General features: G+C 37.7%; 1 protein-coding gene across 1 annotated transcript; it reads left to right on the top strand.

The window, feature by feature from the left end:
* The first annotated feature begins 8,687 nt into the window (after positions 1 to 8,687).
* On the top strand, positions 8,688 to 48,100 carry LOC134529832 (neuroligin-2). Its single transcript, XM_063364322.1, has 14 exons — positions 8,688 to 9,046; positions 13,011 to 13,067; positions 15,147 to 15,365; positions 16,984 to 17,130; positions 20,050 to 20,203; positions 20,861 to 21,072; positions 22,727 to 22,897; positions 24,950 to 25,151; positions 30,360 to 30,550; positions 31,568 to 31,754; positions 36,985 to 37,090; positions 38,164 to 38,359; positions 38,746 to 38,861; positions 39,676 to 48,100. The coding sequence occupies exons 1-14, from the start codon at positions 8,825 to 8,827 to the stop codon at positions 39,989 to 39,991; spliced, it is 2,496 nt and encodes an 831-aa protein (XP_063220392.1). The 5' UTR covers positions 8,688 to 8,824; the 3' UTR covers positions 39,992 to 48,100.
* The last annotated feature ends 16,531 nt before the right edge of the window (positions 48,101 to 64,631 follow it).

Raw genomic sequence — 64,631 nt, 5'->3', positions numbered from 1 at the left:
TGGAACAAGTTATATCTGGTGTATTAGTGATGGTTAGTCCAAACCACTGAAGTTATATTTATTTTCCAAAGCAAATAATGTATTACCGACATGGTTCTGATGACTTCCCTCGACCAATCTAGTCAGAATACACCATTTAAAACAAAACTGATCGTTAATGCTGTGTAATTAACTACTGCTCTTTTGTTGATGGTCTATTCAGGTAAAGCAAAAAAAAATTACAATTGCTACCTACTCGTATTGAGCCTTACTATCATTTGGCTGTATATTTTTGCACATCTTCGTGTTTTTATTCAGACTGTTTGCAATGCAAAACGACCTCATCGCATTTTACACACTTATATGTCTCCTGAGGCAAGGTCAGAATCCTATTGCAGTTTATAAGCTGTATTTTGAGGTTATCAATGTGCCCAAATAGTTTAATACACTTTTCGCACTAATACAGTCGTCTTTGATTACTAATCGGGCATATGCTTATTTCATATCAACAAGCACTTGAAGTTTTATTAAAGGACCCTAACAGTATTCGCACAGTTGGCAAAGATATTTCGAGGATGAAGTCGCCTGAGTCGGCACTGTTATTGGCATTGCTGAGGACACCTCATACATTTAAGTCATCATCTGACGAAACGTCATTAATCAAGATCTCTTCTGGCGAAACTACACCCGTTGAAGTCACCAAAGGCGTTGACTGTAATTCAGTGACCAGGATCTCCGCGATAATCATCGTCAGTAGTATGTAAATGTTCCTCCAGCGCTAAGAGTAGGAGTGAGGATTGAGTATTGGGTCCGCCATCTTGGATTTTTATGTCACAGCAGCCATCTTGGATTACCTTAAGTGTGACCTTGACCTTCAAAATTTGCAAAAATATGACTAAAATTTCTCAAAATTTACCAAAAATTCGCCAAAATTTACAGTGTTTAGGAAAAAAATTCCGTTAAAAAATCTCAAACAATCGGGAAAAACAAAAATGTCTCAATTTCAAGGCAAAATTTACTGTTTTGAGGAACATTTCCCGTTTTTAGTTCCAAAAATGTCATCGACTTGAAATGTCCTCGAAAAGGCTTAAAATCCTCATCTACAAGCCTCCAGTAACCTCTGAGGACATTTGACTTAAACCAATAGGATATCATGACCGCCATATTAAATTGTCATGTAACCATTGCAATTTTCGTAATGGCCACCATATTGCAAATCCATAATTATTTTCCAAAAAATAGGAAAAAAATTTAAAATTTATAAAAAAATATTGATTAATAAAATTTTAATAAAATATTATTTTAAAAAAAGCGCTTACACCATGGAGTCCTCGGTTCGAACATAGTGATAACAAAATAAAAATGGCAACAGGTACTTCCTCCATGGAAGCCACCGACAGAGTGACCCCCCGATACTAATGCCAAGGTATATATAAATATAAATCGTTGGCTAGTATCACGTAATGTCCGCCATCTTGTTTTCGTCTACTGGGTGCTGCCATCTTATTTCTTCTGCTAGAGAGCACTACCGCCATGTTAGTTTAATTTTCACCTGCTAGAGTACAGTAATTATTTCTTCACAGAGCACCTGCCATCTTAGAAATCTGTATTTATTAAGCTAGAAATTCGTGAAAATTGCGAAATTCATAAAAAAAACTCATTAATAAACTGATTGATTCGATCAGTTCCTGTCCTTGATTCGATACTTGACCGATACAAAAAATTAATTTAGTAAAAAATATTAATTTCAATAAATTTAGTGGAAAGTCCTAAAAGAAGCTTAAATTCCTCTACCAGTCTTCAATAAGCTGATGATATCATATATTGAGCACCATCTTGGAAATTTGTAATTATTAAGCTAGAAATTCGGAAAAAAATTCCAAAAGACATAAAAAATCACTCATTAATTTCCTGGATGATTCGATAGATAACTCTCCTTGCATCGAACTTTGGTCAATGCAAAAAAAAATACAAATTTTATAAAATAACACTTCAATTTATCATAGAAGTGACAGGTTCGAAAACACAACCCTTTTTTTACAAATATAATTTATAATGTAAATTCTACACTACTACAGGAACACTAGCTAAGTTAGCATTCTGATAAACATTTAGTTCTGCATTGGCTTGAACTGACTAATTCTCAGTTCCAAATGGTTTACCGAAGACAGAGACCAGCCAGATCCTTTTCCTACATAATCTTTTTATTCCCGACAGAGTTTTACGACACTGTGTTTAACAGCCTGCTTCAACATCGTTAGAATTGTAAATGGGAATATTCACTGTCTTGAATGCGCACTTCTTCACTTTTATATGGTTTACCATATGGAATCCATTAACATTTACCTGTAATGCACCAAGCAGTCTTAGGCTTAGATTCATGTCGGAAGTCATCGCAATCGGTTGCGGCACATATGATTTGTGCTTGCACGCATACGAGGCTCCAACATAAACCGAGGAGTCGAAATGTCTGCAGGTAGTTCCACAACAGGTTAACGTACTTCACTTATACAGTTTTTCGCATGTCGTCTCGAACTGTCAATATGAGTAAACCTAATATGGCACTTATCGCAGCAAATCTTCACACGATAAGGATCCTTCATGCATTCGTGAATCATGGGAATATGCGAACGACACATCGCAGTAGCTGCAAGGATGCCTAGTTAATGAAGACGAACAATTCAGGCTCGAACCAGATGCTGATGTAACTGATGTAGTACCAATTACCGATATATTCTTAAGCGAGTCAATCAATCGCTGCTGCAGTGAAACTTTTACTATCTGCCCCGCAGCCGGACCTTTACATATCTTCAAGTATATTTTCAGCATATCATTTCTTGTAAATTGCTTGCGACACTTTTTACAGCTTAACATTTTGAGTGAAAGATTCTTATCACATTATCTCTTCTTGTGTCGTCGAGCATTACTGTTGTTCAAGAATATCTTGTCACAGTAACGACATTGATGCTCGACAGTTTTTGACGAATCACCAGCCATTGTAGTCTCCAACAGGGTGAAACATCGTTCAAAGTGGTTTCCTTTGCAGCCAGCACTGCAGATATTAAAATCTCTTATGCTGGTGGAACCATGCCAGTTGAAGTCTCCTCTATTGTTGTTGGTGACGATGTTACACATTCCACCGGGATCTGCATCTGCACAGGACACACATTCGGGAAAAAAAACACACAGGTCACACATTCGTCATAAAAGACACACCCACAGGACAAATATTCTGCATAAAGGACACACACTCGGCTAAAAAAGAGCACATCCGTCGAAAAAGGAAACGTTCTTTAAAAACAAGAAGCATGTTTGAAAAAAAGGAAGCGCATTTGGAAGCACATTCGACAAAAAAGGAAGCACATTTGGAAGCAACTTGGTAAAATACAATCTCATCAGAATGACAGTTTTGTTGATGCACATTTAACGTCAAGGACGTATATTTACACAAACATTCAACTCAGTAGGATATGATTTCATCAGTAGTTTACGATCTTCAATCTACAGTAGACCTCAACTGCTCCAAATGACTTTGACTCCAACAGTCTTTTGACTTCAACTGCTCCAACGATATTTGGTTACATGGTTACAAGTCTACGAGGCTCCAATTGCTGCATCTGTCTTCGGTTCCAATTGTCTTTGGCTCCAACTGATCCAGTGACATTTGGCTATAAGATTACAAGACTGGTTGTGAAGCTACAAGTCTACGAGGCTCCGAGGCAACATGACTATATGACTACGAGACTACAAAACTAAAAGACAATAAAGTTATGAGACTACGAGGGTTCGAGGCTACATAGCTCCAACTGGCTACAGTAGCTTAATTCAGCAGCAAGAGTTATTTTATTTCATGAAAAAAAAATTGTTACATATACTTTCAATTTTTCTCAATGCATGTCCCATCGTGTTATGTCAACGGGATGCGGCATGCTCACTCACGATCGCAAGAGAAGGATAGCTTCGCTAGACATTAAGGAGAAGGAATCTCGTCTTGCATGATAGAATTTCTCAGCTGTCCCAAGACATAGTAATCGACTGAGAAATATATACCTATATTATTTGTCTGAAGTCCACCTGATAAACAAATATTGTAAGTGCTGGTTTGATAACAGGAGATCACTAAGCAAGCGAAACTTTGAATAAAATTACTCGTTTCATTACAAAAAATTAAATGCAGGAATTGTTTTCTCAGGAATAACCAGAAACACGTGAAGTAAAACATAAGTATCGGCAGAAATAACCAGCAGCACACAGAGAAAACCAACAGAAGCATCGCCATGAATGACCAGAAGCACATAGAGAAACCATAGGAATGACCAGAAGCACCTGGAGAAATTACAGCAATAATCAGAAGTACGTAAGGTGACGTCGACCCAAGTGTCGACCCAGCTCTCACAGCCCGTTATGCCATGCCAACGCCTTCTTCTACCCTGTGTTACGTGTGAGCCGATTGTGCAGTGCGGCTAGGGCAGGGGGGAGAAGACAGATTCGCGCACCAGGGGAAATTTAATGTAAATACATAAGGACCGGATGTGACTAATTATTGTAAATATTCTTTAACATTCTTTATTGTAAATAGTTTATTTTATTATTTGAAGTTTTATGTAATATAAGTTTTTACTTGTTCACAGGGCGTCAAGGCCGTGGCTTCCGCCTGTGACCAATGAGTGTGTTCCGCGGGCTCGCGGAGAGGGGAGGAACGCGTGCGCTCGGGCGCGCCAGGTGGGGGAGGAGGTCAGTCGCGAGTTAGACGCGAGAGGCACTGGTCACGGAAGCGGGCCGCTCCGCGCTAGTGGCCAGGCAGTCGGCAGCTGGGCGCGGGAGACAGCGGACGTGTCTTCGAGATCGCTCCAAGACGGTGAGAGTGGAACAGGCGCGGTGTCTTGCTGTAGTTCAGGCCTTGCCGAGGAGAAGGAATTTCACTTCTTACAGTCGTATTGTCATTCAGGCGAGTGTGTCACCTCGTCATTCAGTCGCGGTTTGCATTTTGTCATTCTTCTCATGTGCGTGTTTCTCTGGAGGTTTGCGAGTCGCGGAGTAATTTTGTGGACTGGATATTCGCCATTGCGTGTACAGTGATTTACGGGCCCTCCTGGACACTGTGTTGTCCGGTCAGACAGTCAGCTTATTGCGCGAGTCATAGCGAGTTCAAGTCTTAGCGGCGTGGGTAATGCTCGTCACGAGCGGGACGTTCCGTATTTTTCCAGTACAGTATACGTGCGCGGAACCGGGCTTTGCCCTACAGAAACAGTCACAGGCGGAAACGCGGCAGCCCCCTGTAAAGGGTTCAATTTACAGTGTATAAAGAATCTGGAAACTGTCTTCGAGTGTGTTAATTGTTATTCTGGTGACTAAGTCTCTTGGCCACGCGGCCCGAACCCCCCTCTACCGAACCCTGAGTAGCCGGCAAAATAATATCATTTCAGGGGCTAGTCGACCAGGTGACGACAAAGGAAAACCAACAACATATTGACCGGAATAAACAGGAGCACATGGAGTAAACCAACATAATACTGAAATGAATAATCAGGAGTTCATGGAGAAAACCATCAAAAATTGGCAGGAATAACCAGGAGCATACGGAGAAAACCAATGCACATTTTTCTAAATAAAGATCAATGAATCGCCAAAAATAAATAAAAAATAAACAATACAAAAAAAATTACAAATTACAGCTTCTGCCAGCTTTTGAACTTCTCCTTTGTTCAGTAAGGATAGAGTTCTAACACAAGCCTACTAATGCCTCAATGGGGGACCCAGAGGACCAGGCATCGACATCCATCCATGTCAACTTTTTTCAGCACCCAGGAGCATCAGTGGAGGAGGGCGTCACTGGACGACCACAGCGAGTGCGCCGACGCACTGGTTACCTGCCAGTGTACCACACGGGGAGCATCCCAGGGGCCGCATCCAACGATGGCTGACTGAGAACCTACCCACCGTGGGACGACTGTTACCAGGACGCAGGCTATATCAGCAGGGGTGGAGGTGCTGCCCATCGTGAGGGGGCGATCATGCGATGAGGAACCAATCGCAGGGCGGGACCAGGCTTCTCGAAGGGGGGGGGGGGTGGTGGTCCGACATCGTACCTCCAATGGTAGTAAAGCTCGGTCTCCACCCTGCCAGTGCCAGTCCCTGCTGGCGAAACACACCCTTGCATCATGTTCACACGAGTCCAGTTAGTGATTGTGTTCGCAACTAAGTAGGCTAAGTGCTTCATGCCATGTGTTAGGCACCTGCATGTGTACCAGTATATTTAATTTGGGTAAGAATTTATGTCGAGTCATAATATTCACAAAATAAAGTGCATCATTAAGTATGCGCATGACCCCTAAGGGCGGTATTCCAAGAAGTTTGAGTAAGGTAGCGAATATGCACTGCCTTGTTGGGCAACTGCAGTACCCTAACTCTCGGGTCATATTCCAAAAGTGTCCTAACTGAACCCCTGTAAGGTATCAGATCGGCAGCCGTTTTAATAAACAAGGACTTGTGTGAGGCTATAAACAGCTGTAATTCGTGGAATCCATCGTAATTTTAGCTTATTTTTTAAAACTATGGAATTATAATGTGAAATAAAATATTTAATTTTGGTTGTACAAGAATAAACGATGAATTTTTGGCCGTATTTATCTTTGCTGTTATTTAAGATATTAGGGGGGGGGGGGGGGGGAATTGTAATCGTAAAAGTTCCGTTAAAGTTTATTAAAAAGGAAAAAATATATATACAGTTATGGATCAAATCGGCAACAGATAGGACACCAAAAATCAGTGCCCTAAAATTAAGGGACTGGCCGTGTCCTATCGTGCACTTGGAATATGGTTAGGGTACAGGTATTGCATATTCAACACCTAAACCCTTATTTTTGTGTCTTGGAATACGGCCCTAAGTGTACCTGGTTTGACGAACGCCTTAATATCTTTTGCGGCCCCAGGCCAGATTTAATATGAAGTGCTCACTGAGTGCATTTTATAATATATAAATAGTCTGGCTCCAAGTAACAAAGTAGCCCACAAGCTACGAATAGTCACTGGTTTGACTGGTGTTTTTCAAGTAAAATGTTTACCATATATATACATATATATAATACACACATCTTTAGAAATTCTGTCAGTGGTTTCGCACATGGAGAATTTAACTAAGTAAATTATAAGATGTTTAGACATTTAGGTTTACATAAAACATTTTTTTGGTGCTGTATGGATGTGGCGCACCAGGGTGCTGTCCCTTCCCTCTCCTGCCATTCTCCTCTTGTGGCAGTCTTCAGGAGTTCACAGTACAAGGCAGATGTGACCATTAAGTGTGGAACCTGCAATACTTACATCACTGAGGTCTGCATCTTATTAATCAATCAAAACCTTCGGGACTTAATTCACAATGAATACCTGGATCAGTTTTCGGTTCAGGGTGTGACCCTCCCACCGTAACTTCTCCTTCACCACGCGACCTCACCATGGAGTTTTAAAAAGAGTACAGGGCCGACTCTTTGGATAGCAATCTTTCTATAATGGGATGACCACCAGAGGGGGTACACGAGTAATGTGAAATGCAACATGTGTTAACAGTGTTTCTAGTGTAATTTGTAGCATACCGACTCAGGTTTAGTACCTGTCCAAAGGCTATGTGAATAAAACCATGCCCACCAAATGTTTGTTTTATTCAGTAGTTCGCTGCCCAACCTACCTAGGAATCAACTACCTATGTGGAGATGGGACTGCTCAAAGATTCATGAATTAGTAGGGCCTTCACCAACAGGTGCCATCATCGAGCTTAATGCATCACACTGGGGCCAGAGACCCACGCCAAACCTTGGTTAAGACGTTTGGGCTAACCTGTCGCCCTCCTCCACCAATCTCATATTTAAATTATTGTAAATTAGTTCCGCATCACTAAGTTCAACCTGGTTCTCAGTCACAGGACCACCAGGTAGTGGCAAGAACATGCATTGTGATTGTGGTGTTTGATTTTGTTCAGCTTTTTTTTTGTGCTGTGGCAGCACAGTGAGTTGTAGAGCAGTAAAATCCCTTTGAAAAGAGTCGCATGCTGCTCGCGTGCCACGGGCTGCCGATCCTGGCTCTAGCCATCTTCGGAATGTCTCATTTCCATAAATTTGCTGCACACGCCCAGTTGAGGTGACAATGAAACATAGCAATCATTTGGCATCAATATGTTTTTTTTGAAACTGAATTTTGATAACTTAAGTACAAAAACGTAGTTATGTGTTAAAACCTGTTAAACCACTGATGGTGTAATTGTTCGGTTTTTCTCCCTTAAAATCGCAAGTTATTTTTTTATTTCCTGATTTGGTGTTTAGCTCCAAGAGATTTTTGATATAATGGTATAAAATTGTATACAATTTGATTTTTCAGAGCTAATAAACTAAAGGGTTACATTTTGTTGTTATGTGTTATATTTTTGTTAGAAACCATCTTCTCGACTTGCCTGGTGTTGTTCGGAAATACCTACTCTTTATCATTTTGTCAGCGTTAATTTAGATACCCTGTTCTCTCAAACTGCAATATTTTTAATGGAATGAAGACTTGTACAGAAACCGATACAAAAGTGTCCAATAGCCTCACTCACTACTACTGTTCCTCCCGAAAAACCTAGAATAGGGGCTCTTTCCATACTTTTGTTTATTATATTTGGTAATTAAGGAATATTTTATGGAAAATAGTACTGTTTAGTTATTTCCGGAACATGCCTTATACAAATGAAAATTGACGTTTTCCTTGCACTACAACAACAAAGCGTCACGTGATCGTTGTTTATATTGATGTCAATTTGACTTGGGGCCCCATGCGACTGGTGAATGTTTTGGGGGGAAACGCCCTGTACTTATAGGCCATGGGTTATGAGTACCTGTTATGCTTGTTGTTAATGTGTTCAAGTTTTAATTTTGGCGTGTGTCAACGTGATAATTATCCCAGAATACCAAGACCAGGTGAACCGGATTATGCTACTGTATTTTATAATGGTAGACGATACGGCCAGACGCAACTTCAAGGAAATAATTTTAACAGGGATGATTATGGATACGGCGAAAATCGAGGTGATAGAGTGCAACAGGTGAGTGTTTTTTTTTTCTCCATATATTAACCCGGTATTGTTTTTTAAAATTTTCTTAGGGCCTGTATCTGCATTTTTGGTTTTTAAATGCTGGTTATCCGTCCAAAAAATATTTGTGAATCTCTGTTACATGCTGAGCAAGTCCTTAAACGGAAATATTGAGTAAGAAGGCCATAATATTCGGTTTTAATTCCATAGCCATTATAAGTATTTTATTAGCACAACATACCTACACCCACAATATGTTATAAGAATGTTGAAATTGTGGGGTTTAATGTCTGTTCTGAAAAATAATTAAGTAAATGGTATTTTGATTTTTCGGACAGAGTGGCTTTTTAGAACGGAAAAAATAAATTTGGAAAACATTGTTTTCACACACTACACACGTCCCTAAATTTACTCCGAAATGATGGTTTCTTCATTCCTACTAGTTTGTGAAAAAAATTAAATTTTTATATCTTTCATTACAATACATGTGCTTATATGCTGCTGTCGCCATTTTTGGTTAACCCGAGATAAATAGGCATATATCTTTTCCATAAATTAATTATACATACATTAAAAAGCAAACCTGATGTCATACCATTGCTATCAACTCACATTTTCTTGCAAAATATTTTCCTAACTTTTATTTAGAATACTTTCGAAATTAGTATGATTGAATTGTTAACATGCCGTCCTGTGAGAAAGAAAAAAATACTGTGGCCTGACCCTGAATCAAGGACAGTTAAAACTGCATACACACAGTGGAAACAATTGAGTCCGCACGGTTTCCACCTTCTGTGTGCTTGCGCTTCGTAAAACAAGAAAACGTCAAATTAGAGACTATATATGGGTTGCCCACTAACTTAGCCAATTGCTACTCCTGTAAAAATCTCACATCATTCATATCATACAGGCTGTAAGCCGAGAGGATGTTTCAGACAGTTCCATCATCTTTTAACCTGTGGTAACCTTACAAACATATGCAATGAAAAAGTCATAACTGTTTAAGACTCTTAACCATCATAAAATATTTCATACTATCAAAGGCCAGAAAAGGACAGATACATGTTTACCCACATTCAAGTCTGAGGACAGCCTCTTGAATTTACTTAAGAGGATATTTTGAGGCATCGAGAAGCCTGCAAAAGGTTACTGTGTCCAGAATTGAACGAAGCTAGCCATGAAGGAGGATCAGCTTAGTTCATGAGCCATTGATCAAAGCCGACGGGGTCTGATCGCTGTTGTGCCACAGAAGGAAAATAACCACAGAAGCATTAACCTGTGGCAGATTGTTTGTTTCTGTCATGAGTGGGTGATCCTTTAGCAGTGGTTGGCCAAACCTGTGGGCCTGGCGAGCTGGGATTGGTGATTGGTAAGGATTGTCAGTGGAAGGCTAGCCATTTCTAAGGCCATAGAAATAATATATTCCACTAGAAATTTACTCAATATCTTGCAGATCGACATCTTTCAGTCTGAATCTTGGCCGTATTATATCATGTGCACCTTATTCATAGTATTATTGAAAATATCCACCAAGCAATAACTTAACGAAAAGTCACATTATTGACACTACTCAATTTTTGTTAAACCATTCACTACTGTTAAACATGCAATACCTACTTATTACCAAACTGTTTACCTGGTACAATTTCTCTGCAGTGTTGTGTATGTATTTGAGTCATAATAACTGGCCATCATTAGTTTGTGGTTACAGCATAAGTGTATCCAACTGGCTTTCCATAGCAAATGGTGTCCCTTAGAAGTCAGTACTTAGGTCATTTATATTTTTAATTTGTATAGAAGACTCACCTTCAGTATTAATCCATTCCAAGCAACACATGTCTGCTAATGACTTCCAGCCAACTCTTACTATATTTTAACCATCTTCAATAAAATGAGTGAATAGCTGAGAAATGTTGACAAGTGGTTGGTTAGTATTTTTTTTATTCCTCAAGTCGCTCAGGACGTAATGCTTAGTGATCGACTCACCAATAATTATTTCACTTGTTACTGCTAAATGCTTCCATTATCGAGTTAACTAGAAGAATTGATATATATAAGTCACTAACATGTAGGGCCTACTAAATAAGTATCGGAAGCTTGTAACAGAGTGTAAATTCTGCTAATCATCTAAAAATATGTTTCCCATTGTAGGTACTATAAAACAATTTTAGTTACTTATTTTGATGACTATATTCTTAATTTTGTGATACCATTCAAGATGTGTCGTTAAATCTATGTACAATATTCAGCATCTGTCAAATAAGTTTTCTTTTTTTTTAGTGTAAAAACCATGTAGCATATCAGAAAATACTATCACAAGTTCTGTTTGTAAAAACATAATGTAAGAGAAAATCTTCACTGCCTCAATGCTTTAGGTAAAATTCTGGTTATAAAGTCACATCAATGCCACTTTGATTGCCTTTATATTATCAGCTCTTTCTATACCAAAGTTATTTATCTTTAGTCCAACAAACTTTGTACCTATAATTATCCACATATCAAAATGCATGTCCGTTTTTTTTATATTTAAGTGCCTAAATGCTTACCTCTGGAATGATTTGAAATACACCATGAGAAATATCAGAGATACCATTTGAAAACATTGTCGTCAATAACAATTTTGAATTTTACCTAGGCCTATGTGAAACAAACAAGTGCATTTCTCAGTAACATTTTTATTTTTATCAACACAAATTGTAATAATGTGCACTGTAATTCTGTACATTTTCTATTATGTACCCATGCCATAAGTAACATTACTTAGGTTTATGGAGGTTTTAAGATTATCAGTAGGAGAGTTCCCACAGACAGGAAAAATCTGGATAACAGGGAATTTCAGGGAATTGAAAAGTTGTCTTTAAAACGTGGAAAACATAAGGAAATTTACAAAATGTTAAAAATCAAACTGTATTTGTAATTTTTAATCCTAGTGTATTATTTTTGTATGTTTAAAACCAGTCTATACTATTCAAAAATTCATGTGAGTTAATAACCCATCTTCTTTCATCATTAATTAAATGTAAGAGAACCATTCCCTGAACCATGTATTGTGTAGGAAAATATTTCATGATCAATTTGACATGTTATGAATGACTGAAATATGTTTTGATAAATATTTGTTGTTTAATATTTATGTTATCTTTCAAGATTGATAGATGAGACAAGAATAAAAACTCCGGGAAATTGTCTTGATTAAGACAGTGGGAAACCTGAGTAGAAGTATATAAATATTTTTTATGCACACATATTAGATTCATGCAATTTTTAGTACTTAAAAATCCAAACAGTGATTTGTTGTAAAAATTAATATATCCTTGACTTTAATATTTCATAATTTTTAGGATGTGTAATAGAGTTTGACCAATATATGATTTGTCTACATCCCATGGCTGAAGTCATATGTTCTCATATTTATTTGCAACAACAGTATTTTAATGTAAAACTGATTTCAATGTTTTTCCTTGATTTACAGTACATAAGTATTTATGACTTTGTTGCATGAAGAAAAAGGTTTTGGATTTATGTATCTGTTGCGCTTGTTTGTTTTTTTTTGTTTTTTTTTAAATTTTTTTTATCATTTGTAGGCTTATGGAATAAAAGTCTGTTTTTAAAACAAATATAACTTATTCTTTACTTTTAATAACTAATAAACCAATATATCTGTGTGTGTGTGTGTCTATAATATGTTCTCGTTTAAGTGATGTGTAGAAGCCTCTGGCCTATTCAGATTTGTTGATATTAGTGGTATTGTTAGCAAAAGCTTAATAATTTTTTTTTTTTCTTATTTATTGAATTGTCTTTTTGTAATACTATGCAGTACTTGAAACAATGCAGTTTGCCTATTTAATTTTTTTTATTTTCTGAAAGTAAATTTAAAATTAAATTTAAACTTAAAAAATTATTGAAATTAATTTTAAAGTATGTTATTACTTAACTAGTGTAAAATGAGTAAAATTATGTGTATTTTTAATTTCAGTGGAACCAAGATATTACGCCCCCTGGTGTTCTGGGGAGGTGGCGATCAGACCTGCAGGTAGGAAATAAGTGTTCAAAAAAATGTAGAGTATTGAATAGCCTATTGTATAAATAATAATGTTCGCAGGCTTTCACGGCCATTGTCTGAAGTAGCTTGGCTTCTGGGTTGTAGCCGTGTCCTTGGCGAATAATTCACCGACGTTTCGGTCGACATTGCAGGCCCTGATGAAGGCGACTGCAATGTCGACCAAAATGTCGGTGAATTATTCACCAAGGACACGGCTACAACCCAGAAGCCTAGCTACTTTATTATATTAATACATATTATAACACGCTCTGGGTGTAGCCAGGCTTTTATTAGGACAAATATCTGTTTTTATTTTTAAAAAATTTAGTGAGTCTTTCAGTTCTAGCCAGTGATGTGTAACATCTAACTTCAGTAACGAGACTTTCAGGCTTGCAACCCCTGAGAAAACTATGTAAACAAGTTGTTGTGTATGTATTTTTTTTTTGTTAGCGTAAACAATATAATCAAATGTTCCACCTTGTGACTTGAGGAGGGTCATGGCAGAAGCAGGCACAAGAGGAAAATGGTTTATTTTGGCAGTGATGGTTCCGTTATTGTCGACAACCAATGGGTGCCCAGTTCCTGGGAACATTTTAATTCAACACGCGTACAATTATTGAAAATTGTATTTAAATATTATAAACTATTATTTCACAGCGTATTACTAACGTATTAGAAAAGCCACATGGCAATGCGTCATGCTGTTCAAGACTAATGTTAGCAGAACGAATAGTAGGCCTACTTAATTATTTCGACTTCGTGAGGGGTGTTTGAAATCAACACGTGGTGTTGGCCAGGTGAGTGACCGACTTCAAAGTAAAACCATTTGTGCTGTGAGGCTTTTACCTGTTATTTAATGAACTGTACGGGAGTCGTGAAAGCTAATTAATAAATTGTATTAAGTGTGAGATGTTTTTCTTTCTGCATTTTGCGACCACGTTTCCCTGATGTCTGATACCAGGTTGAGAGCCCGCAGCATAACTAAGAGTGGGCCAGGTCAGGAGGAGCAGAGTTAGAGTCTGTCCCACACGGGCGACGTGACGACCCTGTAGAAGTGTAGAGAGTGGGAGTTCCGCCGGGTTTCACGTGCCCTTCTACGTGATGGCGCCCATCACCATCCATTCTCCTGGAGCTCTCTGACATCAGTTCATGTGCATTCACTGCAGTGGATTCTTTTTTGGTTTGGAATTGACTCATTTTTGACCAGTTTATAAAGTGTTCTCACATCAAGGTATTGATCACCCTCTTTTCTGTGACATCTGTTGGGCCTAATATTATTTTTTCCTATTTTCTCAATTGGATCTCCAAATATTTTACTTTTGCAGATGTTTTCTATATCCTTGACTAGACCATGATACTTTGTTTGCTGAATAGTTGTTGTGGTATTAGCACCGTATTTCTGTCATATGGGCAGTGGAACCACGAGAATCTAATTTGGACCTAATTAAATGTGTATTTGTGCCAAGGTAAGCACATTTAATAATTGTCACATCCTTTCTTCTGGGAGTATCAACTGTAAGAGTGTTTCTCATCAGGAACCTCAACTTCAGTACCTACAGCATATCATTCCTTAGGATTAGAATGTTTTATCTTAACTAGACTACAAAATTCATCTAATACCACAAAGTTTTAATTTATCAATTTTTGTTTTTACTATCTAATTTTGTTACATTCCTTGTACAATTATTTGTCTTCATCTGATCTTTGTTTAGTTTAGTTTATGATTCTTTTTGACTGGTCCATTTTATTTTTCACTTAAAAATATTAAATTATAATAACTGTATGTTTTTAGTAATGGTTTTGTTTTATGAATTCATGTATTTTAGTAGTTAAGTGTATATTACGTGAGTTTTATTTTTAATTATTGTTTTATTATTTTTAAACTATTTATGAGAAAATATGAGTGTATGAAGAAAAGTTGCAGGTGTGTTTTGTCAGGAACTATTGTAGTTGTGGCTAAGAAGTTATAATTTGCATGTTAGAATGGAATATTTAATTTATGGTTAATATTATTTATTTTTAATTACCTAGGCTGTTTATTTACAAATGTGTGTTTTTTTTTACTTCCAGGGCAAACAGCGTCCAGAATCCCTGACCTTAAAGCGAGATGTCACAGTGACAACAAGCTCTGGACAGGTGCAGGGATTCAAGGTCTACCTTTATGACAACCCAGATCCCAAGGTCGGCTTCCGCCCTGGACAGACACCTGTTGAGAGAATTCAAGGGGAAGTGTGTGTTTTCCTGGGTATCCCATATGCTACTCCACCTGTCTTGGAAGGACGTTTTAAGGTACGGAATTTGTTAATTTTTAGGGATTTTTTTTAACTACAAAAGTATGCCAGTAACTAATTTTACCATTTACTCTAGGGTAGATTTACTAACAAATTTGATTAGATAAATATTTTTGGTGGTTGTTGATAGTTTTTAAGGGAAAACACTTATGCCGCACAAATTCTGGTTTATTGCTGATTAGAGAATTTTCAAGTCTTTTCCATAAAAAGTTTCTCTCAAAATTTCTTTAGATATAGGAAGGAATTGTGGTCAGATCATGTGCCTCCCATCAATGTGTCTGGGTTTGATTCCTGGCGAGTTTAAACTTGGATTTTTCGCGATTGGGAAATGTGGCAGACTTTACAGTGAGCTGGTGGGTTTTCTCTAGATACTCCCATTCAGCTCACGTATTCATTTCATCAGTGCTCCATTAGAATCCCATTACTATAGACATGCATTTGTGTTTTTTTATTTTATGGCACAAAGTGGTAATTTTTTTAGCTTATAGTGGTGTTATTTTACACATTTATGTCAGTTTTGGCCCAAATATTTACATTTTTTCTTTTAAAAATACCAATAGAATTATGTAATTTATATAGCACTACAGCATATCACTAGTACCAGCAGCATAAAGTAATGCACTGCTCAGCTAAATGACATCTACATGTACTGTAGTACAATAAAAAATTGCATAACTGCACATTTTGCTCAAGAATGATTGATGATTTTGATTTTTTAGAGATTGTATTTGGTAGAAGGCAAATGTAAATATTCAAGAAGGAACCAAATACTGAATTTTAAATCTTTAACGAAACATGCTACGTTGAACACGTTCATGTAGAAACATGTAGCTAAAATAAACTAGCGATTTGCCTGCTGGCATACAAGTTAAATATGTTATAGGTGTGGGCCTATTTCAGAGGGTGAGAGCCATTGAATTCAGTTAAATAACCACGTAGCTTTATATCGTGTGTAAATATACTACTAATTTACTTAATCTTTAAAATAATCTGTAATATAATATTGTCACAATTAGAATGAGAGAAATTAAGAAATTAATTTTTACAAACATTGAATATAAATGATGAACAACCATGTTACTGCTTCCTGATGAAGGTGTTGACTTTGTGACTTTACGTTACAATCAATCATTGGGTGTGTAGTTTCATAAAATTTACCATTGAATTTACTAACTATGCAGTTGATTACTTGCTGTTGTGGTTATTTTCAATGATAAATGTATCATTATGAAAGTTTGCTAACTAAAGTTTAAATAAAATGGACTGGACTGGTTGCACCCACCAATGATCGAGGCTTTTCTTTTCCGCCTTTTTCTCAGTCGAGTTTACACCGCAGTATCCTGTCCGTCTGTGTATTTTGTCATCTCAACGGGTCACCCGTCGCATTTTCTATACTCGTCTAATACAGGCCGAAATTCCATCTTACAAACAATAAGAAAAGAAAAAAGGGGAAAAAAAAAAAAACATTATTTGAGAAAACCGGGATAAAGTTTGTACGCAATTTCAAAACTCTATTATGTTTGCTATGATGCAAAGAAAAAAGTTTAATTTTTGGATTTTATTTATTATCATATGAATTAGAAAGGAATTTTTAGTTTTCTTGTTATTTATTTCAGCCGCCGCGTGTCCACCGAGGGTGGCAACTTCTTCAAGCAGTTGACTTTGGGCCCGCCTGCCCCCAACATGTCCGCTACACCGGGGCGACCAAAGGAATCCGTGATATGGATGAAGACTGTCTCTACCTGAACATATATTCACCATCGGTAATTTCACGTTTATGTTTTTGTATATTTGTTGCAGCCTTAGTGTGCTTTTATTGTACATTGGATCTCATTTTCAATCATTAAATATTTTTCTCAAAGTTTGTTTGCCATCCTTGCTAAAAAGTATTGAACACATTACTTTTGATTTTGCACTCTTTCATTTTGATGTTCATTCATAGAAACAAAAAAAAATTAAGTTTCAGTTCAAAATAGAGTGTTTAGGAAACTCAAAATTTAATCTTTGTATTTAATTTTTAATAAAAAAAAGTTACAGTCTCAGTACAAAATATATGAAAATAACGAGGAACCTTAGCCTACCTTATTTAAATAAAATGTGGAGGGAAACAAAATTGTAATAGGTTTCTTAAGATAACATTTAGATACTTATAATTATTGTGGGTTGTATTCTGATTCTGTAATCTGCCAATTTCATCAATTCCAATGGTGTCCAAAGCTTCAGAATCAAATGGTTTTGGAATCAGAGCTGGTCATTTCTTCCTCTACAGAAAAGTCTGAAAATTTGGAGTAACATTTTATTTTAATAATGGCATCAAGTCAATTTATCAATACTTATAAATAATGATTTTCGTCTGACTAGTTAATTTTCCATGAAAGTAATTTTTTTTTTTTTTTCATTTTTTGAGACAAATGTTTTATTTCTTTAGTAGTACTTATTATGCATAAAAAAATAATTGTTATTAGCAACCCTTGAGTAATTTCTAGCTGAACAAATGTTGCAGAAACATTGTGGATTTAGGCCATATTCAATTGTATGTATTTGATTTGAGGTAATACTAGTTCAGAACACAAAAAAAAAAAAACTTCTGAGTTCAAGCTTTCTGAAGACCTATGGTGTAGCTTTTGTATAAGCAACAGATAAAAATTTACAACTCCTTAAAAAAAACATAAGATGTCAAGTTTTTCTTCCTAATACTGATTTATATTGTCAATATCTCAGGTAAAAAATACTAGAAAAATACTAGAAGAAACATCTATCTTAGTATTTAATGTATTTCAGTTATTCCTTATATTCTATCTTCTTACTTATGAGCTTATGATAACTGTGGTACTTGACCAAGTTTAGCTGATCAATATTTTTAACTTCACTTGCATAATTATTTTAATCTATGCAGACGGTAAATAATAGACGTGAATTATGTACATTTCTTCATTTTTAATGACACACGGTACAAATAATGTTTATGTGGAACAGGATATTTCTAATCCATTTTAAGAAAACATTTTTCCTGCAGCTGATTTTACAAAATTTTCAGTTTAATGCTTACAAAGAAGTAAAACTTTTGTGTCTGTATTAAATATTAACTTAAACAAAATTATGGCAAGGACCGCAAACATGCATAAATAAAAATGGAAATCATAATTACAGCAAGACGATGTTACATCACCCAACATCAGTAACAGTTTTAATGCTTAGATATCGTATATTTTTTATTATTATGAAATGGCGGGAGGAGATGGGATCACATGCTGAAGTACATAATTTGTAGCAAATGCCTATTTTATAATTTCTGCATTAACTTACCACATTTTCTACTGTAAAATACATTTTACAAGCTTCAAAATTATGAAGTATTACTCCAGGTTAATTTAAGTAATATTTCACTAGTGTTTTATTGTTTCCTAGACCACTAGTGAACTATTTGTATTTTGGAGCTCAAAAATTAGGCTTGAGTCAAGTACTTAAAACGGGACTCTACTCGAAATTTCAAGTACTTGTGTACTCCTACATTCATAAGGGTTCTCCACCCTCAGAAGATTTCAAACAAGAGTAAAAAAACTAAATGTTTGAACACAAATCTGTTGATTCCATCTTAATCAGAGGAAGAAAACAAAAAAAAATTGGTTGTCTGTAAAGTCGGTTTATGGACGATAGTTTAACGTGACGTCATAACAAAACATTGATGAAATGATTGCATACTTTTATGAATAAAATTGAATCATTTTTATTGAATTATCACTATTTTGTATGGATACAAAGAAGGAGTGAAATGAAATCTACAATTTAATTGATAAATTTACTTTTATTTGCAGTCATTAATTCAAATATGTTTATTACCTTAACGAAGAGATTATTTTAACTATAACGTTTATACATGTTTGCTATTTTTCTTCCAATCTGTGTTATTCTGTTAAGGATAGGACGATGATAGGAAAAGTAGGAAACGAATGGGAGTGTGAAAAAGTCAAATTGATTGTTGTTCCAATCAAGTGGAAGAGAGATAGATGCGGTGCAAGCGTACAATGAGTGTAACGGGACACATCATAATGGGACAATGTGTGTGACGGGACACTTTTTCATGCATGCAGCGGGCGTTCATTGATTTGTTAGACGTTGTCACGTCAAAAAATAGAACTAGGTGCCATGCCAAGACACTTACTTCACTTGGCTGTGCAGCCACCACATTATTCGAAACTTAGCAACTACCGTCCACAAACATGAACGTAATTGCTGACTGGCAGATCATGGCTGTATTCAATTGGAAGAGTGTGTGCCAGCACAACCAAGAAACTTGATTGGTGGAAACCCAAGCCATCGACAACTCTCGGCCATCCTCTCTAAACGTAGAGCTTTCAGAAACAAGCCCGCAGTCCTTCAGGCATCGTAACAAAAAATAAGAAATGTCACATGACAATATTATGTCATTTTTGTACCCTATTTTTATCAGTTTCTATAGAGGAGGTATGGAGGTTTCAAAAGGCTGAATGAAAAAAAAATTATATTTCTGTAATTATTTTAATTTCAAAGAATCATAAAAATTGCTATATTAGTATTTATTTTGTTACTTTTTTCTAGCTAAACAACTAATATCAGTTTTCGTACTCAAAGTCAGCAACTCTGGGACATTTTTTTTTGATAGGTAGGTTTTGAGCTTTTGACACATCTTAATTTGTTTCCAGGTATCAGCAAATGTAGCTGAAAAGTATCCAGTGATGATCTACATTCATGGAGGAGATTTTGTTAGAGGTGCATCAAATACTTTCCCAGGACATGTTATGGCAACATTTTATAATGTGGTGGTCGTTACTTTCAACTACAGACTTGGAGCACTAGGTATGTTTATATATATTACTTCATGTCTTCTCGACAGACTGTCATGGAAGATGAATGCATACACCAACGAAATCATGAAACTTGGGTAGGGACTATTCCCTTTGGTGTAAAACCATTCCAGTATTTGCCTGTTGCGATTTCAGAGAACCATTAAAAATTGGGATTCAAACCCAGGTCCTTCCAAATGTTCACACAGTGATATACCAATGCATCACCTCACTCAGAGTTTTTTTTCTTTTTAATTTATACAAATGTTGGTTCTTATAGTATTTTACTCTTTTTTTTATAGGAGAGGTACAACCAAAGACTGTAATAACATTTTTTTTAAGAAAATAGATAAAAATGTATAGCAAAGTGTACATTCTGTGTCATATCTACAGTTTTGTTTTTCTACAGCTAGAAAGTTTGTGGTGTTCTCGGGTTCATTGTCAAAGAATTTCACAAATTTTACAAGGAAGAACCTTCAGTTAAAATGGTGTTTACATCTAGTACAATATCTAATTGACATAATTATTAATTCTTCATTTATGACTGTGATTTGGATCGCATTATTTTACTTAAACAGTTAATATATTATTGCTTTAATCACTTTATATTTAATTACTAGAAAGTCGGATAATTTTCTTAAGCTGTCTTTAAAACTTGAATGTTTTCTAGGATTTTTGAGCACCGGAGACGAGAATTCCCCTGGTAACTATGGCATGTTGGACCAGTCGTTGGCTGTGAAGTGGGTTTACGACAACATCGATGTGTTCAATGGTGATAGAACGTCGCTAACTTTGTTCGGGCCGGGAGCCGGAGCAGCAAGTGCCGGCTTGCTGATGGTTGCACCGCGCACTCGCAACTTGATCAGCAAAGTTATAGCTCAGGTATAGTATGTTTGGATTCTCTCCAGAACCAATTTTGTATTTGTTTATCTGTGTGCCAACAGTTTTTGGGCACAGAGATTTTTATCAGGTTGTAGCTTAGCTCATGCCTTAACTAAAAGTTATGTTTATCATTTCAGTGTGTAAGCCATTCCAAGAAAAGTCTTTAATGACTGCAGATTTGGAAGTGCGAGTACAGAGAATGGTTTTTACTTGGACATGTGGTGTTAGATTATAGTTTAAAAGGATCTGATAATGGCCTTTTAGAACATCTGTATGGACAAATGCCATCGCTGGCTTTCACTGTATGTCATTCAGAAACCACAAGAATGGCTAAGAAATATGAATACAAAAAACCACAGAAAAACCACCCAATATCAGCTGATGTGAAATGTATAAATACGTAGACAGCACAGAGAATTCTGTGGAAGGAATAAGTCAAAAAATATCATTGCACAGACAAACAATGGGCTAACAATGACGAGACAGTTGTAACAAAAACAAAAATATAGACGAACAACAGCCTCTGACAACATGGGGACGAAAGAAACGGACCCAACGATGATAGAAAAACAGATATTCTGAACAACACAATGACGACAGTAGGTTTGTGCCTGATGACGGTAACAATTGTCATTTCCCAAAATGTTGCAGCTGTTTGTCTTGTGAAGCCTATTGTGTTGTCCAGAAGGTCAGTTTAGTTTCATCGCTGGGTTCATCTGTGTGTTGGTGTTATTGTGTTGTCTAAGGTGGTTGTTAGTCTGTATTTTCTGTTTTTGTTACAACTGTCTCATTGTTGTTAGCCCATTGTTTTCGTATGTGCCATGATATTTTTTGACTTAATCCTTCCTGGAATTCTCTGTGCTGTCTATGCATTTATACATTTGACATCAGCTGATTTGGGCAGGTTTTTCTGTGGTTTTGTGTATTTGTCTTGTCCATTCTTGTGGTCATCTATCACATATAATGAAAATCTGCAAAGGCAAGTGTCCATAAAGATGTTCTAAATCAACCTTCTCCATTGCAAGAACCATTCAAATGGCCTTTTTTTATGACAAATATGGAACAAGGCACTACTCAGTCTTTTTTTTTTTTCCTTTGTACACTTTCTGACTTGATTTTTGATAATCTGTGCATGCCTCAACTTGAGTTTATTCTCCCAATTACTGACCTTGAACATAGTACTTCATGGTTGAACATTTTGGAAGCTTTCTCAAAAATTACTTTAGTACAAAACTTGCTAGTGTTATTAATGACTGTAAGTCAGCGACAGTGACATTCATATGCAGATAAACAGTTTGTGTGTTTCCTATTCCTTTTAGATGTCTATAAAACTTTCAAACATGTAAATATAGAATAGCATTATATTTAACTTAACAGGAGTAAATGGTACCTAAAGAAAATAGTTTAAATTATGAAAAAAAAAAAAAAAAAATAACACTAATGTTATATGGATTTCCACTGTAACAGATACCCATAGTTACTTAAAATACTACAATATGTTGTTAGTTTTGCTTTATCACTGAAATTCAGTCAATAAAATATTTGTTGTGTATGTATGTACATGAAAATTTCGCGCATGTTGTGTCATTTTAAAATTTCAAAATTAAATTTTTTTCTTGGTGCCATGCAGCTAATTTTATTTTACTGATTTTAGAGTGGATCAGCATTGGCCGATTGGGCTCTGATAACTGACCGTTACCAAGTTCAAAATAATAGCAGAGTGTATGGTCAGCTGCTTGGATGCTCCATTGAATCTTCTTGGAAACTTGTGAATTGTCTGAAACAAGGTCGTAGTTGGCTTGAGTTAGGAAATGCAGAATTCCAAGTAAGTACTGTTAGTTACACTTAAATAAATACATTTTAAATACTTCTGGGCACCACATAAATGTGAAAGTAGGAATGTGTTAGTTTATAGTTTGTGTATATCTGAGAAACTATGTATTATTTGATTAATTGAAATCCAGAATATATGTCTGTTGAGTTTGACAGATTTCTTGCTATAAATTCAATATTATTTGCTTATGTTAAATACTATTATCAGTGACAGTGTTAAATGTTTTCTCATAAACAGTGAAACATTTTCCTGTCAGACACAGCGTATTAAACCAAATTGTTATCAAGTTACTACACTCTTTTATGATAATCTGTTCTTATATCCACAATCCTAAATATTATATTTTTAACCTATAAAGCACTATGTGTTAAAATATTACACTTGCATTATCGTAAAAGTTACTTTTTTTCCATAAATACTACAGTAAAAATCATATGACTTTTAACATGCACTAGATAGGTTAGGCTTAGCAAGGTAAGAGTGTAGAAACTTCTTCTTTAGCAAATTTTGACATTATTATTTTCTGATATCTATATATGTTTTTTTATTGATCTATACATAACATGTATTCAATGAAAAAGTTTTACATTTCAGAGCTAAACAATGTCATAATTTCTTATAAACGGTACACATTTTTCTTAGGCTTAACACGTTTTGCCAAATCTCTTTAATGAGTTCTTTTATTTTTGTGCTGATTATTACTTGTATGTATATATTTTCTGAACTTTGTTTGCTGTGTTACAAACCCATTTTGAACTGCAGGCCTTTCATTCCAAAATGATCTTGCTTGCCACTGTTTTAAAACAATTGTAGCGTGATGTGTTTTCTGGCCAGTGTAGTTATGAAAAATAATTGTATTTTAAGAAAACTGTTTTGTGGAAAATATAAAATGTGAAGTTTCACTGTAAAGTGCTTGCAAAATAGTGGTACATGTTTTGTATGCTCATTGCATGTGTAGAACGTACCAAGTTTTAAGAAAACTATCGTAGAGTTTCATTCCGCGGAAGATTTTCGCTCGACTCGGCTCGAGTGTTTGAGTCTCAGCCTTCTCATATAAAACAGTTTTTGCCATATTTGGTTACTGCATCTAGGGTAGGAAATGTTTGCTAGTTTTTATTTGCTTGGATTGGTATGCATGGTTGCTCTGCAGCAATGCTTTATTTGCTACCGCAATGGGGGGTTGAAGTGTTTGTCGAAGCTTGGGGCGCCACCACATGTGTGACGGGCATGTGAACCCGGCTACTCTGTTCCCAAGGCCTTGACGTAGCCCGTGTGTGGCGAGGCCCGTTTCCCCCTGTAGCACTGAACACCTCCGAGAACGACGACAGGTGCATGAAGCTCCTTCTCGTTCGGCAACTCTCGGGAGCGGAGCACTGACGTCACACTGGCGGGCGGTCGTAGAGGGTGGTGGGGGAAGGAGGGGGCTCGCAGCGTGTAAGGGGGGAGCTTGTGGCACATCGGGCTCAGAAGGGCGCAGCCCGGGACCATGTCATATTTATAGACACTTTTCTTGTATAAATTTTTACTTGGATATTTTACGAAACGATAAATGATTGAACATTATTCATTGCATGTTATAGAACAGCATGTTTTAGAACTGATGTGTTAGTATCTAAATACAAATGTATACTGTACTGTTTTGGTAAAACTATTGTGTTCGTTTGTCTTTTCTTTTTGTCGTGTTTTTGTCTCGTTTCAACTGTTGTGCTGAATTATTTTGGGTTCAATATTTTTGTGTTGTCATCATTTGTGTTTTTTTTTTTTTTTTCGTTCTCTTAGTACATTTTTCTTTGTTTTTCTTTGTTTGTTGACCATATTCCTGTTACGGAATATTTTGTGGTGTTCATATCCTTGTTGACAACAGCAATTGTTTGCTTAATTTTGTGTGTTTTTTTTTCTTTTTTGGGTTATTTTATTTCTTTCTTTATTTTAGTTTTTAGTTTTTCTTAAACAGAAAAAGTTCTTAGCAATGGCGTATGTCCAAAAACTTACATCAAGTCACTATGAAACTTGTAATGTTGTTGTTGTAATGATTGTTTGCAGCCACAAGTTGGTGTTCTGTCGTGGGGTCCAGTGCTGGATGGCAACTTCAGGGTACCGGGCGACACTTGGTACGAGGGGTGGAGGGAGGCGGACTGGCATTTCTTGCACGAGAAACCAGAACGATTGATCCGCACGAGCCAGTTCAACAGTCGACTAGCCTACATGAGCGGTGTTACCACGCAAGAGGCTGCTTACCTCGTGTGTCAGTGATCTTTACTTTCTTAAAAGCATAATATTAGGGTAGTACCCTGTCATAAGGTTCCTGTGCCCGTGCTAATATAATTTTTTTTTAATATAAATAGAATAGATATAACAAATTATTCTGACTACAAATATTGAATTAGAATCGTAAGAATGAAAATAATTGGAATCCCACTTTAAATTTTTTTTTCATTTTTGGAATAACAAATGCATAAGGAATGAAATGGTTAATATGTAGAGAAAAGGCTTTTGGGAAATAAAACATAACCTAACTAAATTTAAAGGTTGGTTAGGTTAAGTGAGCTACAATTGAAATGTGCAAAAATTTTGTTAAAGAAATTAATGTCTCGAAAAAATGTATTTTTAAACAGTTATAAACTAACCTAACTAACCTTTTCCTTCCAGTACAGTCAAACCTCATTATTACAAACCTGAAGGAACCATAATTTTAATACTTTGTAATAACGAGGTTTGTATTAACCAAACTATTGGGAAATCATTACAATAAAAAAAAAATAATTTTCATTAGTGAAATAACATCTGTCATGTTAATGATGTTCTTTGGGTTGAAACACTTATTTAAAGTCCTGAATACTGTGCAAAAGGGTCATTGTCCAACATCATTACTACTAGAGAAGTTTGGCCTGGCATTCACATGTTTGTCACTTTTTGCCTGTTTTGCTATGGAATTTTGATTTGATTTCTTTCAAACGTTAACTCGGCAGTTGCAGTATTTACACATTATTGTAACTGCATCAGATGCATAACCATCATCACTTTTAATTTCGTCAGCTTGTCTTGCACTAACCACATTTTTTGGATGTTTTTTATGTGGACCAATTAACATTTAAGACTGGAAATATTGATAAGATTTGTTATTTTCATGGCCTATGTTAAAAGCACAAGCAGGCAGTTATAAAAAAGTGGGTTGTCTGTAAAGTCGGTTTACAGACGATAATTTTACGTGATAACGTCATAAGAATACGTTGATGAAAAATTGCGTACTTTTTAATTTTCAAATATCATTTACAGTTTTTGCAAATTTAATTTTAATAATTTGTTTAAATATAATCATGAACAATTAGTTTAAAAGCCCGCCTTAACCTGTTTGATATTATAGAAGATTTCCTCGCAAGGTGGTTGGCCGGTTCTTGCACGCTCGGCTCAGGCGGAACATGACAATCAGTCATGCTTTTTTGTGCGTGCAGCTGGCGTTTATCGATTTATAAGACGTTATCACGTCAAAAAATTAGTTTGTTCACTGCAGCATAAGACATCGCTGGGAAAGTAAATGTATAAACATGAGTAAGGAGTGTGGGTGGGAAGGGGGGAGAGGACTGCCTTCACAGCAATAACAAAATGAGATGAAGGGAGAAGGATCCTGTGACAGATCCATTAGTAGAGACCTGCAAAATTCGCGGTTTTGATGGCCTTCAGGATAGACTGCACATACCCCTGTACACTCGGGCAAATAACGCAAGTTCATTGGCTGCCGATTTGTAAGTCGTCTCGGCTGGTTTGTCTGTGATTCGATCCTCCTTTGGTTGAGGGTTTATAACTGGTTGAGATTTGTCCAGATGAACAGTAAGCCAATAGCAAAATTATCTAAGAGGTATATGTGTTTGAATTCTAGCCTATTATCACCGAATGAATCCGCGAATTTTGCAGGTCTCTATCCATTAGTGCTCTTTCTCCCCTTTCCCATTTAAAGGAAATTCCAAAGTGTTATGCCTTGTCATCTGTCACCCAAGGTGACATTTCAAAGGCAGTAAAAAAAGCAGCTGTCAAAACAGGCTTAAGTAACGCAGTTTAGAGGCAGAGCGTGACCTTTTTCAACTAAGCTCTTCCAGCCCTCCGATGACATTTCAAAGGCAGCAAAGAAAAACAACAGTGGTGAAAACAGGTGTAAGTAACGCATTTTAGAAGCAACACATTCCAATTTTTAAGAATTAAATGTGATTAGGTTTTAACTTCTCAAAGAAATTATATAGATTTTGTACTTAAAATGTACAGTGCATAACTCTTAATTTTCTTTACTTCGTAGAGGTTTCATCCTAATGTACTGTGAGCATCAGATTTATAAATTGAAAACCTTGAAAATGAAAACTGAATTATTGTTCAGACCACGCAACGTACCTAGCTAACACATGTCCTGTCACATCCCAGCGAGAACAAAATTAACTTTCTCTACAAAAAGACCTAAAAAATATAAAACTAAAAATACCAGTCAATAGGAGAAATATTTTAATGGTGAACTGAGATTAAACAAAAATAACATAGAAAAGTGTATCAATACACCGAAAAGCATTCAGTACACCATATAACACTAATGCAAGTTAATTCACCACATAGCACCGAATTGCAACTAAAATCACGTAATTAATTAAAATGTAAATAAAACCTAGCTCAAATCACAAACATGAACAGCAGAGCATCACAAATGCTATTCACTGAATTGTGTGTACTTGTACAGTGTGTTGCGTTTGCGACGATAGTGCACGACTCGAAACATGCACAAAGCTCGATCTATCTAGATGCTATGTGACGACGCAGCATTCACATTACTGGGTATCAATGGAAACAAGCGCTTGTTGAAATTTTGTTATATTGTCAGTTTGGGTAAGATGGCCTTGCCATCAAACAGAAATTTTGTGGTCACATAAAATTTGATTTTTTTTTTTTTTTTTAAGTTCTGGCTAGGAAAATGATGACGCAAACATTATTGTTGACACACACTTCCGAAGATGATTATATTAGTGAGTCCGAATGTTGTCAGAATCATCCCGAGAGTGAAAGCGATTTTCCTGGTACATCGTAATAATGTGCATGTCACAAAAAAATTTTTAAAAAAGGTTTTCCGAAACTAGTTTCTTTTCTGATTGGATTGTTGACCCTCCCATTCACAATTGTGAGTGATGTGAAAATAACTTCCCCCATTGCCCTGTCAAGAGTCCTTTTGATTATCTAAAACTGTTTTACATGGACGAGTTGATTGAGTAATTGGTCACACAAACTAATATATATTATGTACAGCATTTTTTTAATGTAATATACCATAACCCCTAATTCTACATTAAAAAAGGGAAACTAGTAACACAAACAGAAATGTGACAGTTTTTAGGCCTCTTGTTGTTAATGGGTCACTATTTTTTTTAGGGCCAGGCCGATCACTAAATTTGCGGATCATTCCGATACCGATCATTTCCGCCGATGACCGGCGCCGATCATTGCCGATCACTGATCAGACAAATTAAGAATTATATAGCTTGTTTGATGTTAATAATAAAAATATTAAAAAAAAATAATGAAAAAGTTACCTTATGATAACTTACCATTTATTTAACACTTCTAACAGAAAACAATTTGTTCATTGGTTTTTAAAAATGAACAATAATATAATGTAAACTAAGTATTTCCTATTTATACTATTTCCAGCCCCCCCCCCCCCACCCTAAACCAAAGTACCCATACGACACTTTTCACAGGACTTGAAAATAAGTGCTTTAAAGAATAACAAAAATAGACAAGTCACCAAGCCTAAATTAGAAATAAAGAAAAAAAATATCAGAAATGTTTGTTTGTTGTTACAAACAACTTTATGCAACAGAACAATTTTCAATAAAATTTTAACTTTAGAAACTTAGAATACAAAACAATCAGATCGTAAGGAAACAATAACAAACAGGTATATTAGTTCAAAGATTAATGAATGCACAAAATATGAGATACATGCCTTTGGTAAAGAGTGTGCACCGTTTTCATAATCATTGCTAGTTTGCGCCACTAGTCTCGCTTCGGTGCTGGCCATAGATGCTACTAGCGAAGTGCACACTCTTCCTGATGCTATCCATATCTATGGCGCAGTAAAGTTATTTTTTTATGTTTGCAAAGGTAAACAATGGACGTTTTTCAAAAATCATTTAAACGTAGTTTATAAGGAGGAATAAAACCAAACCATTTGTGAATTTTGGGACTTTTCCGCTTCGTAAAACCGTATGAAACGAAATATTTTATTAGTGTATGTTCCGGGAAAATAAACCATTGTAAATATATTACTTTCGGCGGGACCAAAATTAAGCGGCGTATGACACGGGAAAATGTATGAAACAGGAACGTATCATCGAGGTTCTACTGTACTGTAAATTCGTGTTTTTGTTGATACGTGGTTGTAGGCCTACCTTATTTAGTTATTTTGTAAGTAAATTTGAAACGTACAACTTTGCATTTGTAAGCTTAATTCAGTATTTATTAATTTTGATTTAGTATGTAATGATCGGTGTTTGGTGATCGGTATATAATTTGCAGATCGGTAGTGATGCCGATGTGTTAAAATCGGCCGATTTGTGATCGGTGATCGGCATCAGCCCAGTCCTAATTTTTTTCCTTTTAAGTAATGAGCAGGAATATGTTTCTTTAACTGTTGCAATTTCCTGCACTTCAGTGACAACACAGATGCTGATCCAAATATAAATTTAAGTCTGTTACTGATTACTTCACAAACAAATTTTGCTCTTTTTACATTCCCAAGAAAATGCGGTCACTTGATGAGGCCATGCTTCCTTAGAGAGTTGTAGTCAACAAATCTGACAAGTTTTGGCTTAAAACTGTATATTTTGTGCGAGGGTAACATTTTCTGAATTTAGTAATTTATGAAGTGTTTTTGTAGACATTGCAACTTAGGTCATCTTTTACCGGGCTGATCTGAGTTGTAATAATATATGTTCTTCCCTGTTTATGCCAGATGATAGGAGTTAGTGTGCTGATTTTTTTTAGTACGTACCATGATGTGCTTTTCAACATGTGAAATACATTTTTATCAACATTTTTGTTTAATGTCTTGAAAATCTATGATGTGCCATGTGATGCTTTCAGAAATTGTGTTGATCAACTCATGGAAATATAGCCTTTTTCATACCAAAACTTTTTTTTTTTTCACAAAAATGTTGAAATTTTGGGAATAACTTTAAAACTTCAAAATCATTTAGATTTTGTTGAATTTCATGAATTTTGAATTCATCATATTTTTTTGGGTCCCTTACAATGAGTTATGATTTAATGCATCACCTTATTTGAATTAAAATTGGTTTGTTGGGTGGTTTATTTATTAGTCTTGTTTGTCTTCATCAAAGTGATTTGAAGTCATTAATTGCATATTCTTCTGTGATTCATAAAGTATAAAGTGTATGTTTTCTCTTAAACTTGATTACAGATAACAATGAAAGTCTTGCCAGTAACGGTTACACTGTGAGCAACAAGTTCATAGATGAGAAGGTCAGAGAATTGGTGGTGCGCTATAACTACACATTGAATTCAAACGGAATTTACAATGCAATCAGATACATGTATACCTACTGGCCAAATCCAAATAGTACTGACTTTGCACGTGATTACTACATTAATGTAAGTTCGAAACTTTACCTTGTGTAAGTTAATATAACATAAATTGTTTTGCATTAAATATAGTTGAATGAATTACGGTTCAATATCTATTCGATATCAAGGTCATTAGATGAGGGGTCATGAGATGGAAATGGAGCATTGGTGGAATACATGAGTGTGGAAAACAGGAGTACCCCAAGAAAACCCATCGTCAGCCACATTTCCCACTTGTGAAAAGTCTGGTTCAACCCACCGGGAATTGAACATGAATCTCCCTGATGCTTGGTGGGAGGTGAGAGATCTTACCACCCAGAAACTGTGGCCCCTGCATTAAATAAGTGTTTCTTTTTAAGAATAACTTGTTTCTAATATACTTATCGATAATTCCTATTCATTGTAGATGTCATTCATATTTACCCAAAGTTAGATCATTTGGTACAAATGCATGTCATGTCTCATATTCTTGTATTGAAAGGAAATAGTTTTTCCATTAAAATTTTTACAGTTAGCAGATCTTATTTAGAGAAAACTAAATGCATTTATTTAAAGTACATTCTGATTATTTGGAAAAAGAGTACTTCAAACCTTGATTATAAAAGATGTGAACCGCCACTCTTTATCCAAATAGGTTATAAGTTATGAGTCATATAACAGTTTCGTAACTCATTTTTTCTTTAGAAATTACTTCACTGAGTTTTGCCTGGGGTTAGATTATTATTCACTCCATAAACATTTATAATTAATTTGATTTATGTAATTTTTTTTTATTTGCTGTGTTTGGTGTGTTTATGATTTATTCATGTTACCCACTTTTCTTCAAGATTTTTCTTGGTGGCAAATTTCTTATCTTCATTGTCCAACAAATAATTTTATTTTTATTTTAAGTTTAATTGTGAAATGTGCCCGTAAGTTTCCAAAAAAATTTTAAAATCTAATAAAACTTTATTGTGGCAAATGAACAGTAAAGTTTTATTTTATATAAATTTATTTTTAACGCACATCAATTATATGTGGTAAACCTGATTTATGTGCTTTCAGATGATGACTGACTACTTGTATCATGCACCTAATGATAAAATTGCCAAACTGCTTTTAGAGCGAAATTTGGATGTGTATTTGTATGTTATGAACACAACTGTAGAAGCCTTCAGATACCCGCAATGGAGAAGAGTTTCTCATGACATTGAATTCTACTTTCTCAGTGGGGCTCCGTTTATGGACATTGGTAAATAGTTTGTCTGAACTCATTTATCCTTGTGTGTAAACATTCATATTCAAGTGTGTGCATATGTGTGATTGTGTCTATATGTATGTGTAAAGTGTGTATATGTATGTGTATATATATGGGTGTTTGCCAAAATAAGGTAACTAAAGCATGTCCCTAGGCCTTAAAAATATTATACATTTGTATTAATAGTAATTTTTACAATAAGATATATGCTTGAATGTAATAGAAGCCTATTATTTATATTATTTCTTAAATAAATGTTTTTGTATTTAAGATGCGAGACCAAGAAAGTGCTAAATGTCCCCTCCGTGGACTGTCCCCAAGTACAGTTTGATAACATTTTAATTATCCACAGCAATATGATTTTATGTTATTTAATATTAATTCTTTAAATTGTAATGTCCAAAGATTAAAAAAGATATCATAAAATTGCTGGACTGCAAAGGTTTGAATTTTCAAGTAAGATTAATGTTTATTAATTGTCCCCAGGAAATGGGTCCTTAGTGTAGACATACAAAATAGTTTCAATATAAACCTCCAGGGTGCAGCACTGGCCACTGAACCCTACAAAAAAGGAGGGAAAAGAATCCATCTTGTTTTCTATCAAGTCATAAGTGGATGATTGGTGATTTATTGGTACTTACATTAGTTGATCCATGTGATATAACGGTTGGTCAAGATCGCTTAGTCTACTCCGTGGACAACTTTTTGAAGGTGAGAAATGATATCTGTCACTTCTAATAGATGAATAGATAAAAAGTACTACATATAAATTTCTTTTACAAATGCAGTGATATTCTAACCTTAAAAATTAAAGGACTAGAAAACAAAAGTACAATTTCTGTCCCCTCCGTGGAATTCACAGGCTACGGAGGGGACATCATTGTACATGTAGTGAAATATTTCCAGAGTTGAATTAATGAGAACTGTATGGAAGTGTTAGTGCTATTTCGAGTACCAGAACTGCTGACATTGCAGCATAGGCCTATTAACAGACCATAACATATTTATGTACTTAATCATTGATGAAATTTATACATTAATTATGAAAATTACCATACAGCTGCACTAAGTACTGTGTTTGTTACATTAATTAGATCCAGTATACTTGTGTAGAAAGATATTTGACAATTTAAATATTGTCACAGGTACATGATTTTGTAATACCTTAAATGCTTAAATGTTAATAATAATTTACCTTGCAATCTGCTGAATTGATTATTTTCTGTTTTGACAAATGTTCATGCAGCACGGTTGTGGTCTGTCTATCCTCATTAAAAAAAAAGCATTAATTTTACTCTTTCAAATGTTTTATCATTACAACAGAGCCCAATAAACGCTCTGATAGATTTAGTATTTATCTTGCAGAATAATGGCTCCCATAAAAAAGAAAACTTCAAATTTCGCTGATAAGATCAAAAAACGAAGGGAACAGAAAAAGATCAGCATGAGAAAGGCTAGAGAAAGGTTAACTAACAACCCAAGAAAGTATGAAGAAGAAAAAGCTAAAGAAAGGGAAAGATACCACATGAGGAAAAAATTAATTTTGAATATGAGTGAAAGGGATGAACGATCCGTCAGGAAAGAATGGAGAGACCGGAAACGACATCAACGAAAATAGAGAAAAAAGCGAAAGAAACTGAAGAAGAATTAAAAATTAATTCTCCTGAAATGCCACCAGAAATTTCAGATGCTGTAGTAGCCTCAACTTGCAGAGTTTAATGTGGAAAAAAGTGTTCAAGGAAAAACAGGAAGAAAACGTAAGAAGAAAAACGGAAGTTGGAAAAGGACAATGAGAGACTACGAAGAAAACTTGAGATACAAAAACAGAATAAAGAGAATAAGAGATTCATTACAACCTAATGCAGATACTCTAACCCCTAGGAAGAGAGTGGGAAAGTTATTTAGTAATAACAACACTAATTCAGAAGAAGTTAAAAAGAAAGTTTTTTTTGCTGAAGTTATCCATGACCAAATAAAAGACAGTTTTAAAACTGAGAAATCTAAAAAAAATGAGAACAATGTTACGAGTTTTAACTGGAAAAATTATCAAGAAGTACAGACTCTGTGTACATAACCACGGACTAAAAAAAGTACCAAAATCAATGGTAAGGTTAAATTTGTCCACTCGGTGGACAGTAGAGTCCACTCCGTGGACAGCCCCAAAATTCTATTTACGTTTTATTAATTCAATTTAATGTATCGATCTTGACCACTTATTGTACTGAATTTGGCGAAACCAGGGGAATATTTAAGAATCTTTACAGGTTTATAAAATATAATAATTTTTTTTTCAAACCATGCATAGTTTAGGTACCTTATTTTGGCAATCACCCATATGCATGTGTGCACTTACATGCACAAATATCCATGTAGATGTGTGTACATGCACATTAGTGTATGCCCTTTTCATTCAAAAAATTATTTGGACATAATGCTTCTTAGATTTTGCCAGACAGTTTATTCACTGTAATTTTTTTTTATAATTTTACCTTTGAGAGACTTTTGAGTTCATCTTGACAAACACACTTCTATGATGACTAAGAAACATAACTTGCAAGTAAAATACAACAGAAAAAAATCACTAAGCTTAATTGAATGCATAAGTTATGGTATAAAAAGCAGAAAAGGCCTGATCTGAGAATGTTAGCAGACTGAAAAGATGAAAACTATGTCTACAGGCCTTAGTGTATGTATCCAGGAAGGCAGAAAGAGTTACATGTAGCTTGAGTTAAAGTACACAAATAATAGGAAGATTAGCCGAGCCGGTATGTGGAAAATTCTTGCTCATGGCCGTTCTGCTGACTATCAGGGTGTTAGCGGGTAGTGTAGTCAGAGTAATGGTGTATTTGGACACTTATCGCTGGAGAGTTCATTCCTTTGTCACAAAACATGTCTTAAAATGGTAAACAGTTGTCTTTCTTTCTGTTGTTTTTGTAGAAATTCAGCATTATCCAAATAAAATTTGAAGCACAAACAATTATTTTTATTTATTTTTTAAATAGTAGATTCAGGGGACAAGCAAAAATATTCAAGTAATCCACAATTTTGAATTACAGATTATGAATAAGACAGGCTGTACTGTAGCTAGACCATTAACCTCCTGTTTAATTGAATATATATGAATACCATTGATTTTGACTTGGATGTTTTGCAAGTATGATATGTGGCAGTCATCATTATGAGTCAGAGATTTCTTGGAGTTCTTCAATTTACCCTACAAAATCAGTTCTGAGGGCTACATCATATCCATCTCATCTCACCATTCTTTGTTCTGCATGTAGAGTGGTCAGATTACTTGTACTTGACCAAATAAATCCTGGTTCAATTCTGGTCGGAGTCAACTTAGGTTTTTCACAAGTGACGAACATGGTGGAGGTTGCAGTGAGTTGATGGGTTTCCCTCTCCTTCCCTGCCACAGTGCGTTCTGTTACCGCTCCATCTCTTAGTCCCATGGGCGTCGCAACCGGGGGGGACGGGGGGGGACACGTCCCCCCCAACAATAAAAGTCTTCAATTTCGTCCCCTCCAATAATATACGAGGGTTTTTTTTTTCAACCTCCGATCGGCTGTAATAAAAAAACGGGAATGAATTGGGAAATTATTTTAATGTCAAAAGAAACGTATATCTTTACTCTATTTTTCCACATAATCACCGTGCAGATTGAGGCATTTGTCGTACCGATGCACAGGCTTTCCAATACCCTCTGCATAAAATGATGCCTCCTGCCTATTCAGCCACGTTTTAACAGTGCCCTGCAGTGTGATTACAGTTTCATTTATCCATGGCATGCCCATTAATCGATACCCTAATCGCTCGTACACGAATCGACACGTCTCGTAGTGTTTACCCCCTTCCACCAACCATGTGGAGTGGCCAACTCACACCTCAGTTGTGTTTGATCACCCTCCTTACAGTCCGGATTTGGCACCGAGTGACTATCACCTTTTCCCCACGTTGAAAAAGTGGCTTGGAGGACGACGCTTCAACACCAATGATGAACTGCAGAGAACTGTTAAAACGTGGCTGAATAGGCAGGAGGCATCATTTTATGCAGAGGGTATTGGAAAGCTGGTGCATCGGTACGACAAATGCCTCAATCTGCACAGTGATTATGTGGAAAAATAGAGTAAAGATGTACGTTTCTTTTGACATTAAAATAATTTCCCAATTCATTCCCGTTTTTTTATTACAGCCGATCGGAGGTTGAAAAAAAAATAACCCTTGTATTTAGTTTCCTAGTTATATTAAAAATATGATTTCTGTGATATAACCCATATGTTGCGCATGGTGCATTTAGTCCAATAGTGGTAATGTGAGCACTTTTTAATTCGATCTTCGTGTAAAATCAAAATCAGGTCCGATACCGAGGAGAGATACTACATATAATAATAGTGAATATAATCACTTTATTACTTATGTTTGTGTACATGTGCGAAATATTCTTAATACTGCTGCGGCATTTAAGTGTAACATTCAGGTTTCTCCTGATGTTTAAATTAATGATTTTGTGTGGATATAGCACCAGCAGATATTTTAACTGTTTTCTTTACAAATTTTTTCTCTGAAAATATTTTTTATAAAAAATAAATTATATATGGCAACCAACTATAATTAGAATATTTAGGAAAGAAAAATGTAAAAACTACCTTTCTGCACCTTCAAACCCCAAATTTTCCCGGGGGAGGACCCCCCGGACCCCCCACCTTTTTCCCAGGGGATGGATATTCCTCAACAACTAAATCAATTGAAGTCCCCCCCATAAAATATATCCTTGCGATGCCCATGCTTAGTTCCACTTGTAGATCTCTAATGGGATCAATTTTGATGAGTCAGTAAACCCTAAATCCATCAATTACATTCATTCAATTTTTAAGACCTGCCTTAGATATGTCAGGCCTGTCTCTTCTCTTCAAAGCCAATTTGCTTTCTTTGTCATTAAGACTAGGCGAAGTAAGCATTGTCTTATGAAATATTTTTATATTGTTTACATGTTATGGTGATATGTTTATTGGCTTGATTACTCAGTTATTTGCATGGTGACTCCAGATAATGTTACAGCAGTGGATATGTACTTATCCGTCAATAAGAAGCTACATTATTATATATATTTTTTTTAAAATCTGTTTTTTGATTTGTTTAGTTTGAAAACAGAGGTTTGTACCAGAAAATTGTGTGTGATATGTTCATGAAGCAATATGTTTATTTTCATGGATTTTCCTTACAGAATTCTTCCCAAGAAAACCACATTTGGAACGTACTATGTGGAAAGATAATGATCGTAATATGAGTCATTTTTTCATGAAAGCCTTCACAGACTTTGCCAGATATGGGTATGTTTTATTTTGTATATAAGTTATTTTATGGAGTGGAAAAATGAAAATTTATGTTTACTTTACAATTTTATTGCCATGATTCTTGTTATTTTTTATAATTCTTTTGTTGTAGAAGTTATGATACATAGTTTATGTCATAATGAATGGAGTACAAATATTATTAATTAGAGATATTGCATATTTTGAAATATATATATTTTTTGATCCTAATGAAACCATTTAAATTTACGCATTCTTTTTAAATCTCTATGTGTGGCTGTTTCCCTGAGAAAGTGTGTCATTTCATGCAACATCTCACTTATACTATGATCCCTTGTGGACAATAAATTTAGATTTTTTATTCTTGGTCAAGGTCCACCATGCATTACATTGGCTAACAGGTGCAAGGGGGAGCATGCCTACTGCTCTCGTGTGCTTAATAAAAAAGTTAAATATTTCATGAATAGTACTAAAATCGTTAACTGTGTTAGGGAAAGGCAGAGCAACATCATTAACCACAAGATTAAGCGAGTGGTTTCCATGTGGCTAAAAGCCAGAGAATCCAAATCAAGTATCCTTTTCTAAATTCCAACATGTGTTCCTTACATTTTTGTGCTATTATCATGTTCCTGGCCAATCATGTTATTTACAGGGATGTTCCGTGTAGATAGCTCATTGAGTAAAACTTCTGTCAGGACTTCACAGAATCTGTGATAGGTACGAAACGTAAAAATATTTATTTAATTGACAATTCCTAATTTTCTACATATTTAACAAATGTCATTACCAATAGTGAGCAAGTCCATCCCCACATGTAAATCATAGTCGAGACGAGTTAATTTTACCCAATAGAGGGTTATCCTCTGCATTTCAAACATGAAGATCCCTTCTGGTTCTATATAGTCTGAGGGCACAGCAGACACCTTCCCCCCCCCCTTGCGTTCTTCCCTAGAACCGTTCCTGATCAGTCATAACTTAGCTCATAACGCCTGATTAGAAGTTGTATAAATTGTATTTAAACTCCTTATTCTGTGTGAAACAGTGTATTTCTCTCTGTGAGTCAGTTATTCTGTTTTTTTTTTTTCTGCTAGGAACCCTTCTCATCAGGAGATCCTTGGACTCCATTTTGATTTGGCCAGAAATGGGGAGTTGCGATATCTTAACATCAACACAACTTATAACTCAAGTGTTCAGTTGAACTACAGACAGACAGAAGCAGCATTTTGGAGTATGTACCTTCCAACTGTGATAGGCCATTTAGTTCCCACATATCCTCCAATCACAGAGGTGAGTACAACAATATTTTATGAATTTTTAATATTATTGTATTACCCAGTGTTATAAACCTGCGTAGATGTCTGAGTTGAAGTTTGTTAATGCTGGAAAGCCAGCTTTATTGTGATGCATCACTGAGGAATGTACTTTTAACTTTAGAATTAGTTCAGTGCAGAAGTTTCTTAACAGGCCGGTGGGTTACATATAATTTTTTCGAAAGACCATGTAGGGAAATGCCAGAGTCGAAGGTTTAAGTAATAAATTAACAGTTCCTCTATTGAGCATTTATGTGAAGGTTAGCATAGATTCAAAGGGCTTGTAGTTGTTTATAAATCAGTGTATGGGATTCTTTATATGTATTTATATAATATATATAACGTATATATTTAATTTTTTAGTATTGGTGGGAGCCAAAGGAACCTCTTCAGATAGCTTTCTGGAGCATTTCCGCTCTGTGTCTTCTTTTACTGGTTGCTGTCGTCATATTTTGCATTTTATGGAGGAATGCCCAGAGGTAAGAACAAGTGACACCGTCGTCTAGTTTTTTATCTGGTTATTGTTTTTTGTATTTTTGAACTAAATAATTTTAATTGACTTATCACAGTAAAGTAAACAAACCATCAGAAATAATAAAAAAACATTAATCAAAAGGATAAACATCTGTTATTTAAATCATACCAGAAAACCTAACAATATATAATTTCTGATTGTAAAAATATAATACATCTTTAATAAACGTATTTAGCAAGTAGGAGGGCATAGCCGGGTTGTTAAAAGTTATATCTGGCCCAACAATGACTCTTAGCTCTATTTTGATCGTTGCAAAAGGTGATATATAATTGCTTCACTATCACTTACAATACAAATGAATATTCATTATATTGGATTTAAGTATTTAAATTGAATACTGATGATAAATTATTTGTTTTTATGTTTGAAATATTAATTATTTACACAAACTTAGATTTTTCTTCCTTGTTAGACAGCTTCTTTCTGGTCTATGCATTTGGCACCTGCTCAGATCCATATGTCCCCAGTGTCCATAATCACTAAGATATCTTACTCAAGGGCCAGGTGAGAAGTATGTTTCAGACTTCCCTGTCCTCGTATGAATCATGTTAATTTTTTATTCCAGAATTGGTACCAAAGTGGTTCTGAACCCTCTTAAGTATTTCTGTTTATAATGTGCATTGTCAAACCCTACTTTTACTTTTATATTATTAGTCTGTATCTTTTTAAACTAAAGGACCCTTTTAATATTATGGCAATTATTTTTCTCTAGAATGTTTCTTAAAATATACTTTCAGATGAACAATTTTTTTTCTCAGGAAATCAACTGGTTACTGCAATGGTGACATCATGATTGTCCGAGACGATGTATTTGGCGAACATGGCATCGACAACCACAGCAATTCAAATGTGTTTGAATACAGAGACATCCCACCAAGATCAAGTGCCAAAAAGTCTTCAACGTTGGAGACAAAACGCAGCGGAAGTGCCCCCTCTGTGCGTACTGGAAGTGCTATATCTCTGAAAGAGAACATGAATGCTACCTCTGGAAATCCTATGCCAACACCTGTAATTGCGGCCAAGAGAAATAAAACGCTGGTAGACAGCAGCGGTGTGCCTCAAACTGAAGTGTGATTAAATTAATTTGCTTTTAGAATTGGGTGTTTTTTGTTGTAGAGTTTGTTTCTTCCAAGATTTCTGTGATGACTTAATTTTCCATCTTCAGTTGCCATTTTTAGGGAACACTGAAGATGGTATGCTTAGTGTTAAAACACTGGAGGAAAAATAGAACCTACTCTAAAAGGCTCAAAACCAAAAGTCAAGTTATTAAAGAGACTTTCTGCTTGAAAACCATATTATATGTTATTTTTTTAATGTTTTAAATGCTTAAGATGACTTTATAATTTAAGTTGTGTTATGTTATGGCAGCTTGAAACATTTGCATTTATATATATAGTATATATTTATCGATTTATAATCAACTGATTAGCCAAACCCCCAAATACATAGATATGGTAGTTCATGAGTTGATAAACAATGTTGGTTTAAGTGATGAATATTTTAATTTAAATATTATGATACTGACATTCCATTGCAGCTGTGAGTTTATTTCATGAGGTTAGTGTTGTTTTGTACGAATTTTATATGATTTAAAAATTTTATATTAATTTTTGTGAGCTAGGTAAAAAAGTAGTGGCTTAACTGTTAGACACAAAACATTAATGTTGATGGTCATTGAAGTTCAACTTCAAACGTAGGTGATGGTAAGGTTTATGTGTGAATTGTCTTCTTGAAATGCATTTTATTTGCATTCACTATGAGGACACTAATAAAAGTACATAGAATATGTAATATGTGTGAAGCTTATGTACAAGTTAAAGAAATATTTTGAGCTATACCTGACTTTTTATTTTCTTTGAATGTTTACATTTAGTATGAAGTTCTTTATATAAACTTAAACTGTTTCTGATATGTGTGCAGCAGTATTTATTAGTATCTATAGATTTTTTAATTTGTATGTATGTAGTGTTATTTAATTTTCAGTCAAGGGTTGCAGAAACACGTATGTACATGGAAAAAAAAAGTTTTATTGCTTGTTATTTATTCCAAATCTTACACCACCACATTTCAAGGTTTATATGCATTGGGTGAAATAACTAGTTACATTTGCTGGTGATAAAAGCCATCCACAAATAAGGGTGTTGTCACTACCTCAGTTAGTGTTGTTTTACACACAGCTAGTACACTCACCTACTTGGTAAGTAGAGATATTTTAGTTCTTAATTGTTTTAACTATGATAATTTTTTTCTAATTTTATTAAAATTAATTTTGTTCATATGAAGTGCTAATCATTATCTAGAATTGTTCAGGATGGCGATAGGGTCAAAAAACTTCGAAAATTTAGGGAGTTTAACAACCCAGACACATAAAATTATTCAGGAAAAGAATAAATATTACTAGGAATATGATTAGAGAGCCTAAAGTATGTAATAATTGTTGTACAGTTGTGAAGTCAGAGCGTGTATCAGTAAGAGGTTTAATAGAGCTGTTGAGAATACCGGGGTGACTTGTTATGTCAGTTGAGTGGTAGTGGGATAGGGGATGTTTATGTGCCAGAGAGGAACTGTACTATTGCAGATATGACGAATAGGATCTCTTGCCTTAAGAAATAAACATATGTCATTACTGAAAATGTTTTGACCAAACCACAGGCACTTTTGGAGCCACAGTGATTGTGTGGTCAGATGACTGGCCTCCCACAAAGGCAAATGGTTCTAATCCAGATGGATGTTTTGTGCTGGGCATTTCCATAAGCCGGTGGATTTTTTCTGCATACTGCTGTTTTCCCTACCCATGTATCTATCACAGTCTGCAATGACACCAATTAAACACTTAATTCATTGTTTAGGCATTGTCCTCTGGTTGGAAAGAAATAGCGGTATAGTTTTTTTTTTTTTTATTGGGGCATGAGACAGCAGATGTTAACTGTCCATGATTATAGTCTATTATTTTGTAATTTGATCTATTTAATGTGGTTTTGGTCTCAGGACATTAAATTGTACTTCTGCTGATGAGCTGAAAACTGATTGTGAAGAAAGGATGAAAACATACCCTATATTTATATTATTTGATCAATCCTGCTGTGATTGAAAATAAAAGTAAAATACATTGCTGCACAAAGAAGTAGTTTACTTATTTTCTGTGTTCTCACTGCATCTGGGTGTTCGGGCAAGGCAGTACATAGCTGACAGTTTTTCATATATTTACGTAGTAGCTGTCACTGGTGCTGATAGTATCTATTAACTGGCCACTTGCAGTTAACATACTATGGCAGCTTTCATTGTAGTTTTTTACCAGTCTGATAAAATTTATCATAATGTATTTTTAATTTAGTTTTATAATTTATCTTCAAGTAATTGTGGCAAAACATTTATTGAAACTTTCTTATGGTCCTAGGAAATTAGATTTAGGTGGGAAATTTCAGGAAAATGGCAAGGAATTTATTTCCAACATTTTTGGTGTCTATCCTGCATCTACAATTACCTTTAAGACTATAAAGCTTTTCGTTTTCTTGTATATATACTTTAACCTGTAAAATAATTATAATAGCAATTACGGTTTCTGCGTGAAATTTACTTTTGCTAACACTTATTTTCCTCCATGACTATGAAACACACAATAATTTTAATAGCCAGATATATTAGAGACAGTAGTTTTTTAACCAGTGGTAAACTATCAAGTGCTGAGTGCTAAAGTTATGGGATACAACTTAACTTGTTGAAGCAAAGGGAGCAGCAAAGTAATTAGATATAATTACATTGAGTGAGTTTGGTAGCAGTAATAAATTCACAAGTGATTATCTAGTAATCTCACCCAGTGCAATTGAGACTTAATGTTTTCCTTACTCAGTTAAACATGATAAAAATATTTAAACTGTTAAATATTGCATGTTTTGAATGTTTTATTTTTCACACTTGCTTACTATATGTTTTGAATGTTTTATTTTTTACACTTACTATAATATGTTTATTTTTTAAGTGCTTTATGTGTAAATCAATATGTTTATGCTTTACACATTTGAAGATTCACTTAAGATATTAAATCCAAAATAATTATTATTTTGCTAAAACATCACTATTCACATATGTAACAAAGTTTTATATAATTTAAGCCATGTAATACTGTGCTGGTTTTTAAAATATTTTTGTGGCATGCAGATACATGCTTGGCCTTGATTAATGTATGTTATGCCAGAAATTGTCAAAATTGATTAGTTCTGTATAATTCTGTGGTATTCATGTTAAAACTGATTCCGTCCAGATTTCAGGTTTTCAGACTATATTGTGATATCAAAATGTTATTTGTCTTACTAACAGTTCATCTTACTTATGAGACTTCACAGTATTATAGTTTATATGGAATTATTTCTGGATTAAATAACTGTTGAATGTCATTTTTGTTAGAGTATAAGTTGTAAACATGAGCAGCTGGTACCACTAGAGGTTTTCTTACAACTCAAAGTGGTGAAACATATTGTAAAATCATCAGTCCCCTGGGTAAAGCTTTCTTTCCTTGCGACTACCAACTCTGTTTTATCCCTGATGTTTCAAAAGTACAAGAATCAAACCTACATCTATCATCTTAGTAGCTTTGAAGGAGCTACAAACACAAAATGTCACCAGTTTCAACAAGCAGCGATCAAATATACTGCAATCATACAATGTTTATTTTTCCTTCAGAATTAGAGCGACCATAATGAAATTGTAAGAAGATTGTTAGTTTCTTTTTATATATTTTGTCTGGGAACAATCAGTTCCATCCAAAATGTAAATTTACAATAGTAGTTTTATAATTTGTTACATCATAATTCATTATGATTCATAGTCATTGTCTCTCTCTCTCGCTCTCTCTCTCTCTCTCTCTAAACCTGCATGTGCAACTTCAATTTCTTAACATTGTCTAAAACCAATTGCTTGTCATTAAAAGATTAGAAAAAAAGACTAAAAAAATTTTCAATAGCCAGGGAAAATTTTACCAAACTGTTGTCTTCTTGCCTAAAGAACGAAGGTACAATTTTGTGCACAGTAAGTTTAGTGGGAAAATTAGGCAGAGAACCACAGGACATAACCAGAAGTAAATAAGTTTGTGGTCAAAAGGCTTGTGTTGTCTGTAACAGAATATGCAAGGAACATGACACCGAGAGCAAGTATCATATCGTAGATGAAGAGTGTGCACAACTTCTACTACCATGATGCAAGCATGAAATCTGATTGGCTGGATGGGAAGCAGTTTGAAATGGTTAAAGTTGGTTCCCAGATACAGGGCTGGGTTTCTTCCATTGCCTCAGTGGTCAGTTGTGCAGCGGTTTGACGTAACCTGTTTGTTATTTCGGGACATCTGTCCCGTCAGGTTACGTCCCCGGGTTGTTTTGAACAATAAATTATTGTTGAAGACTTTCTGTTCTGCAAAAGTATCATTGAAAGTGCAAAGGCTCAAGACTTGCCTGTAATTATTGACAAGTTTACGACAGGAAATGATGTAGATTGCGAAAAGTGTATCGGTGTATGTACTGATGGTACTCGATCAATGTCTTGCTGCTATGGAGGATTACAAGCACTTAATTGCAGTAAAGCACCCAGTGCTATGTGGACCCATCACTTCGTCCACAGGGAAAACCTTGCTTCGAAGTCGGTGAGCTCTGAGTTTAACTTGATATTAGAATGTGTCATAGACGTAATAAAGTACATAAAAACTAGGCCACTGGAAGCCAGACTGTTCAAAAAACTATGCATGGACATGGGAGTGGAACATACGGCCCTGCTGTACTGCTGTAATTAACGATGGCTTTTACGTGGAAATGTCTTATCCCGTGCATTTGAGTTACATCGAGAAAATTCACACTTTTCTGCAAGAGGAAAATCTTGAAAACTCCAGATACTTTGCCAAACCAGACTTTTTGCTGAAAGTAGCATATTTGTGCGATATATTGGACAAACTGAATAAATGCCTTGAATCTGTCTCTGCAAGGCAGTAACATGTACATTTTGAAACTATTGGAAAAGATTGTGGTAGTTAGAAGAAAATTACAGTTGTGGATAAGAAAAATTAATAAAAATGGCGGTCAAGATTGTTTCCTGAAATTGCATAAATACGCTGCTTCTAATGGGCTCGTTGTCTCACAAGACTTGCTGTACCTTTTCACAGAACTCCTTACAAAGATCACTGAATGGTTTGTAAAATACTATGTGGAAGAAAATTTCAAAAAATTTGCGTGGATCCAAGATCCTTTCCATGTTCAAGCTCCACCAGAGTTAACTTCGCAAGAAGAGTATCTCATTGAACTCTCTTGCAACAACAGCCTTAAAACAAACTTCACTTGTTCCAATTTAGTGGAGTTTTGGATAACGTTCAAAAATATCCAACTCTCAAGTTCAGAGGCTATGAGGTTTCTCATTCCCTATTTATGCGAAGCTGGGTTTCCAGCTGTAGCTGAATATTGCTAAAAGCTGTAGCTAATATCGCTCAAAGATCAATGTGGAGCAAGAGATGAGTGTGTCAGTGCCAAGCCTTAGCCAGCACTTTGAAAAAAACTGTGGAAATCACCAAGCTCACACGTCACATTAACTTGTCACTGACTTTTTTGATATTTTTCCATAATAATAATAATATATTCTTGTTCGTAATTTCTAATATGTATACCTATGTGAGCCTTAGATTGTGGCTGTTTTCATTTCTGTGTGAAGTGTCATCAAAAAATAAATATATTTATTTATTTTTTTTTCATTGTACACATATTTCAACTAGAGCGCCGCAACAAAATACTAAACCTGTTAGTGCACCGTGACCTGAAAAATTTTGGGAACCCGTGGTCTAAGCCATTAGTTTTCACTTCCCATTACATTCTCAACAATGGAAAAATTCTCAAGCATGGTATCATGCTGTACAAATATTCAGACAAAATTTCCACAGACAAAATTTCCACACAGATTCTATTTAGCAAGTAGTAGTCACATTATTTTCATTTTGATTCCTGCTGAAGGATAATTTTCTGATCCATTCCAACAACTTATACTTACTTCCTCATCCACTCCCTCGTATTTTGCGTCCACACGCTCAATACATGCCGAAGAAATATAAAAAAAGTCTGTCTTCCAGTCAGACGAACTACCTCAGCCTCCATCAGACAAAGTGCAGGGTCTCTTATCCTTGCTCAGCAACGTCTACCAATTTCCTTTCTCCGACAGTGCGGCAACCAAGCTGCCTCTGAGTTGCATTGCTCCATGCCATTCACCAATTAGGGCAGCTCCTCATGACTTGAGTTGTGGGAAGTCCACGCACATCACGTCCTGGGTTCATAGGTCGCAGATAACAGTGCACCTTCCATTGCACCCACCTTATCACGAGTGCACACCTAAACAACACGACCAAACAAACCGTGTGAGATGGTGTGGCAAGTGGACAGCTGTGGAGAGCTGCAGATACATTCACTGTCACTGGCAGCCGCTTGGCCACACTTGTACTCAAATGCCAGTCAGTGGCGTAGCTAAGGTGACGCGCCCCTGGCCAAACTTGAAAATGGCGCCTCTCTTGGATTAAAACAGATGGGGGGAGCGTTAAGTAACCGCGAAACTGTCGCGGCAGCGCCGCCCCCCCCCCCCCCCCCCTGCTCTGGCGCCCCTGGCGGGGGCCATCCCTGCCACCCGCCTGCTACGCCACTGATGCCAGTTAGTGTGGCGGAAATAGTGAACTAGGCGATACAAGTGACATCATCCAAGTTACATCTTTGGAAAGAGGAGCAGAACGTTGCAAATATGCTTTTCTCAAGCAACAAAGAGTTTGGTTGACCAAACTTTTTTTTTTATGTCTGTAGAGTTGCCAACTCTACAGAAAAAAAAATATTGATAACAGAACTGGAATAAAAGATTACAAAATCATGCTATGTAAGTAGTCAAATGCGCAATGAAATAATGACAATTTTTAGCCTCTGATTTTACTTTATGTTCTGATCATCGTGATACCCTGTGTACTAATTATGAACTCTATTTCACCCTTAAGTATTTTTGCTTCTTTTCTTTCATACTATGCATTTATCTGCTGAGTGTGCATGGTTTGTTTGGTGGTCATGTTGCATTATTTATTGTCTAATTTTTGTTCAAAGCATGCAGACATTTTTAAGAAGTTTCTAATCAAATAAATATTTTAGTTGTGATCTACGTGTTCATTAGATTATAACTAGAAACTATAGTTGTGCTAACATAGTTTCGGTATGTTGAATTTTTGTAACACAGTGCTTGGTGCTTTACCATTTTACCTTTACAAGTTTGTATGTTAATGTTCATCAAATGTACAAAAATTTTATTTGAATTAGTAATTTTCTAAGAAATATTTTAGTATCCTTGAATTTTTATTTGGAATTATTGTGTGGAACTATTATATATGTTTAGTGCACATGAACGTGATGTGGAATTATCCGCTTTGTAATGTAGTCATTTCTGTAACTGTTATTTTATACTATTGAAAACAGCATACCTACATAACATACGGTCTATTACTATAGTGAATTTCTATAATGCTTGTAAAACACAAACATGTGTTCAATGTTTAATGTGTGGTTGCACGTTTGGTGATTACTTTGTAGATAACACTCAAACAGCCATAACAAAATGCATGGCAGTTGTCCCGTGGAAAATTACATCTGTGGTAATATTTTCCTTGCCTTACCATGGTAATTAGTACAAAATTTTACTAACTATCATAATTTTAAGTGATAAAATATATCAGCTGTAAAAGATTAACTTCTGTCATCTGCTTCAATCATGACAACCCTGTATTAAAAATTTTTTTTAGAGTGTAAGTATAAGTGTGATTTCATTGTAATTGTAAGCTTCTTGTTAAGAAAAACCTTTAATTCACCATGTTTACTTTTATTACTTGTGCACTGCGTGAATGAATGTAATTAATCAATAAAATATAAATAGGTGATGACATCATGTACAGACTAAGTGCCAAGTTTGTATTACATAATGCAAAAAGTCTGAAATATGCTGTCTATTTATTAAATAAATTCTAAAATCATTGAGCTTAAAAAAAGTGCTTTATGAATGTATTTTGTGTATGTTTGAACAGAATTATAACAGTAACAATGTACTTTTCTAAAAAAGTTAATTTATGTTCAATTTTTTTTAATATGCTGGAAAAACACACAAATGTAATGTTTTATAAATAAATAATTTTTATTCAAAACTATTTCATGCAACATAGTTTTCTTTTTATTGAATCTACTATCCGTAATGTTACACATTTAAAAAAAAATTAATATCTTGTATTATTTTATTCACATAAAATTTAAAATAGGTTCATATTTATTTATCTATTTATTTATGTTATTATCTAGGAATCAGTCTTTATCACATTTCTTCAATCAAAATTTCTTCCTTTTTTAATGGAGTGTAGTAAATTCAACCAGAAGCATTGTGCAAAAATAATGGTGTTTTCTAGCAAATGTATTTCTGTCTATCTAACAATTTGTGGCATCACTCTGGGGCTATTGTGTAGGTATAGAGAAATGTACCTTAAACAGTTTCATCTTTTGTTCAAACAGTGATAAATAGAAAATATTGAACTTTATTTCAGTTTGTTCCTTTAATGAAAATAAAGTAGAAGTATCATTTTATGCCCATAAGTAGTTTAATTGACACACCTAAATAATTGTTGAACAGTTTTTTTCTGTCTCCTTCTGCCGTTAGGTTTCAAATGGACGAGACCATAAAATTGTGTCAATAGAGCTCAGAGCATTTTTGTTGAAATACATTTACAACGCATCGCCGAAACGACGCTTGACCAGGCGGAAGGCCTTGTCCGCAGCAGCCGTCCACTTAAACTTAGCTTTTGGCAAAAGGAGGTCTGTCATTGGTGAGGTGATGGTTGCGAACTGAGGGATGAAGCATCGGAGCCAGTTAAGCAGCTCCGTGAGTTTTTACAGCTGCTTCCATGTGTTTGATGAGCTCAGGCCCCCCGCATCATTCTGTGGGCCCCGTTGCTAGAGGTCATGATGATCCCACCGCCCCCATTTTTTGTACTAAAAATATTTAAAAAAAATTTTTGGCTTCTATGTATATTGTTTTAGTTATATTAATTCTTAACCTTAATCACAATTATTTTTCAAACACACATTGAAACTAGTTTTAAGTCACTGTTTAGATTGCCAACGTAAATTTATATTGAATAATGGCAAATAAATGAGTGTAACATGGTGTCACGTTGGATGTTGGTGGTTTTGTTACTCACAGTTGTAGATTCAGACACACAGCATATTCCGAATCATTATTACTCTGGTGTGATATTTCGTCGGTAACTAAAATTAGGCCTGATTTTTTAATTGTTTTCTATGATTTATTTTAAAATTATCTACTTCTTTTGTTTTAATTTGTTTTGTCTTTCCTTCATGGGGCCCCTAGACATAACCCCCCCCCCCCCCCCTGGATGAGCTTCAGCTGTGCGGGTAGGGGACGGCAACCCTCTGTGGTCACAACATGTCCAAGAACTCTGTTTCCCTGGCTCCGATACAACACTTCCGGGGTGCGCAAGTGAGGCCGTGTCTGGCTAGCCACTCGGGGATCAGGGCCAGGTGTGGGGCGGGGTCCTTCCATGTACATAACCAGATCACGTCATCCAGATAGGCTGTGGCAAACTTGCCAATGTAGCCATCCAGAATGCGACCCCATCATGGCCTGGAAGGTCGCAGGAGCATCCATCAGCCCAAATGGCATCGAGCAGAAATTAAAATGCAGACTGTCTGGAGTAATGAAGGCCGTCTTGGGGCGGTCAGCGGGGCATACCAGGACTTGCAGTAGCCACATTTGAGATCAAGAGTGGTAAATATGATAGCGCCTCCTAGGCTGGCCAGGGTGTCGGTAATGGTAATAAGAGGAGGTGGTGCTGGTATTGTAAGTAGATTGATGGGTGTAAAGTTTACACAGAAATTGAGAATTCCATCTTTCTTGTTCACCATCACAATTCGGCTGTTGTAAGGTGAGGTGCTGGGTATGATGACCTCGCCCCTCAGCATCTCGCCTATCTGTTTACAGATGGCCTCCTGTTCTCGGGGACCAAAACTGAACACCTCGAAAGTGGGTTGATGGGGTACCATTAGAATTCAATGTTCAGTGATTGTGGTGCTGTGCAATCTGTCCGCGGTTGCGAACACCTGGGGCTGACGTTCTAATGCATTGTTTATGAGAGCGTATGTACTCACTGGATACACTGTGGTGGAGATCCACCAGGTTAGTGACTGCTCACGGAGGATGCGGTGTCGGGTACCTCAGTCCGTAGACCGTCCAACGGCCACGCGTGCCGAGAACTACCCCCCGGCACGGACCTCAATGGTGGCATCCACCTGGGCGAGCCATGGAGCACCCAGTGTGGGCTCCTCCCGCAGTGAGGCTGACATAGTGAGAGTGTCTGTGTGACTGACATAGTACCTGATGTCTATTCTCACCTTTGTGACCCCTGTTGTGATGGTACTAGTGCCCTTGGTGGCCAGCTGAACCGTCCCCGGCCGTGGTGTTGCCTTAGCTTCGGAGACGAGGTGTGCCGCGATGTAGGCATGGCTGGCTGCAGTGTCCACCAGCGCCTTCAGGTCTCGTCCATTCTCGCCAATCTCTGGCCCCAAGAGCCCTAGTCGGGGATAGCTTCCCTGGTACTGGCAGCTGCTACCGGGGTCGCCAGTGACTTAGTGTGCATGATGGTGCTCGCCGCAGACACGGGGCTAACCGAAAAGCAATTGTTTTAATAAACGGTGCCCTGTACGAGGCTATAAACTGGTTCTAACGCATTCTAGTAGATGCTTGGCAACCATCGATACACTTGTTGCAGCAAATAAAAAAAAAAACTTTTTGTGTGGTGATTATTTTTTTCTATGACCATTAAAGTGTATAAAATATATTCCAGAATAGTTTTGCTACCATAAAGTTTCATTTGGAACACCAATAAATTTTTTTACGTCCCCCAATGTTTACGAAATTGAATAAATACTAATTAATGGTGTCAGATGCGGTTCCTCCATCTGGCCGAAACCAAAGAAAAAGCGAGCTCTGCGCATGTGCGGAATTTGGACAACAGATCGTCAATTTATAGGACACCGAAATCCATGTCCTAAAAATATGGGACTGGCTGTGTCCTATCATGCACTTAAAATACTGTTAGGGTACAGGTGTAGCATATTCAACAACCAAACCTTAATATTGTGTCTTGGAATACCAGCCTTAGTACCTATGTATTATCTTAATATGTTGGTTTTATGGAATTTGTATTTAGTCTTGTTTCTGTTATAAGGATTTTTATAGAACTTTTTGGATATAATTAATATAGTTTTATATTAACTTCTTTTATGGAATTAAGTATTTGTTTTTGATTCACCCTTAAGTAAGTTTTAACATACTTCCTATAAATTACTTCTAAAAATAAAAATTATTCATTGAACTGGGGCCCAACAATACTCCTGTGTATGCGAGAGATGTGTGTAAGGATTTGTCTACTGGCAAGAACACAAGTACCAACTAGGTATAATGGCCTATTCCCTGCTACTACAGTCTCTCATGATACAGTTACATATTCATTGGCCACAGGGGCCGAACTGTTCACACCCTGTCTGACTAGGAAGGCTGCTCTTCAAAAGCTGGCAATGGCAAAACACATCACCGACCACTGAGCAATGTCCAGCACATTTCTGCATTCTCGGAGGAGATCATCCCTGCATAATTTAGCAGCCCGAATGTGTTACAAGAAACAACCAATCTAAAGAAGAAATTCGTGTGCCAGGGAAATGTGCGGACCTTGTTGGGACATCATGAGTACACTGAACATACACTTTGAGAAATGACAATTGATCCCCATTATACCCATTATGAGATATTTCTGCTACACCAGCTGAATTCACTGGTAACTCTCACTGTTTTCATGAATCCCAGACATCTCAACATTTCCCACTGTCATTCCAAATGTCATAGACTTCCCCTCCCATTGCTACTCTTCGTCTATACTTCCCCCATAATGCCAAGCCAGGAATTTCCCTATTCATGTTGTCAGTGAGCAGTCCCAAGGTAGGATGGTCACACTTCTCTGTATAACTTGACATTGTTGTATCGTGTCAACTATGTAAAGTGGGCCTGACATAATGCAAGTAAACATAGGAGACCTTTGTAATCAGGATACAAGATAAATTTTGTGAGCATCTACAGACAATGTGGCTACATGAGCCTCATAGTGCTGAACCCGAAAGTTGTGATCGGCAGACTGATAAGATGGCCCACCAGCCATGAGTCGTGTCAAAATCCTGAAGGAGCTGGTGGAAGTGTTGCGAGGAGTGGACTATAAAACTTGGACAAACAATTGCACGAAATGCACATTTTCCCTTAGAGAAAACCCAAGGCAGGATCTTAAGACCTTACATGTGCGATCATTGTTTAAACTATTGTGTTTATGGCATGACAGTGTGCGGCATGAAGTAGTTGTGTTCCAGCGGAATTGAGGACAGAGTCTAGTGCCAGGGTTGTAGAAAGTTCTGGCATCCTAACTGCATTGACTGGTGCACACGTGAATAATGTACAGTAAGTAGGAACGCGTATGACATGTCTGCTGTACCACAAGAGAAGTGTCATTTACATCTGCAAACAGACACAGATTCTGCTTCGATGCTAATGCCGAACTACATACTATCCATTCCACTCAGCACTCCTTGGAATTTCCTGTCAACACCATCTTTCACAAACATAGATGTATGTATCACATATCCTGTACAGCTACAGATATCGCCTTACCTACCTATGATCATCAATTGGATGCCTCTGTCACAGACCTACCATACAATTCACCCAACTGCTCAAAGCATTGAAATTAGATAATCCAGTTCAACATCCTGTAGTGTCCGGCTGCCCTGTAGACAGCCTAGAGTCGCAGCCAGACCGTGGAGTATTCCTACACCGAGAGGATGTGTATCGTTGCCAAGTCTAAGGGATAGGTACCCCAGAGAAGTAACCGCAAGCATCAACTGGAAGACTGTCTTTTATTAAGTACATCTTTAACTCCAGAGTACAGAATTACATGGCACGTCCGAGGCTAATCAGTCCCACACCAGAGTGTCATCCAGCCTTCTCTTGTCTTGCCCTCTACCACAGATTTACCCTTCCTCCGAGTACATCGGGCAGTTCTTAATCACGAGGCCTGCCTTCCATCGAAGCCTTCTCATTTCCACGACCACACAAGCAGACTCATGTGTTCTTTATCACACAGGGCAACGAGCAAGTATACATGTTTATTGGCATGGCTGCCACTGCGTGGTTCCTTGAAATCAGACTTTAGTACTGACGTCGTCCGACCGAAGGCCACCCTAAAGCCCGACCTGCAACCGCCAGTATTCACCCCCGCTAACGGAACGCACCCCTAGCAATGGCCCACCCGAGTCAGGCGAGCCACCAGCAATCAAGGTAGAATCCGGCCCCCCCCCCCCCCCCCAAAATAAACAGACCGTCATTAAAACCAGCCACGTTAAAAAACAAACACTAATTATTAAACAATATTACGTATTTATTTGAAGTTGGTCAACGAAAGTGCGACGTAGGAGTGCCCGGGCACTCACGTGTGTAACTACATAAATACGCGTGTGAGTGTTCCCCTGGCGGCCTTCTGCCTGAATCAATCAATCGGACCTTATGACATAATTATTCAAACCTTGTGTTGCGTCATTAACCCCACCAGAGCAATCTGACAAGAAACGAACAGTCGCTGGTGTGACGTAAAAATTCAAACATAATAATTCTTTATATAATAACTTTCAATTCGTAGAAGGGACGAATGACTTTGATTCAGCCTTTATAATTAATATAAGAATTTAGCATCATTAAATTCTCTTATTAACTTATCAGATCAGAAACTAACGTAATGAGGTCAACCCTGGCGCGAGGGCCACCGAGCCTCGGCCGGGCGCCATGACATGACGCCAGTACAGCGCGACTCGTGGACCAGGGCGGACGCACGTCCCACGGAGAGACATCATCCTTTGTCCACACCGAGTTCACTTCTGGTAAATATAGTCATTCTTCAAACCCCTTTTTAATAATCTCTCCGTGTGTACCCGGTCCAGTTTTTCGGTCCAGGACCTAATCCGGCCGCATAAATATCAAACCCTCCCCCTGCACCACACTTGGTCCGCGGGGTAGGTTCAGTATCCGGTACGGGCCGTCTCCCGAGGACAGAACTTTGGTTAAACTCAGTCGCTCCGGCACTGACACTCCCCGTAAGGGAACTTTTGAGCGAATTTAGCTGCGGTCCGCGCTCCACTGCCGTGGACGCGAGCACCGCCTCGATACGCAGATTTACGGGATTGGCCGCCTCCAATCACCCTCACCCCTCGTTGAGCAGCCAGGCTCAGAAACGCCTAGGGACACGATAGTACGGAATAATTAGTGACTTTGTAACATTTCTTTGTAACCTTGTGCAACGCACCCTCGTGTAACATTTTCTTTGTAACCTTGTGCAACGCACCCTCGTGTAACATTTTCTTTGTAAACTTGTGCAACGCAACCTCGTGTAACATTTCTTTTGTAAACTTGTGCGACGCACCTCTCCACGTAACATTCGTAAACTTGTATAACGCAACCTCGTGTAACATTCCTTTTGTAAACTTGTGCTACGGTAATTCAGTAACTCTCAGACTTAATTGCGTGTAATTGTGTAATTTGTATCTTGTGACGTCACCTGTTGTACGACGTGGCGTGTAACCAACAACGTTACACCATAGCCACCGTCGACTGAATAAATGACGCACGTCATTTATTACCTCACTTCAGCGTACGCTTCTTTAAACCTGCTACCCCCAATCACCGCCGAGTAGGGAATTCCTGAATCCCACGCAACATCGCCGACGGTCCTAGTGGGCTACGCAGGGCAATCGACCCCACGACCCAACTACCGACTAGCACCAGAACTAGTCTGGCGCCCATCCGGACTCATTACATTTGCAACAGCCACTCCCGCTAGGAACCGCACCGGGACTCGAGCCCGAGACCCCGGACGACGGCAGTACACTATCATTAAGGTTTTCACAAACATTCTACGCGCATCATCCAGCCTACTGCGCGTGTCTTTTAACTATAAGCTGCGTTTTAATATACAATTTACGTAACCCTTACCAAACATTATATGTCATCTAATTATTTATCCACATAACATAGTCTTACAATAAACAGCAATTATAATTATGTCATATTCCTTGGTTCATGTATGAGGAGTCGATCAGCGACTCCGGGTCACCACAGTCCACATCGACCCCCATCTCACTGGCATGGCACATATCGTCACCACTATCTCACTCGGATTCTCAACACGAGGCACCAATGTCATTGAAGCCAGTTCCACAGCCAACTGTATACAAGCCCCTCAGATATTCCATCATCTCTGGCTCCCTGGAACTTACAATTTTTTTCCGGCTTGGTTATAGCCTTTTTCCAGGACAGAAGCTCTGTCCAGGACCAGCATGTACCTTTACGCCATTGTGAATCTTCAAATCAGAACCATGGCCTTTTGGGCCCACAGACTAATGGCGCGGTGGGTAATGACCCACGGTAAGGTTTCCGAACCTTTTTCTGTTGCCAGTAGAGAGGGCTTTTCCACCATACCAGATACCTCTTTAAAACATCTGAAGATGTGGAGGGACGAGGACTCTCTGGCAAAGCCCAATTTAGTAAACATCCTTGGTACCACAAGGAGGTTGTGGATTGCATTTTATGTGGAGAAGATATTGACGCCTTCTGCCTTCTGCCGAGGTGATGTTCAGGGTGTGGAGTTGCTTTTGGGCGCCAACTAGCAATATTAACTGTTGTAGATGTTATCTATGTTAGAGTTGGCAACATTGTGTAGTGAGTAACAACTGAAGGCGGTATGTCGCCATCTCAGTGTGTGTTGTATGTGGTTAACAGGTTATAAGTAAAGATATGTAACCTACAAGATTGTGCTGTATAACTAATGCATTTACAAGATATAAAAGTGACTAAAACATGGCGCAGTCTCGTGGATTTTTCATGTAACCTATTCATATATAGTTCTTCACGGGGATGTTTGTTTGCGATTTATGAATCTGCAAGCATGGTTGGTCGCGCTATCCACATTCTACAGAGAGAATAGAATTGGTGTGTGGCATACGAGATTGTGTGTTGTGGATGTGTCTCGGATTATTAGTGTACCGAGCTTCTGAGTGACTGACGTTTGCGATGGCCGGCCTCAATATTGTGAAACTTCCAGAGAGTGTTGATTTGCAGAGCTCTACTGCACGTGAGGCCTGGGAAATTTTTGAGGGCGACTTCGACAATTACTTGATCGCCACGGGTCAGGATGAGTGCCCTGACAAGGTGAAGATTGCCCTTCTGAAGAACATGCTTGGTTCGCAAGGACGGTCTCTATTTGAAACGTTTGACATTACTGCAGCGGACAAGTTAGTGTTTAGTAAAGTGAAAAATGCTTATAGAACATTTGTAGCGCCTAAAACCAATCCTCTCTACGACCGATTCATTTTTCACCAGCGTGTACAGCATGAGGGTGAGACTTTTGACCATTTCCTGACGGACTGTCGTCGGCTAGTGAAACCGTGCGGTTACGATCGTCCCGTAGCACAAGAGGAAAACATGCTGATAGACCGTATTGTTCAGGGAATCAGGGATTCAACATCTCGAGAGGCGCTATTGCGAATGGAGAATGCAACATTGGTTAAAGTAGTGACACACTGTCGGCTGGTTGAACAAAGTCAACAGCAAGCCAAAGAAATTCAGGCCAAGACTTGCTTTCAGGATGGTATAAGGGCACCGGTCGATTTCGTAGCAACAAGAAAGGGGCAATTTGCAAAACCTAGGGCCAATGTTCACCCTGCAGCCAGTAGCAATGGTGAGTACACATGTTCCAGGTGCCAAACCAAGCACAAACCCAGGCAGTGCCCCGCCTATGGGAAAAAGTGTGCCAAATGTGGTATCTTAAACCACTTTGCTGTGTCGTGTAAAGTTCGCAAAGTGCGGGAGGTGAAAGTAGAACATTCCTCCAATGAATCGTTGTATTGTGACACTGTAGTCATTCATTCTGTAAGCCCTCGCAGTTCTAAAACATCGCATCCTAATGAGTGGAGGGAGGAAGTGTTGATTGAGGGCAAGCCCATTGACATAAAACTAGACCCAGGGTCTGAGGTCAATATCTTGCCTCTCAAGTTATTTAAGAAAGTAAATCAACAGTTTAAAGTTAGACCAACGGCTCTTAAAATTGAAGTTTGGGGTGGCACTGTTCTTCCCGCCACGGGAGTCGTTGAGTTACTGTGTTCTGTCAAGTGTAACCCTTCTTCCTCCTTAATTGGAAGAGGGGTTGCGTCCCCGACTCACTCTGGGCGCGAAGGGAAAAAATAAATATTAAAAAACTAAACAATATAAATTCCCCACACCACTGCCCAGGGGTCAGGCCAAAAACTTCAAAGGATATAAAAGCAGAGTAACCATTAAACAAACAAGAGGCAAGACTTTGGACGTATGTTATTAAAAAATAGAAATTTGCAAAAATAGTATTTACTATACATAACCATACAAGCTTAGTTACAAAAGCTGACGTTAATAATGGCAGCATCTTATCCCCATTTGCGATACTAACACTAACCTTTAAAAAATCGTAAAAATATAAATACTGATAACAACAAGTATAAAAATATATAAGGGCGTGAGGCGTGGCCACTATAAAATATCAAAATTTACTGACTGCCCTAATACCAAAAATCAAACAAGACAAACAATACAAATATATATAAAAAATTCTACAATAATAATACTGAAGTACAAAAAATTTATTTAAATAAAGTTCTTAAACTCTCAATCAACGGTTTAGTCTTTCTTCAGATGTTCGTTGCTAAAGACTTGCCAAAAAACAAAGTTAATATCCTAGGCGTGCGCTGGCTTCCTGACCTTCCTCACCAACTCCAGAGTCTAATGCCACGCCGGGCCACAGGTACGAATTCACAAAGGCGTGAACGATGATCAAAAAAAATTATCTTATTTTTAAGGGAAATGTAGCAAAAACTCTTCACGTAACATAACTATGTTACCACAGAAGTATTTATCATCTACTTCAAACAAAGTCTTACTTCTTTATTAATTTGCCAATGATTTCATAAAAACGTAGAATGGCCGCACCAACCAACATCAGGCTGCGCATGTAGTCCAATACCGATCGCATACATTTTATAATACTGCACAAGCTGATTATATTAGCTAAATGCAACTTTAAGTATACAAATTCCGAAGACAAAGTCTCAAAAACAAATTGCAAAATGTTCATTTCTTCCAAACTTATACTTTCATTAAAACTACAGGCAAACGGGCGACCTTTTTAAAAAATCCCACACTGGAACAACGTGTGAAACAAATGGGCCTCTTCACCAAACAGGCTAATAAAAGTTCCGTCCAAATAAAATTTAGTATGGGAAAATACACAGTTCACTAGGTTTGCCAAAAACCAGTGCAGCACCACGAGGGTAAAAATCAAAATCGCGGCCTCTCTTTACCTTGATAGGTACAGTATCACAGGGCAATCCATTGCCCTGTCACCCAGCGTGGAGCCTCCAACCCAATACTCTTCGTCGCCCGTTGCCGTCCGGCACACCAGTCCGCACCGTCACATAGCTCTGTCCTCGACGGTCGCTGGCCACACACTCTCGCGCGGCCCAGCTGATTTTCACTCCCGGCAAGCCGAATGTCTGACGTCATCAGCCAACCGCCGGGCGCTCGCCAAGTGGTATTTACGTGAAACACAATCGATGTTCTTAAACTCATAATCGATAGCTACCAAACGGCGTATAACTAATTAACAGAAACAAATATAATTAAATAAATTTACAGATAAATTAACATTAATTAAAAAAGGCGTAAAAATACGTGAAATAAAAAACCATATAAAACTAGAGACCAGCAACAAAAATAAATTACAAGTAAAAATGTGGCCCTGCCGGCCACACAAGGGACACGAACGCTACACACAGTTTGTTATTATTGATTCTGATAGCACCCCACTGCTGGGACTGCAGTCCTGTGTTGACTTTAACCTGGTTAAAAGAGTTCACTCTACTACTGAAGTTGCTAAAGACAGCTTTGTTAAGAATAATTTTGAAGTATTCTCGGGTATTGGCTGCTTTCCACAAGTATGCAAAATACGTATAAGGGATGCTAGCCAGCCTGTGTGCAAACCTCCACGACGATTACCCCGGGCTATAAAAGGGGCTTTAAAAGAGGAGCTAGATAGACTGGTGCAGAAAGGGGTCATATGTAAAGTGCATAAACTTGATCCCAAAGCCTGGGTAAGCAACCTTGTTCTCGTTGAAAAGTCTACTGGCAAACTACGACTTTGTTTGGATCCAACGGAACTTAATAAGGTCATTGTGAGGGACTATCACGCTATCCCTACACTCGAAGAGATGTCGGAGAAGCTGACTGGCAAGAGCTCCTATTCAGTGTTTGATCTCAAGGAGGGGTTCCATCAAGTGCAGTTGGACGAAGATTCATCTCTGAAGTGCTGCTTCTCCACCCCCTTTGGTTGCTACCGCTACCTGCGCATGCCATATGGCATTACCAATGCGCCAGAGACCTTTCAGAAGTTTATTGAAGAGAATTTCGGTGACATTCCAGGTTTTTTGATGATATTTTGTGCACCGGACGAACTGAAACAGAACATGATGAGTGTACGCAACAAGTTGTTGAGCGTGCTGCACGTCTGGGGATAAAATTTAATGCTGACAAGCTGCAGTACAAAGTTTCGCAGGTTCGCTATGTTGGTCATATATTTTCTGCGGAGGGAATGTCACCGGATCCAGAGAGAGTTCGAGCTTTAACCAGTCTCCCTGCACCCAGTTCTCGCAAAGAAGTCCAACGAGTTTTAGGTATGTTCAATTATGTCCGTTCTTATGTCCCTAACATGGCCAGTATTTGTAGCCCTTTGTACGACCTCCTGAAGTCCGATGTGGAATGGGCCTGGTTGCCATGTCATGATGCAGCTTTTGCTCATCTTAAGTCCTTAGTTTCTAGCGCACCGGTTCTGGCAACATTTGACCCATCATGTACTCTTATAGTTCAGTGTGATGCATCGCAGAATGGTTTGGGAGCTACTCTTTTTCAACAAGGCCCGAATGGCTTTCAACCTGTTCATATTGCTTCCAGGTCACTGACTGACTCAGAGAGAAACTACTCCCAAATTGAAAAAGAACTGTTGGCTGTCTCATTTGCTGCCTCCAAATTTCATTACTATATTTATGGTAGAACTGTGCAAGTTCAGTCTGATCACAAGCCCCCTGTTAATGTAATGGCCAAGTCTATTCATCAAATTGGCTCAGCACGGCTTCAGAGGTTACGCCTAAAGCTGCTCAAGTATGACCTAGATGTAACCTATCTACCGGGCAAGTTCATGTATTTTGCAGATCACCTGTCACGAGCCTATCTTCTGGACAAAGTACCTGAAGACCTGGCAATGATGGAGGTAGTTCACTCGGTTAGCAAACACCTGCCCATGTCCAAACAGCGTCTGACCCAATTCCAGTCGGAAACAGGTAAAGATCCCTCATTGAGTCTAGTATCCAAATTTTGTAAGTCCGGTTGGCCATCATATAATCGATTGCCTAAAGACTGTAAGCATTATTACAAACTGTAGGATGATCTGTGCCTTGAAGGGGACATTGTATTTCTTGGTGACAAAGTAGTGGTTCCCTTATCCCTGCGGAAATACGTACTCAAATTACTTCATGAAGGCCATTGTGGAGAAACCAAAACCAAATCCAAAGGCCGCCAGTTATTTTATTGGCCTTCAATGTCATCAGATATTGTTACTTTCATCCAACAATGTTCGATTTGTGAAATGTTCCGCCCAGCCAATTTCACGCAGCCGTTGCATCCACATCACACTCCAAATCTCCCATATGAACATGTTGGTGCAGACATCTTTGAATTTGCGGGAAAACCTTACCTTGTTCTCGTGGATAAATACTCTAAGTGGATCGATATTTGTGAACTCTCTGCAAAATCTTCTACTGCTGTGATTCAAGCTATGCAAACTGTTTTTGCCACTCATGGTTTTCCAAGACTTTTGTGGGCAGACAATAATCCCTTTAGCTCTCATGAGTGCCGTCAATTCTTCGCTCAGCATGAAATAGAGTTGTGTACTAGCAGTCCCCATTATGCACGCAGCAATGGGCTGGCAGAGATGGGGGTTAAAGTCAGTAAAATGTTATTGCGGAAAAGCCAAGGAACTGACTATAGAGAGATGCTTCGAGAATACAGGACAACTCCCCTTCCTGGTTTGGACTGGTCCCCAGCTCAGTTGCTTTTCAATAGACAGCTCAGGACCAAATTACCTGTGTCGTACAATTCCCTGAAACCTAAGGTCATCCAGCCTCGTCATGTGGTTCGGGCTCTTGTCTCCAAGGAGCAACGGATGAAGGGTTTTCATGACAGAACATCTCGACGACAGGAGGTGCAGCTCGTCAGGGGGGACAGGGTAGTTGTCAGGACAAGCAGTTCTGCCACCTGGGAGCCTGGTGTGATAGTAGGGCAGCATTCATCCCCCCGCTCGTATTGGATTCGCATGTCACGAGGTAAAACAGTTCGTCGAAACGTCATCCACATTCGGAAGTCTAAAGTGTCTGAGCAGCCAAAAGTGGCCACTCCGGTCCTGATGGAAGTTGATTGTGGAACCCAGTCAGGCAACGCAGAGTTGCATCATGGTAGCGAGGAGCTGGGTCCACTTTCATGCTCGTCCCCACTGGAATCAGACTTCCGAGGTTTTGAGCCAGGCACAGGACAGTGTACCGTAACAAGAAGTGGAAGGGTGGTCAAGCCAGTGAAGAGATTGGATCTGTGAATGGATCTGTGAATAATGACATGTAACTAGCCTCTGACAGGGAAGGTGTTATAGATCTCTGTGTTTGTCTATTAGTATGATGTGTTATTGTATCCTATGTGTACTCTGTGTTGAAGGGTTTATTCTGTGCAGTGTTCTATGTGTAAGCAGTCAGTATTTTTATGTTAAAATTGAAGAAGTGATTTGTCAAGAGTTAATCTAGAAGAGGGAAGGTGTTGTAGATGTTATCTATGTTAGAGTTGGCAACCTTGTGTAGTGAGTAACAACTGAAGGCGGTATGTCGCCATCTCAGTGTGTGTTGTATGTGGTTAACAGGTTATAAGTAAAGATATGTAACCTACAAGATTGTGCTGTATAACTAATGCATTTACAAGATATAAAAGTGACTAAAACATTAACTACGTGCTAGTGCGTAGCCGAGACTCTTGGCTCAGGGCGTGACGTCGCCACGTGGCCAGCAGGCAGTAGGGGTCGTTACCGCCAGAGTTATCCCTGGCTGTTTTAGCCACCAGGGACGCTATGCTACTGACGTTGTAACAGATACGCGGAGGCTCAATTTAAAGTGTTTTATTGTCAGGCACGCTAAACATGCGCTGTGTCATGCATGGCCCGCTTACTGGGAGCCGCGCTCTACAGGCCACGTTTCTGATGGGTTGAAAACTCATGCAATTCCGGTAGAGATGGCAAGGGCGGAGGTCGAGAGGCTCCGCGGGCTACTCGCGACTAGTCTCCTTGGAGGGTGGTGATCAACTGGCGATGGCTGTGGCGTCCGCTCGACTCCCCAGCCTCGCTCCCGCGAAAACGTGTCGTGTGCAAAAGTAATCCCGGGCCATGCACGCCGCCTGATCGCGCTAAAGTCCAGAATTACAAATAATATTTAAACATAGCCGTTACTCAATTAATATTGTTTTTAAGAGTGCTGAAAGTTAATTTCAAAGTACAGATAATCAGGTCACCTCACAGTACCCCCGTGGTCGACTATCGCGCGGGCGACAGTCGATTATGCGGGGCAGCTTATGTTCGAGGCATTGCACCACCCTGCACCCAGGTGCGTTCACGTCGCACACGCTCGGGGCGAGGCGGCGATGCGCCATAGCGGTCTGTGCGGATTCGAGGAGCACTAATGGTTGGCGTCAAAATGTATTCGCATCATTGCACCCATTTCGTGTTTTTGTTGGATCATGTCTCCTATAACTAAAGCGAGCAATAGCTCCGACACCTGATGCGACAATAACCTTCTCCCTCAGGAGTCAGGACCACTGTCAAGAACAGATAACCTAGTACGAGCCCCGCCACCAGGACTTGTGGATAAAACTCCACTAGAACTTTCCTTGTGGCTAGAGGCTGTTTTAGGGGATAGTGTCAAAAAGTGTTCAATCATATATGGTATCGGAGTAAACATTCCTATACCATTCTCTGCGATGCTGCAATGCCCTGTGCTGCGACACTGCAACATGGCACACTACAGGCTGAAGTGCGGAACATTAGGTGCCAAGATTAGGCAATCGATGGTGATAAGTTGACTAATTGTTTCACAACATCCAAATCATTCTCGACCCAGGTCAATGTTTAGCATTGGTCAGGAATACCAGTGACATTCACAACTGAAGACCATCCAGGATGGTGAAAGGGCATCGAATGTAATGCCATCCTTTGGATGATGTGGTGAGGGATGCAGGTCTTCTGTGCATTATAATGCCTGTCGCCACATTGTCGTCCATGCTGTTCACATTTGCAGGATGAGCTTTCCACACACATCGATCACCCCAGAACCAGCCGATACAGGGCAACCTGCAGACACTGCCGCCGGTGTCACGACCCCTGCTCGCCACCATCGCTCTAGGCCGCCATCGTGCGCAAGTTCACACTGAAATCTGTTGGTGCAGGTGCGCCAACCAGCAGGAAGCCAGCTACCTCACAAGCCACCATCACATTGCTCCTGATGACTGCCAAGGCACTGCGACAACAGCTCCAGAACAACTGCCCACCAGAGGGGCCAGTGTTAGGGAGTGTAAATATGAACAGTGTCAATTGACAATGAAAGTGGCCCCCGGACAGAGTAGCCATGGGTAGCGATGATAGGCATCGCACCACATCCATGGCCGAACCTAACTCGCACATATAGTCCCTGCCATGCAAGTGTTCTACAGAATGGAGCGTTGATGCCTGCACTCACCTTCAAACGCCTTCCCAGGGTGGCAATGTGTGCTTACTTTTGCCCTTCCACTGTTATTTTAGTGTTTTTTTATTGCGAGTGACCATTGACAAATCATATCATGAATGCGACAAGAGAACAATGTGTTGTTGTACCTACATATACAAATCGGATGTGTCATAGAGAGAAAGAAGAATAGACAATTTATGCTAACACTCGCAACTAGATGCCTTTCCAGGGTAGCAGATTGTGCTTCCTTTCGCCCCTTTCCCTGTTATAGTGAGCTAAAGCAAGTGACCATCGACCTGTCACAGTAAGGACTGAAATAAATGGACAGTGTTTGTTCTGTGTGTTATCCAGAAGTGTCAAGAGAAGAGGGAAAGAACTGATAGTAAGAAAATTGTGGTTGACGAGTCGCATAAGGCCAGTTTTTTCCAGTTTCCCCCTCGCACTTGGTGTGCGTGCGAGGTGATTTCCTTCCAGCTTCCCGGCCACCAACACATGGGGTGCTTAACTATAACAACTTGACACATGCTGCATTGAGTGTCCCGATGCCGCAATTTGGGCATCAAGATGCCCTTGCTGATACTGCCGAATGTCCTAACCCCAACTATACACACTGCCCGAGATCTCCAACACTATGGATCAGAGTAATAACATATCTGGGCATGTGTATATGAGGTCTATATTTCCTGATG

Source organism: Bacillus rossius, chromosome 2, assembly GCF_032445375.1.
Source record: "Bacillus rossius redtenbacheri isolate Brsri chromosome 2, Brsri_v3, whole genome shotgun sequence".
NCBI lineage: Eukaryota > Metazoa > Arthropoda > Insecta > Phasmatodea > Bacillidae > Bacillus > Bacillus rossius.
Note: the sequence above shows the minus strand (reverse complement) of the source record. Positions and strands in the feature narration are given on the sequence as shown.

Bases quoted from the DNA above. Each gene is read 5' to 3' on its own strand.
- LOC134529832 (XM_063364322.1), top strand. From the start codon at position 8,825: ATGGGTTATGAGTACCTGTTATGCTTGTTGTTAATGTGTTCAAGTTTT. The intron at 13,068-15,146 runs GTAGGAAATAAG...TTTTACTTCCAG, and splicing joins GGTGGCGATCAGACCTGCAG to GGCAAACAGCGTCCAGAATC. The intron at 21,073-22,726 runs GTATAGTATGTT...TACTGATTTTAG, and splicing joins TCAGCAAAGTTATAGCTCAG to AGTGGATCAGCATTGGCCGA.